The sequence below is a fragment of the Medicago sativa genome, chromosome 1 (genome assembly GCF_051527215.1).
Source record: "Medicago sativa cultivar Bolivia chromosome 1, Bolivia_mono, whole genome shotgun sequence".
In the NCBI taxonomy this organism is placed as follows: domain Eukaryota; kingdom Viridiplantae; phylum Streptophyta; class Magnoliopsida; order Fabales; family Fabaceae; genus Medicago; species Medicago sativa.
In genome coordinates this window covers 57,816,767-57,888,855 of record NC_140749.1, presented here as the reverse complement: position 1 = coordinate 57,888,855, position 72,089 = coordinate 57,816,767, and the positions used below count along the sequence as shown (strand labels likewise).

Sequence of the window (72,089 nt, the reverse complement as noted above, 5' to 3'; positions counted from 1 at the left end):
ATTACATGGTTTTTTCTTGCACTGTTAAACCAACTCAAAAATAAATTGACATGCAAAATTACCAGTTGTACCATAGAGCTTATACGTTATAAATAACACACACTTTCTTAGAAATAAAAGTTTGCACAGTCAATGGTGGAGGCTGACGAGTTACCACCACTACTATTTTTAAAAAGAACGAGTGACCACTATTTTAATAATGCCATAAAAACAAAAGCAGTGTGTAAGTATTAAAATATGATACTTGAATTAAAAACTATTATTTCATGTCATTATGTCATATGATAAACAAGAGTTCCCCCAAAAAAAAGAATAATATAGACAGTCAAATACAGAGTGTAAAGTCAAAGACAAATCAAATGGTGTATTTCGTCGAAGGTAGAATCAAGATATAAGTTCCTCAGATTCTGCATTCAGCTTCTCAGATTCAATTAGTGTTAGTGTTGAAAATCAGGTCCAAATATACCACAATGGAGAGTGAAACCAAACTAGTTAGACAGAATAAGAATATGGATGTGTTGGATATCCTCAAAGAAACTATAACCATCTATTTCAAAAGAGTAATGATATTTTGACATCCATTTGATGACAACTTTGTTGACAACCTTGTTTTTCTCACTTCTTATTGGTCAAAAACAATGGAGAGAGAAAAAGGAAGAGAGAGGATAACAACATCATGTGAGTATGAGAGAGAAAGTTGTCCAAAAATTATCAAAAAGTGGTTGTCAAAATATCATTTCTCATTTCAAAAATATCAACTTCATAATCTTCACTTTTCTCACTTCTCTTTCTTATTTTTTCCTCATGATTTACTTTTAAACATTGTTCCAACAAACCCTACTTCTATCTCCACAAATCATCTCATCTTTACCTCTTTTTGGAAACATTCATATATTTGGAAATGACTCATTATCATACATTGATGATGAGCCAAGTTTTGTAAATGACTATTTACCTCTTTTGATTCAACTTGGATTCATTTACACTTATTATGAAACTGAAGAAAATGGAAATGATTCTTATTATTTGAGAATGAAGTAAGTACAAGAGTATTTATACAAGTAAGAAACTGTACTACACTTAAGCTAATTGTACTACACTTAAGCTACTTGTACTAGAACTAGTTACTTGTACTCCAAGTTGTTGGAACAAAATGTGTTTAACAATAAACCTTAAAGAGTTTTGATGATAACAAGGTATTAAAAATTGTAAATTGGATTAGCTAATATTTGTTCAAGTGTACAGGACCATAATTATAAAGTTACATCATCATTGGTTCTGAATGAGCAAATAAAGAGCTATGGAAACAACAAAATTTGAAGCTTGGACGCTCCTGAAGGCAACTTGCTCCTGAAGAAAAAGCGCTCCTGAAGTCAAGCTGCTCCTGAAGAAATAGCGCTCCTGAAGAATAGTGCTCCTGAAGACAAGAGGTCCAGAAGTCACATCATCAGAAGCTGCATCATCAGAAGCTGCATCATCAGAAGCTGCCTCATCAGAAGCCATTTCACCAGAAGCTGAATATCAACTGGATTTGCAAAGAATCAAGAATTGAAGAATCATCAATGCAAAAGCTGTCTATTGGATTCGAAAACACAAACAAAGGATTAGTGGAGCTTGCAACGGTCATTTCAAAGGTGTTTGAAGGTGTGTGTTTGCAATTTGGACGAAAGCGTTGACATTGTACTTTGTACGAATTGTACAACCACGTTCTCCACTACTCTGTTTTGTGTCTGCACTTCAAGACAAGAAAACAGCTCCAGAATACGGTCTCGCCTGCATAGATGTTCCTTTGGATAAGGAATGGATTTCAAATTTGTTCTTCATAGGACAACAACCAAATCAGGCAAAAGATCATTGGTGAAAGATCAAGCTTCAACAACGACTCTTTGGTGTGCTGGCAATTTCACAACGTCTCTTTCACACCTCTATATAAAGGAGTGAAGACCTAGAGAATTGGCAATGCAAGAACGCTGAACGAAAGACTCACAAGATTCTCACTAGTACCAAACCTCTGCTGAAATTGTTCTGCATTCACTTAGAATTTCTGTGTCTCAAAGTCATATCTTAGAAATTCTTAAGTCCATTGAGTCTGTATCTGATTTGTATTGTGAGCACCTCTGATTGTATATCAAGTGTTCAACCTTAAACAATTTTCTGTGTAATTTTGTTTAGTTAGGAAGTCTCTTGCAGTTGTGCTTGAGCAGGAAGTCTCTTGATTGTGTTCTTGAGCAAAGGAAGTCTCTTGCTTGTGTGCTTGAGCATTGGAAGTCTCTTGCTTGTGTGCTTGAGCATTTGTAATCAGATATTACTCATAGTGAAATCTCCTTGGAAGTGCAAGGGGGACTGGACTACTTCCGGATTGTGGAAGGAACCAGTATAATTGCTTTGTGTCGTTCTTCTTCTCTCTCTCTGTTTTATTCCGCTGCATTTAGATTCTGATCATCACTTCAGAAGCTGTCTCACTTAGCTTCTGATCAGTGTATTCAGTTATTTAGAGAAACGAAGAATTTTTAAAAACACAATTCAACCCCCCTTCTTGTGTTTTTCTCACCTTCAATTGGTATCTAGAGCCTTGGTCTGTTGTGTATCACTTAACCGTGCAACAGTCAAAGATCTGAGAAAAACATGACTACTCCTCCTCCTGATGGTGATACTAGCTATAAAAATGTCTCACATGATTATAGTGATAGTAAGAAAACCAGTGTTGGAAAAGTTCCAAAGTTCAATGGAGATGCTGAAGAGTTCTCTTGGTGGAAGACCAATTTTTACAGTTACATCATGAGCCTAGATGAAGAATTGTGGGATATTCTGGAAGACGGCGTTGGTGGTTTAGTCCTTGATGAAGAAGGAGCTGCTGTGGATAGAAAGAAACATACTCCAGAACTGAGGAAACTTTACAAGAAGCATCATATTATCAGAGGAGCTCTTGTCACTGCCATACCCAAAGCAGAATACATGAAGATGAGTGACAAATCCACTGCTAAAGCTATGTTTGCTTCTCTCTGTTCAAATTATGAAGGGAGCAAGAAGGTCAAAGAAGCAAAGGCTCTCCTGCTTGTACATCAGTATGAGTTATTCAAAATGAAGGATGATGAAACTATTGAGGAGATGTACTCAAGGTTTCAAACCTTAGTTTCTGGTCTACAGATTCTAAAGAAGAGCTATGTTGCTTCTGATCATGTAAGCAAGATACTCAGAAGCTTACCTGCCAGATGGAGACCAAAAGTGACTGCCATTGAGGAAGCTAAAGATTTAAACACTTTAAGTGTCGAAGATCTTGTTAGTTCTCTCAAAGTTCATGAGTTAAGTCTTAATGAACATGAGTCTACTAAGAAGAGTAAATCAATAGCTCTTCCATCCAAAGGCAAGTCATCAAAAGCTCTCAAAGTGGTTGAATCTGAAGAGGAAGAACAGTCAAGTTCAGACTCTGAACCAGATGCTGCTGAAATGGCCATGCTCTCAAACAGACTTCAATATCTGGCCAAGAAGAACAGAAAGTTTCTCTCCAGAAGGGGTAACTCCAGAAGCTCAAGGAAAGAAGATCAGAAGGGATGCTTCAACTGTAAGAAGCCAGGTCACTTCATTGCTGAATGCCCTGATCTTCAAAGAGAAAAGTCAAAGGACAAGTCAAAGAGGTCTACCTTCAAACCAAGCAAACTCAAGAAGCAGATTAAGCAGAGTTTAATGGCAACCTGGGATGATTTGGGTAGTGAATCTGGATCTGATAAAGAGGAAGCTGATGAAGATGCAAAGGTAGCTGTTGGGTTGGTAGCAACAGCAACTTCAGAAGCTGGATCAGATTCAGACTCAGAAGATGAAAATGAGGTATATTCCAAAATTCCCAGAGATGAACTTGTTGAGTCACTTAAAGAACTTCTTACACATTTTGAAGTAAGAACCAATGAGTTGAAGGATTTAAAAGAAAAATATGCTGATTTGGTACAACAGCAAAAATCAACTCTATTGGATCTGAAAGCTTCTGAACAGGGACTTAGGGGCTTTGACTTCATGTGTAAAACATATGAAGATCAGCTCAGGTTCTTATGTCAGAAGCTACAAGAAAAGTGTAATGAAAAACCTTTAAGTAATCATGAAATTGCTCTTGAAGACTTCATTATATCTGGCATTGACAGAAGCAGAGTGGCTTCTATGATTTATAGCATTTACAAGAACAATGGCAGAGGAATTGGCTTTCCAGAAGTGAAACTGGAGAAAACCAATCTAAAGTCTTGTTGTGAATGCATCAAGGAAGGTCTGAAAACATTCTTTGTACCAGAAGGGGCTGAGTTGGAAACTGTTGTTCAATCAGAACCTGAAGCTTCTAGTTCTAAGGCTAAGATTACTTCAAAGCCAAAGAACTCTAAGTCAAAGGCTATGATCAAATCTGATTCCAAAACTTCAAAGGTTAGGATCCTGAAAAGATCAGAACCTATTCCTCAGAGTCTGGTGAAACCAAAATCTGGGGTTCTGAAGTCTAAGTTTCAGAAGAAGACAGTTACTGCTTCTGAAGTACCAAAACCTAAGGTGATGGCTAATCAGAAGCAACCCAACTCACAGCACAAGGTACAAGAAGTGAAGAGTAAAGCCTTAAGTACTAACCTTCCAGGACCCATAGAACAATGGGTACCTAAATCTAAAAATGTCAATAATGCAGGTATGTCTAAGAGCAGTGCCAAAGCAAAGATCATGGTACCTAGACAGCGGTTGCTCAAGACACATGACAGGAGACAAGTCCATGTTCCTCAGCCTAACAATGAAAGAGGGAGGAAATGTGAAATTTGGAGGCAACCAGTCAGGCAGGATCATAGGTACAGGAACTATTGGTAATTCCTCTACCTCAATTAATAATGTATGGTTGGTAGATGGTCTTGAACATAACCTTTTGAGCATAAGTCAATTTTGTGATAATGGTTATGATGTGCTTTTTGAAAAACCCAACTGTACAGTAATCAACAAGAAAGACAAATCCATTGTGTTCAAGGGAAAGAGAGTTGACAATGTCTATAAAATCAATTTTTCTGAACTGGCTGATCAGAAGGTGATCTGCCTACTATCAGTGAATGATAAGAAATGGATGTGGCACAGAAGGTTGGGACATGCTAACTAGAGGTTAATCTCTAAGCTTAGTAAGTTACAACTTGTGAAAGGGCTACCAGACATTGACTATCATTCAGATGCACTTTGTGGTGCATGTCAGAGAGGGAAAATTGTGAAATCATCTTTTAAAACCAAAGACATTGTCTCAACTTCAAGACCTTTAGAATTACTCCATATTGATTTATTTGGACCAGTGAGTACTGCATCCTTATATGGAAGTAGATATGGATTAGTCATTGTTGATGATTACAGCAGATGGACTTGGGTGAAATTCATAAAGAGTAAAGATGTTGCGTGTGATGTATTCAGTAGCTTCTGCACTCAAATTCAATCTGAAAAAGAATCAAAAATTTTGAAAGTCAGAAGTGATCATGGTGGAGAATTTGAAAATGAGCCATTTGAAGCTTTTTGTGAAAAACATGGAATTTTCCATGAATTCTCTTCTCCTAGAACACCACAACAAAATGGAGTTGTAGAGAGAAAGAATAGAACTTTACAAGAAATGGCCAGAACCATGATTCATGAAAACAATTTACCAAAACATTTTTGGGCAGAAGCAGTGAATACAGCATGCTATGTTCAAAACAGGATCTATATTAGACCTATTTTGGAGAAAACAGCATATGAACTCTTTAAAGGAAGAAAACCCAATATCTCTTACTTTCATCAATTTGGATGTACTTGTTACATTCTGAACAACAAGCTCTACCTAAAGAAATTTGATGCCAAGGCCCAAAGAGGAATCTTTTTAGGTTACTCTGAAAGGTCAAAGGCATACAGAGTGTATAATTCAGAAACACTCTGTGTTGAAGAATCTATGCACGTTAAATTTGATGACAAGGAGCTTGAAGATAAAACTTCAAAGCTGGGTGAAAGTTTTGCAGAGATACAGGTTCCTGAAGCTACTCCAGAACCTGATCAGATAGCTGAGTCTGAAGATAGTCCAGAAGCTGAACCCACATCAGAAGCGCAAGATGAAACTGCTTCTGATGAAGCACAAGATGGCTCACATCAAGAAGATCCTCCCAGAAACACATTCAAACACAAGTCTTCACATCCTGAGGAGCTAATCATTGGAAACAAAGATAGTCCAAGAAGAACAAGATCACATTTCAGACAAGAAGAGTCAATGATTGGACTAATCTCAATGATTGAACCTACAACAGTTGATGAAGCACTTTCAGATGATGGATGGATCCTAGCTATGCAAGAAGAGTTGAATCAATTTCAAAGAAATGATGTGTGGGATCTGGTACCCAAACCTCAGCACAAGAACATTATTGGAACAAAATGGGTATTCAGAAACAAGCTGAATGAGCAAGGTGAAGTAACAAGAAACAAAGCCAGACTTGTTGCACAAGGGTATAGTCAACAAGAAGGCATTGATTACACTGAAACGTTTGCTCCAGTTGCAAGATTGGAAGCAATCAGGTTACTTCTTTCCTATGCAGTTAATCACGGCATAATATTATATCAGATGGATGTCAAGAGTGCATTTCTCAATGGTGTCATAGAAGAAGAAGTGTATGTTAAGCAACCTCCTGGATTTGAGGATATTAAATATCCTGACCATGTTTTTAAACTGAAGAAATCACTATATGGCTTGAAACAAGCTCCCAGAGCTTGGTATGATAGACTAAGTAATTTCTTAATCAAAAATGATTTTAAGAGAGGACAGGTTGACACTACACTCTTCAGAAGGACCCTTGGGAAAGATATTCTTGTTGTGCAAATATATGTTGATGATATAATATTTGGTTCTACTAATGCATCTCTTTGCAAGGAATTTTCTGAGTTAATGCAGGATGAATTTGAAATGAGCATGATGGGAGAGCTGAAGTTCTTCCTTGGCATTCAAATCAATCAATGCAAAGATGGAGTCTATGTTCATCAATCAAAGTACACAAAGGAGCTTCTGAAGAAGTTCAAACTTGAAGATTGTAAAGTGATGAACACTCCAATGCATCCTACGTGCAACCTGAGCAAAGAAGATGAAGGAGCTAAAGTAGATCAGAAGCTGTATAGAGGTATGATTGGTTCTTTGTTATACCTCACTGCATCTAGGCCAGATATTTTATTCAGTGTATGCTTGTGTGCAAGATTCCAATCAGATCCTAGAGAATCTCATATGACTGCTGTCAAGAGAATCTTCAGGTATTTGAAGGGAACAACTAATCTTGGACTCCTTTATAGGAAATCCTTAGATTATAAGCTAATTGGATTCTGTGATGCTGATTATGCTGGTGATAGGATTGAAAGAAAATCAACCAGTGGCAATTGTCAATTTCTGGGTGATAATCTTATATCCTGGGCTAGCAAAAGACAAACAACTATTGCTATGTCTACAGCAGAAGCAGAATACATTTCAGCTGCAAGTTGTTGTACACAACTACTTTGGATGAAACATCAGTTGGAAGATTATCAGATAACTGCTAACAGTATTCCCATTTATTGTGATAATACTGCTGCTATTTGTTTGTCTAAAAATCCAATTTTGCATTCAAGAGCTAAGCACATTGAAATCAAACACCATTTTATCAGAGATTATGTTCAAAAAGGAATTTTAGATATACAATTCATTGATACTGAAAATCAATGGGCTGATATATTTACTAAGCCTTTAACTGTTGAAAGATTTGATTTTATAAAGAAAAATTTGAACATGCACTTCGTGTCTGATTAAATGTTTGCTTGCTCCTGAATAGGATTTTAGGTTCTGAAGTTAGTTCAGAAGCAGTAGTCCATCAGAAGCTCTTTATTGAGGTTCTGAGGAAAACTCGCTTCTGATGATGACATCAGCATCTGAAGTCCAGAAGCTGGATTTGTTGCTTCTGAATAGTTGAATAAGTGGAAACGTTGGGAGTTACTTTTTAAAGTAACTTCTGGCCCACTAACCTGGTAGTTACTCTGTGAACTTCTTACGTGGCCTGTATGTGTTGGTGTATAACTAAAAGGGCAATGATGATTTAAAAGCTTTGAAAGTACTTTTCACGCGCCCCCAATCTTGTCATTAATGTTATGTTTGTTTGTCTCTTTTGAATTGCAATCGTTTTACTTTTAACACTTTGTCAATTCACACACTACTCACTCACAACAAACACATTTGCTCTCAAACCGTTTGCGAAGTAAGCGCATTCTCTCAACCTTAGAACCCTAAAATCTTCATCTTCTTCAAATCTTCGTCAATCATCAAATGGCATCATCAAGCTCAAAAGTTTCAGAATCTACTTCAAACAAGCAAAGCGTATCAGAATCTGGGTCCATCTACAAAGAAAAGACTATGGATATTCCATGGGAATCCTTGATAGTCCAAATAGAGTCACCAGTGGATTTTACTTCACTCAAGAAGTACGAAGTAAACATGGAAGGCTTAATAGAAACACAGGAGCTGTCTGAGTATTTCAGAATGCTAAATGGGCCAACATATGTGAATTTGGTCAAGGACTTCTGGTTAAAAGCTGAAGTGTACAATGAAAAGCCTGCAAAAGTTGTAAGCAAACAAGCTGGGTCAAAGAAAGGGAAAATGGTCATGGATATGAATCCTACATCATTTGACAGCTTAGAAATAAGGTCTGAAGTGATGGGCATTCCTATAACCATCACTGAGGAAGTTATAGCTAAAGCCTGTAGAAGGCATGCAGAGGGAAGATTCCAAGAAATAGTCAGGAAGGAAGATGTTCTGCTACAAGGTTACTACAACACTCTTTTGGGTGGGAAGAAGGATGCAAAGCCTTCTGAAATGGAGATTCACAACAGGATGTTGGTGAAGTTCAGTAATGATTGCTTCTTTCAAAGAGCAGGAGGATCTGACCAACCCAACAATCAACAGAAGCTAGCAATTTACTTCATGGCTATTTTGGAAAAGATAAACTTCCCAAGATATGTAATGGATCATCTCTGCTGGGCCATAAATGAAAGCACTATCAGAGGAAGAAAACAAGTACCCTATGGAAGATTGCTGTCTGAAATCTTTTATCAAGGAAGGGTGCTGGAGTTCTTAAAAAGGACAAGGAGTGCTTCTGATAGATGTTTCGAAGTCTCTACTGCTGAAAGGACTATCAGTAGCAGGAGCTTATGCTCTATGAAGTTCATCAAAGAAGCCCCTAAAGATGAAAAGTGGTTAGAGATGACAACTGCTGAAACTGAGATAATCAGGGACTTTCCTCCCATCGTTAAGGAAAGTGACTCTGATTTCCTAGTTCAATCAGTAGCTGAGTATGTCCTGGAAGAAGATGCAAGCACTCAGGAGGAAGCTGTTCCTGCTAAAGTAAAGAAGGTAAAGAGTGCCACTGCATCAGAAGCAATTACTGATAAGGGCAAGCAAAAGAAGGATGTCAAAAGAAAGAGGGGGAAAGCTGAAACAGTTTATCACAAGGAAAAACTGGATGAAGCTTTGGATGAAATAGAAAAGGAGGAAGTTGAGCCCAAGCTGAAGAAGAAAAAGGCACCTGTTGATATGAAAAGCTCTATGGTTGAGCTGACTCCTGCCAAGGCCAGAATGGCTAAGGAATTTGCTGCTTTTAAGTTATCAGAGTTACAGGAGAAGAAGAGAATTAGGGCTGCTTCTATTCCCATAAAAAGAAGCAAGGACAGATCAGAGTCAGTCATCACAGAAGAGCATCTGAATAAAGCTCTTGATGGGATAAAGGCAAATGAGGACAAGAAGAAGGCATCTGAACTAACCTTCACTCCAATGGTTGAAGTAACTTCTGATATGGAGAAAGAAGCTGATGGGCAAGCTGTTCAGATGCTAGCTGAATTAAAAAGGAAAGAAGCTCAATACAATTTGGAGAGGGATCAAAGGCTCAAGGCTTCAGGTCTGGAGAATTGTGATGAATTTTTCAAGAAGAAGTCTGAAGAAGTCAAGGAAGTGGTTGTTAAAGCTTCAGAAGCGGTTCTGAAAGCACCTAGTACTATCACTTCTGAAGCTGGCCCTGCAGATCAGGTAATTCAGATTCCAGTCACCTCTATCCCCACTTCACCCTCTTCACCATTAGCACCTGAACCAATAGAAGACACTTCTGTCTTAGACAATCTTGCTCTCCACTACTCAGGTGAGTTACCCATAGACAAAACCTCAGAAAAAGCCTCTGAAACAACTCCAGAAGCAGCTGCTTCTGAAAATGTTGTTTCAGAAAACCCTCATCAACAAACACCTGAACCACAAAAACCCACAACACCCCCACAATCACCAATAGCCATCATTGACCCCCAACTCAACACTCAAACATCAACTTCACCACAACAACCACCATCTGAAACTGAATTTCAACCTTTACCTGAACACTCTCCTGAACCAACTCCCATGGATGTTGACATCTCTCCAGTCAATGTTCAAGCCTCAACCTCCACCACACACATTGATTCTGACCAGCCCTCATCTTCTAACACACAAACACACCTTACCATTCCAGTTCCTAACCCTATTCAAGACTTAGAAATCAGTGATTCTGATCTTGAAATCCTTGAACATCCACCCACAAACATCCTGGAATCTGGATATATCAATTCTGAGCTTCAGACAATCCTTAGTCAATTGCTTAATCTTGTGGATCAACGAAGGACAATTGATCTCACAAGTGCATATGAAGACTCCTGGGCATCACTTCAGAACCGGGCAACTGAGCTAATTGAAAGCTTAAGGGCTAAGTGCATCAGAAGCAAGGAAGCTTCTGTCAGGAAGTTAATGGAGCATCTGAATCAGAGTCTCAGAGTAAGAAGTTCTACACTGCTCCTGGCAAACCAGCCTTTCTTCTTAGAAACGGATTACTTGACCAGAGAAGCAAGGTTGTGTAAGCTTCTGAAGAAACAGATGGCACAGCAGCAGCAAGAAGCTAAGGAAAGGGAACAGGCTCTTCTCCAGAGGCAACAACAGCTTGAAGAACTGTTGCAGAAGAAGATTGAAGAAATGGAGGAGATGAAGAAACAACATCAAACCAACACTTAGTTGCACACCCTTGTGTTTTTCTTTTTGTTTGTTGTTTGTTTTGAATTCCTAGTCCTTGCTTCTGAAACCATTCTGTTTTAATTCTCTTTGCTTCTGAATGCTTACTGATTCTGACTGTTTAGCTGCTTCTGACAATTGAATATACATGATTTTTGCTCTGATTTATTTAGTTCATTGCTTAGTATACTCTCTCACGTTTGAGTTTTTCTCATATCTTTTTGTCTTTTGTGCTTAGATTTATTTTAGTTTTTTTTGATAATGACAAAAGGGGGAGTATATGTGACAAGTATTTAAAGGCTCTGAGCCCCATTAATGGCATTTGAAATTTTTGAAAAACTTCTATCTTTTTACCTTATTGGTATAAGCTATGAATGAACGAAGGAGTATCAAAATTTCAAGTAAAGTTAATTGAACCATTTTTCTTATCTATAAGTAAATTCTTTCAATGATTCAATTTTGCTTTTAAGCTCTGATAATAATTATTGCGCGCAAAATGAATTTAATTAACCTGGATAGAACTTAGGGGGAGCTTACAAACCTCACCTTAAAGACTATCAGACTCAGGGGGAGTTTGAGCTTACAAACCTCAGATTCTGAGCTTACAAACCTCAGAACTCCAAAGTCAACTTGTTAATTAGATTAACAACAATTGATCAATTTTAAATACTTTTGTTTGTCATCATCAAAAAGGGGGAGATTGTTGGAACAAAATGTGTTTAACAATAAACCTTAAAGAGTTTTGATGATAACAAGGTATTAAAAATTGTAAATTGGATTAGCTAATATTTGTTCAAGTGTACAGGACCATAATTATAAAGTTACATCATCATTGGTTCTGAATGAGCAAATAAAGAGCTATGGAAACAACAAAATTTGAAGCTTGGACGCTCCTGAAGGCAACTTGCTCCTGAAGAAAAAGCGCTCCTGAAGTCAAGCTGCTCCTGAAGAAATAGCGCTCCTGAAGAATAGTGCTCCTGAAGACAAGAGGTCCAGAAGTCACATCATCAGAAGCTGCATCATCAGAAGCTGCATCATCAGAAGCTGCCTCATCAGAAGCCATTTCACCAGAAGCTGAATATCAACTGGATTTGCAAAGAATCAAGAATTGAAGAATCATCAATGCAAAAGCTGTCTATTGGATTCGAAAACACAAACAAAGGATTAGTGGAGCTTGCAACGGTCATTTCAAAGGTGTTTGAAGGTGTGTGTTTGCAATTTGGACGAAAGCGTTGACATTGTACTTTGTACGAATTGTACAACCACGTTCTCCACTACTCTGTTTTGTGTCTGCACTTCAAGACAAGAAAACAGCTCCAGAATACGGTCTCGCCTGCATAGATGTTCCTTTGGATAAGGAATGGATTTCAAATTTGTTCTTCATAGGACAACAACCAAATCAGGCAAAAGATCATTGGTGAAAGATCAAGCTTCAACAACGACTCTTTGGTGTGCTGGCAATTTCACAACGTCTCTTTCACACCTCTATATAAAGGAGTGAAGACCTAGAGAATTGGCAATGCAAGAACGCTGAACGAAAGACTCACAAGATTCTCACTAGTACCAAACCTCTGCTGAAATTGTTCTGCATTCACTTAGAATTTCTGTGTCTCAAAGTCATATCTTAGAAATTCTTAAGTCCATTGAGTCTGTATCTGATTTGTATTGTGAGCACCTCTGATTGTATATCAAGTGTTCAACCTTAAACAATTTTCTGTGTAATTTTGTTTAGTTAGGAAGTCTCTTGCAGTTGTGCTTGAGCAGGAAGTCTCTTGATTGTGTTCTTGAGCAAAGGAAGTCTCTTGCTTGTGTGCTTGAGCATTGGAAGTCTCTTGCTTGTGTGCTTGAGCATTTGTAATCAGATATTACTCATAGTGAAATCTCCTTGGAAGTGCAAGGGGGACTGGACTACTTCCGGATTGTGGAAGGAACCAGTATAATTGCTTTGTGTCGTTCTTCTTCTCTCTCTCTGTTTTATTCCGCTGCATTTAGATTCTGATCATCACTTCAGAAGCTGTCTCACTTAGCTTCTGATCAGTGTATTCAGTTATTTAGAGAAACGAAGAATTTTTAAAAACACAATTCAACCCCCCTTCTTGTGTTTTTCTCACCTTCACAAGTAACTCTATGTTTCACTCTCTTCTGATGCTTTTAGCTCATGGTGTAATAGCCCCCCACAAGTTGGAGGTTGGTATATGTTGACCATCCCCAACTTGGACAACAAAATACTGAAAGGCTGTGGCAGTAAAGCTTTTGTGAAGAAATCTGCAACTTGCTCCTTTGAAGAAACTGGCAAGAGTTTCAATATGCCTGCCTGCAACTTTTCTCTAACAATGTGACAATCTATCTCTAGATGCTTGGTTCTTTCATGAAATACAGGATTGGCTGCTATGTGAATGGCACTCAAATTGTCACAGTAAATCACAGGAGTTTTATTACACTGAACTTGAAGATCTTTCATCAGATACAATAACCACTGCATCTCACATGAAGCTGAAGCAAGTGCTCTATACTCAGCTTCTGAGGATGATCTGGAAACAGTGACTTGTTTCTTAGTTCTCCAAGACACCAATGATTTTCCTATGAAAAAACATTGTCCTGAAATAGATCTCCTTGTATCCTTGCAACCTGCCCAGTCAGCATCTGAAAAACCTTGAATATGAGAATCTGAATCTCTAGGAAAGAAGATACCAGATCCTGGACATCCCTTAAGATATCTAAGCACCCCCATACCAGCATTATAATGAGTTTGAGAAGGGTTAGATAGAAACTGACTGAGTTGTTGTGTAATATAGGTTATGTCAGGTCTTGTTGTATTCAAGTAAAGTAATCTTCCCACAAGTCTTCTGTATGAAGGAATATCATTGAAGGGAGGGCTAGAATCATGGTGTAATTTGATAGTAGGATCTGAAGGTGTAGAGATAGGCTTGGCACCCAACAGACCTGAATCATCTAACAAGTCAAGGCAATATTTTCTCTGGCAAAGAGAGATGCCCTTGGAAGAATGAGCAACTTCAAGTCCCAGGAAGTATTTGAGCTGACCTAAATCCTTTATTTTGAACTGCTCATGAAGAATGGTCTTAAGAGTGGAGAATTCAGTAAGTGAGTTGCCAGCAAGAATGACATCATCCACATAAACCAATACAGCAGTGAAACTATGATCAGTTTGCTTGATGAATAAGGAATGGTCAGAGGCAGCTTGAACATAATGTTGTTGCAGAAGAATGGAGGTCAATTTTTCATACCATTTTCTGCTTGCCTGTTTGAGTCCATATAAAGACTTATGCAGCTTGCAAACCTGATTGGGGTGACTTTGAGGAACTCCAGGAGGGATGATCATATACACATCTTCTTGAAGATCACCATGTAAAAAGGCATTGTTTACATCAAGCTGATGAAGATGCCAATTTTGCATAGATGCTAAAGCAATAACAACTCTGATGGTAGTGAGTTTAGCAACTGGAGAGTATGTATCAAAGTAGTCAAGTCCCTCAATTTGAGTATACCCTTTTGCCACCAATCTAGCCTTATACCTTTCTACAGATCCATCAGCATGATGTTTAATCTTATAGATCCATCTGCAGCCAATAGGTTTGACTTGATCAGGAAGATCAACAATGTCCCATGTCCCAGTTTTCTCAAGAGCAGTCAATTCATCTTGCATAGCCTGCCTTCAACATTCATGCTTGCTTGCTTCAGCATAGGTTTTAGGCTCAACATGGTGTAAGAGAGACAAAGCAAAAGAAGAATGTGAGTGAGACAAATTATTGTAAGATAGGTAGTTATAAACAAATTGTCAGGCCAACTCCTAACCGATGTGGGACTCTTAACACACCCCCTCACGCTCAGGATTACACATCTGAAGCGTGAACATAAATGACAGGTGGCCCAATAACGGAAACCTGATAACAGGTGGCCCAAAGAATCGTGAAAAGGCTCTGATACCATATTATGAAACTGAAGAAAATGGAAATGATTCTTATTATTTGAGAATGAAGTAAGTACAAGAGTATTTATACAAGTAAGAAACTGTACTACACTTAAGCTAATTGTACTACACTTAAGCTACTTGTACTAGAACTAGTTACTTGTACTCCAAGTAACTCTATGTTTCACTCTCTTCTGATGCTTTTAGCTCATGGTGTAATAACACTGTCCCTCTTCATGTTCTCGAATTCTTTTCTGCTGCAATAACTATTGATTTGGCTTCCAAATTGAGTTCAGAAGAGAATCACAACGACACGAGTCTCATGAGTATCAAACACATGTTTCGAAATTCCATTGACATATCAATCATGAAAAGCACATTTACCACTTCTTTGTATATGCTTGCATTATCATTTGGTCTCCTTATTGCATTCCCTTTTACAGTGAGTACTTGTTATGGTTTGTATAGTGCTTTTGGGTGCTATATATTTTTCGCAACGATTTCTTGTGTAGCTATTGGAAAATTGTTAATGGTGTATTTGGAATGGAGTGCTATTTGGAATATGAGTATTGTGATATTAGTGTTGGATGGTATATATGGAATTAGGGCTTTAAGAGTTTCATATTTCTTCAGCAGTGGTGATCAGAAGAGAGGACTTGTTTTGATGCTTGTTTTCTTTGTTTATGGAGTTTTTTTAAGGTTAATATGTATCTACTTTGGATGCTACAAAGGAGGCAGTGGAATTTTTCTATTAATTGGGATAGTCTGGATTCTTACTGTGGTGAATATACTGAAATGGGTGTCTTGTGTTATTTATTTCAATGATTGCAAGGAGAGGAAAATGGAGATGAAAGTTGATGATGAGGAAATAGGTAAAGTCAAGCTTGAAAGTAATTCTTCAATGACATAAATAATGATAGTGTTTTGATGTATGAGTTAGGCATAAGAGAAATCTTCACTTTTCTCACTTGTCTTCCTTTCATTTGTGTTATATTTTGATTTTCAGATTGTACCTCGACTTAATTGGATTCATTTACTTGACGCGTCTTCATGTTCTACATATTTGCACTATATATGGATTTGACAGTAATGAAATTAGTCCCGAATAGAGGCTTCAAAAATCCATTGACATATCCACAATGAAAGACACATTTATCACTTATTTGTGTATGATGTTCTTGTTAACCAACTCAGACTACAAAGTGGCAATAAAAAATAAGTTTTGTTTGTTTTCTAATCATTATTGATTTATTTCAGCTTCAGGTATGGTGTTCTCTTTAATCTTATGCTAATTGAGGGTGTTAGTAGACTAGTAGTCTTTTTTTGCTATATGCAGGGGCGAAGTCACCACCCGACGATCCTGGACACTCGCCCGGGCTCAATCGAATACTTTCTTTATATTTGGCCCAACCCAATAGCTCATTAACCCATTTAAAATAAAGAAAATTGGACAAACTCAATATTTTCACACGCGCGCGCACAAGAATTTCTGGCTCTATAATTTTTGCCCAGGCTCTATAAAATTCGGCTCCACCACTGGCTATATGTTTATGACACTCTCATTAATGTTAATGTTTTATGATTTAATGAGGATATAGAGATATATAAAATAAATAGCAAAAAGAGAAATGATATTTATACAACCATTTTGACAACTGTTAAATATCTTTCTCTTCTTTCTTCTCTCTATTGTTTTTGACCAATAAAAAGAGAGAAAAAAATATTATTACAAAAGTTATATCAAATGGTTGTATAAATATCATTACTCTTTTGACATTTATATACTCATTTTACAGCAAACGCTCACATCGTGGGGTATGAGGTTGAATGATGATGCTAGTGGTTAAATAAACCCTAACCAGTAACCACTTCCCTTTAATCGTGAATCATTATTTGGGGGTGTTTCACCATTGTTTCCCCCATGTGGCAAAAAAAAAAGAAAAAAAGAAACACAGATACCTTTCACGTGTGCTGAATCCATGATGAGGAAATGATGACCCATGGTTCACTATATTCCTCACCTCTCCCCGTACTTCCACCACCATCTTTTAACATAGTAAGTATTGAATTTCTTACACTACTAAAATCTTCCCATCTAACACATCACCAAAATTATAGGTTATTTTGTCGTTTTTTGTATTTTCACCAAAATACTATTTGATTTATTTTCTCAAACACACACTGTTATATATCTTGTTTGTTGGGAAGAGGCTGCTGCACTTGAAACCTGAAATGTTTAATGATTATGCATGTAAAACTCAAAGCGTATGGGGTTGCCACACTAACCTTTAGGTTCGATTCGCCCCCACCAATAACTGTAATTGGATGCAATAAGGAATGACCGGCGAATCCCCTTCAGGATACTATGAGTTCCTTGACGTGTATTGCACAACCACACCAAGCGTATCTCCTAACAGTATTTTACAGATTTATGGTTCCAGCAATTCACTCATGCATTAGAGAATTGATGGATGATTTAGAGTAAGAGAATGATGAAGAATTATGTTGTTAGTGCAACAAAATTCTGTCCAAAATTGTGTGTTCAATTAATGCCCAAATGCCAAGTATTTATAGTGCATTATATGACCCTTCATATGAGAGAAAGCACCCCTTTGACTTGAATCAATGTTATGGTTCATTAAGCACCATTTTGCCAAAGGTTATGATCATTCATACTTGAACCAATGCTATGGTTCATTAAGCACCATTTTGCCAAAGGTTATGATCATTCACACTTGAACCAATGCTAAGGTTCATTAAGCACCCCTTTGCCAAAGGTTCTAATGTATATGAAAGCTTCTCATGAAGATTTACAACTCTTGATCTAAAGTGATTACATTATTTTGGAAATCACCAACAATCCCCCACCATTTTCAAAATACTAAATCTCATAAATCCGGAAATTCCATGCCTTCAGATAATGGTATCTCACGATTTGAACGATTACTTAGTAAGTTAAGTTTTCGCTCATTCCCAAATAGTATGGTAGGCAAGCTTTGAACCAACTATTCATTAGAACAAGTGTGCATAACTTACACATAGAATCTCGGTACCGTTGATAAAGAGACTTGTAAAATGACACATTAAGAAGGCCTTGTGTCATATATCCCTTTTCATGAGAATTTAAGAGTCAAGCCCTTGAACTCCGTGAAGCGGCCAAACTTCATTCTCACATAGGTAGACTATATCGGGAATGCCCCATAAGTATGCATTCCAGCAAATATATGTTATATGTCCATTAAGAGGAAAACCTCATCCTACCTTTTTTCTTCTTATGGTCCAAGTACTTTTACCCTTGGGATGTATCTATTGTCAAGTACTACAATTACTCTAATAGTGTACTTTCACCATTGAACCCAAGACTTGATGCTACTCAAGTGTGGGTTGAGTTTCCACTATTGGTAATCAATTAGATATGGGCTTGAGTCCCATCCCCAATGATGTCTTCAACACCATATCCTTTGTCAGACCTTTCGTCAAAGGATCTGCAAGATTCTTCTCTGTTCTTACGAACATGATGGAAATTACTCCATTAGAAATCAAGTCTCTTACATAGCTATGTCTTAAACCAATATGCCTTGATTTCCCATTATAAACTTGGCTATAAGCTTTTGATAGTGTGGATTGACTATCACAATGTATGGATACTGGCGCCATTGGCTTTTGCCAAACTGGTATGTCATACAATAAATTTCTTAGCCATTCTGCCTCTTTACTCCCTGCAGCCAATGCAATAAATTCTGCAGCCATGGTGGAGTCGGCAATGCATGTTTGTTTCTTTGAACCCCAAGAAACTGCACCTCCACCAAGGTTGAAGATCCATCCACTTGTGGAAGCATGATCTTCAACATATGTTACCCAACTAGCATCTGTGTATCCTTCCAAAACAGAAGGCTCTCCACTATATGTTAAACAATAATTCATTGTTCCCTTTAAGTATTTTAATACTCTTTTCACAACGTGCCAGTGTTCTTTACTTGGATTGCTAGTATACCGACTTAACCTTCCAACAGCATATGCTATGTCAGGTCTAGTACAAGTCATAGCATACATCAAGCATCCGATTACTTTAGAATATTCAAGTTGTGCCACCGGACAACCTTTGTTTGGTTGCAAACTGACAGTTTGGTCAAATGGGGTAGATATCGGTTTACAATCTAAATGATTGAATTTCTGAAGCACCTTTTCTATGTAATGAGATTGGGATAAACCAATATGGTTACCATCTCTTATGATTTTAATTCCTAAAATCACATCAGCTTCTCCTAAATCTTTCATATCAAAATTTTTGGATAAGAAAGCTTTAGTTTCTTCTACCTCATTTATACTTGTACCAAAGATCAACATGTCATCTACATATAAGCAAATCATGACCCCTTTTCCATTTTGGAATTTACTGTAAATACACTTGTCAGATTCATTTATGATGTATCCGTTGGCTAACACAACTTGGTCAAACTTTTGGTGCCATTGTTTGGGTGCTTGTTTCAACCCATATAAAGACTTAGTTAATTTACACACTTTATCTTCTTGACCTTTGATCACAAACCCTTCCGGTTGTTTCATATATACCTCTTCATCCAACTCTCCATTTAGGAAAGCAGTTTTAACATCCATTTGATGGATTACAAACTTATGGATGGATGCCAGTGCAATTAGCATTCTGATTGATGCTATTCTTGCAACAGGTGCATATGTATCAAAATAATCAATGCCTTCTTTTTGTGTAAACCCTTTAGCAACTAGTCTAGCCTTGAATTTATCAATGGTACCATCCACTTTCATTTTCCTTTTAAAGATCCATTTACAACCTATCGGTTTGGATCCGGGTGGGAGATCTACCACTTTCCAAGTTTTATTACCCATAATTGAATCCATTTCTTCTTGAATAGCTTCTTTCCAAAAGGCTGAATCTTGAGATTTTATAGCCTCTTCATATGTTACCGGATCATTCTCAAGGTTAAAGCAAATTGGTCCATAACTATTTATGGATTTACCTGTTCCTTCTACAAGAAACATGAAGAAATCAGATCCAAAATCTTTCTCTTTCCGGATCCTTTTACTTCTTCTAAGTTCTGAACCATCCAATGTATCTACATTAGATTCATTGTTTTCTAAATTTTGTACATTAGAATGAACAATATCCTTGGGATAAGAAATTGAGTTAAATCTATCTTCTTGAAAAATTGCATCTCTTGACTCAATTACTGTATTAACAGAATATGAGTCATTCGATTCAATAGTCAAGAATCTGTATGCTTTGCTATTTTCTGCATAGCCTAAAAATACACATTCAATTCCTCTTTCACCCAATTTCTTTCTTTTTGGTTCAGGCACTTTCACAATTGCTCTACAACCCCAAACTTTTAAATAATTAAGAGTCGGCTTCCTTTGTTTCCAAAGTTCATATGGGGTTATTTTGTTCCTTTTGTTTGGAACCCTATTGAGGATGTAACATGCTGTTAGCATTGCTTCACCCCAATATCCTTTAGATAATCCAGAATAGGACAACATGGCATTAACCATTTCTACCAAAGTCCTATTCTTCCTTTCTGCTATTCCATTTTGTTGTGGGGTGTATGGTGCAGTTACTTGATGCACAATACCAGTGGATTCAAAATAACTCGGATGATAGAACTCTCCTCCCCTATCACTTCTAAAGCATTTAATGAAAGTTTCATGCTGAAGTTCTACTTGTGCTTTAAATATTTTGAATTTATCTAAGACTTCATCTTTTGAATGCATTAAATAAACATAACAAAATCGAGTGCAATCATCAATGAAAGTAACAAAATACTTTTTACCACCAATGGTAGGCCAACCATGTAAATCACATACATCTGAATGAATTAAATCTAGCACCCTAGAACTTCTTTTAACACTTTTAAAAGGGTGTCTTGTAATTTTAGTCAACATGCAAGTAGTACATGAATCAAAGTTTTTATCAAAATTAGGAATTAGATTTGATTTCATCATATCCTCCAATTTTCTAAAATTAACATGTCCTAATCGCATATGCCATAAATCACAAGACTCAACAATATAAGCAGAAATCATATTATTATTATTAATATTTGCAACATTACATTTGAACATATTCTCACACAAATATCCCTTTCCTACAAACACACCCCCCTTTGAGAGGATAAATTTATCTCCCTCAAATACAGATTTGAACCCATTCTTATTAAGTAATGGTACAGAAATCAAGTTCTTCCTAACTTCAGGAACATAAAATACATCTTTAAGAGTAAGTGTTTTTCCAGAAGTGAATTCAATCTCAATGGTCCCTTTTCCTTGGACTTGCACAGTTGAAGCATTTCCCATGTACAAAACACTCCCATCTTCATTGATGGTCTTGAACATTTTCTTGTTTTTGCACACATGGCGAGTAGCACCAGAGTCTATCCACCAAGAATCAACATCTTCAATCATGTTGATTTCAGAAATGACCGCAACAAAATCATCATTTGTTGCTCTTGAATTCTTTTCTTTGTTCTTCTTTTTAAAGAACCTGCACTCATTCTTGAAGTGTCCTTCTTTCCCACAAAAGTAACATTCACCTTTCCTTTTCTTTTTGTTGTTATTACCATTGTGGTTTTGATGAGACTTATCATTTTCATGATTTCTCTTTTTGGAAGATTTGCTTGAATTTCCTTCTTCCATAACATGAACCTTCTCTTGAGTGACATGATTCTTAATACCTTCTTGTTTTCGGTATTCTTCTTCTAAACGAAGGTGATTGCCAAGTTGCTCAAGAGAAATGTCTTCATTCTTATGCTTCATGGTTCGTTTGAAATCTTTCCATGAAGGAGGAAGTTTGTCAATTATGGATGATACAATAATTGTTTCATCCATATTCATGTTATGTTGTTTGTAGTTGTTAAGAATACGTTCAATCTCATATAATTGTTCCATAACAGACTTATTATCTACCATTTTGTAATTATTAAAATGAGATACAAGGAATTTCTTACTTGTTGCGTCTTCACGCATGTATCTGGTTTCCAATTTGTCCCACAAGTCTTTTGCAGAAGGGCTGCTCTGGTAGATATCGAATAGAGAGTCAGACATACCATTCAGGATATGTCCCAAGCAGATGTAATCATCGTTGTCCCATTTCTGTCTATCTCTTGTCTCAGCAACGGTTTCATCATCCTTCTCTTCAGGCCTTGCCATGTTCAGAACGTATGCCACTTTCAATGTTGTAAGAAGAAACTTCATCTTCTTCTGCCAGCGGATGAAATTTCCCCCATCAAACTTTTCCAACTTAACAAAGTCAGAAGTCATTTATTTCAATGAAGCAGCCATAGAATCGAACCTAAAGATTGTTATATATCTTGTTTGTTGGGAAGAGGCTGCTGCACTTGAAACCTGAAATGTTCAATGATTATGCATGTAAAACTCAAAGCGTATGGGGTTGCCACACTAACCTTTAGGTTCGATTCGCCCCCACCAATAACTGTAATTGGATGCAATAAGGAATGACCGGCGAATCCCCTTCAGGATACTATGAGTTCCTTGACGTGTATTGCACAACCACACCAAGCGTATCTCCTAACAGTATTTTACAGATTTATGGTTCCAGCAATTCACTCATGCATTAGAGAATTGATGGATGATTTAGAGTAAGAGAATGATGAAGAATTATGTTGTTAGTGCAACAAAATTCTGTCCAAAATTGTGTGTTCAATTAATGCCCAAATGCCAAGTATTTATAGTGCATTATATGACCCTTCATATGAGAGAAAGCACCCCTTTGACTTGAATCAATGTTATGGTTCATTAAGCACCATTTTGCCAAAGGTTATGATCATTCATACTTGAACCAATGCTATGGTTCATTAAGCACCATTTTGCCAAAGGTTATGATCATTCACACTTGAACCAATGCTAAGGTTCATTAAGCACCCATTTGCCAAAGGTTCTAATGTATATGAAAGCTTCTCATGAAGATTTACAACTCTTGATCTAAAGTGATTACATTATTTTGGAAATCACCAACACACACTTCATCGATGCAAATGTAGACGTCCACATAAATTAACTTATCTACGCTCCGAACAGTACTATAAGAAATTAAGGATCAGTACTCAACATACCTCTTGTACATGCTCCCAAAGCAATAACATTTTGGTTTGGGCATTTGCTCATGTAATCGAACTTTTTAAAACTCGGTTGGGCCTAACACCTCTTAAACAATAACATTTGATTATCATTTTGTCCACTCTGTTACCTTCTCATGCGTCTTAATTTTTTTTTTTACAAAAATACTTACTTTCGCAGCGAAGCTTTAAATTAAGAACAAAATTTTCAAAACAACAATTTCATTCTCGTTATATGACTTCTTTTTCTTCATTTTTGTTTTTTACACCGTTGGTTTCTAAAACACATCAAAATATCAGCATATACCAAGCAAAACATGACAAATGACCCTAAAACAAATGAAAATTAAGTTATGCCTTTTACGTGTTATCAATTATCTTATAAAGTCAATTTAAATACCTTTCCATTTTCAGCGTATAAATCATTTCGTTAACAATTTTTTTTCTTTTTAAGAAGCTAAATAGCCCACCTAAATTGGTACCGGAGAAAATTAACAAAATATTTTTTGACAAAAACCGACATACAAATGCAACCAAAACATCAAATAAAAAAAAAATAATATATATATTTTATAATCATTTAACTGATGGCATGATGTCAACATTTTTCTATTTTTGTTGGGTAGGTAGCTCTACGTTTGACTTAATGTTATGATTTTGGTGGAAGTGAATCAAATGTGTGTTACTAAAAATAATTCAGCAACACGAGCGTTGAATTAAGGTGGAACAGTTTAGTAGGAGTTGCTGCTCTGAAATTCCCACTATATATCCTCTTTGACCGACCGATGCACATTTGTTGGGGAGCGTTCTACTTGCCACCACCCACCATAACATTAAACTCCCACTATATAAATCTACATGTGCATGTACATTATAATATCTATTAACATTCTATGTGACAACGTTAATTCACATATTATACCCACAAAACAAAACAAACCATGACTTCAGAGGAACATAGAGGAGTTTCCCATGATTTTGGAATAGAAGAGGATGATGATGATCTATTTGAAATTGATCTAGAGAGAGTGAATTGCATTCCACCACTACCTTATAATTATTGGGAAAGTAATTACTTCATTTCTACAGGAGAAGCTCTTCTTGCCAATTGTTTGCTACCAATATCCCATATTTCTAGTGCTGTTCCAGCTTGTAATAATGCAGTGTCTTTTGGAGGGAACACCAATGTTTTCGTTATCACTGAGCCTAAACCATTGGGGGAATATCTTAGGTTACCTTTCTTGGGGGATTTTGGATTTATAGGTGAGAAAATGAAAGCAAAATTTTATTTCCAGTTTCAGACTTAAGTGATGACTTTTATGATGTCAATTTGTTCTTTTAGAGGTTGTATTATGTCAAGTTGTTGTATGATTTATGCATTATATGTCAAAATTAATATGATGTTCGGCAACTTTAGTAACTAGTCTAGAGTGATACCATATACCAATGCCATAGAACTTTTTGATTTGTTTGGGAAAATAGGTTGGTTCTATGATACATAAGTGAAATAAGTCTTGCATCATGCATAAGTTAATTTTTATTATTTGATTAATAAATCTCGCTGTTTGATTAAATGAGATATGATGAAATTTATTGATCCAATGATGAAATTTATACAGTGGAAGATTATTTTATTCATGTACATTAGACAATAATAAAAGATTATATTAATATATTCTATGCATAGTATTTTTTTAATGCAACAAGCTTAATTCAGTTCATTAATAATAAGAGTATTAATACAAGTGTGTACATCAGTGAAAATATGGAGACTAGCTGGAGATGTGACCGCCTTAACCAACGTGTGAGTATCCTCATTTGCTTGTCTCCTAGTAAACTCAACACATGAGTTTGTAAAAATCAAACTGTGAATTCTACAACAATCCTGATTCCTGAATAATAACACCAAAATCCGAGTTGTCTTCTCTAGTATGAAATTTGGATAGCACATTCAGAGAATCAAGTTCAAAATCTACATTGATAAGATATAAATCTTGAACTCATTGGATAGCAGTCAATAAAGGCGAGAAGTGTAACACCCCCGCTTGGTGGGCATATAACACCCGAGGCTGATGAAGGCGGGGAGTGGTCCGGCTCCTGGCATGCTTCTAGGAAAAACTGAATCACATCGGAATGAGAGGGATCCTGAGGCCGTGTAGGTATGGGACTACATGGTTAAAGGAAGACTTATAAGAATTGTTTGATACTACCTATATCAACAAGATGCATCTTCTTTTCGGTAGCTCAATCCATAAGAACTCCACAGTTAAGCGTGCTTGACTTGTAGCAATTTTGGGATGGGTGACCTGCCGGGAATTTTCCAAGTAAGCGTGCGAGTGAGGACAAAACACGCTGAAAAGACTCATGTTGGTTTGTGGGGTCAGTCGACAATTCTAAAAAGCAGTTTGGGATGTTACAAATGGTATCAGAGCAGACCTCTCCGAGTACGATGTGGTTTGGGGACGAACCAAGCGGAAGTTGGTGGGCATGCAACGCCCCCGCTTGGTGGACATATAACACCCGAGGCTGATGAGGGCGGGGAGTGGTCCGGCTCCTGGCATGCTTCTTGGCAAAACTGAATCACATTGGAATTAGAGGGATCCCGAGGCCGTGTAGGTATGGGGCAACATGGTTGAAGGAAGGCTTATAATGGGATGGGTGACCTACCGGGAAGTTTCCAAGTAAGCGTGCGAGTGAGGACAAAACACGCTGAAAAGACTCGTGTTGGTTTGTGGGGTCAGTCGACAATTCTAAAAAGCAGTTTGGGATGTTACAAATGGTATCAGAGCAGACCTAACCGAGTACGATGTGGTTTGGGGACGAACCAAGCGGAAGTTGGTGGGCATGTAACGCCCCCGCTTGGTGGGCATATAACACCCGAGGCTGATGAGGGCGGGGAGTGGTCCGGCTCCTGGCATGCTTCTTGGCAAAACTGAATCACATTGGAATGAGAGGGATCCTGAGGCCGTGTAGGTATGAGGCTACATGGTTGAAGGAAGGCTTATAAGAATTTGTTTGGTACTACCTATATCAACAAGATGCATCTTCTTTTCGATAGCTCAATCCATAAGAACTCCACAGTTAAGCGCGCTTGACTTGGAGCAATTTTGGGATGGGTGACTTACCAGGAAGTTTCCCGATAAGCATGCGAGTGAGGACAAAACACACTGAAAAGACTCGTGTTGGTTTGTGGGGTCAGTCGGCAATCCTAAAAAGCAGTTGGGGATGTTACAAGAAGCATTCCATTATAGAAAGCATAAAGATTTCGTTTTCATCTCTTATGCATGTACCTATTCTAATTATGTTTTGAGTAGTGGAGAAGGATGCATATATGTTGCATTTGTACTTACCAATTGGAGCATTAGTACATATTTCGGCTCCATGAATTTCTCCTTTCTAATTTGGGTTGATAAACCTTCATCATAAAGAATAAATAAGGCCGTAAAGGGTCCCCTTGTTGAAGAACCCTTCCAGGTATGTTAGGGTCCACTATATTTCCATTAACAATGATGGAGTAATCCAGAATTCCAACACACAACATAATTCAAGTGATTCATTTATGACATGGTCCACTATATTTCCATTAACAACGAAGGAGTAATCCACAATTCCAACACACAACATAATTCAACCAATCCAACCTATCATAGGATTTACTAATATAAAGTCTAACAGCTACATTACCTTTCACCTTAGGTTTCATATGATGAACAATTTTAATGGCTGCCATTGCATTATCCAGAATATGGTGACCCGACACCAGGGGCGTAGCCCTTCAGCACCATGTGGTAGCCAAGGCTACCCCAAAAAAATTATTTTTCTTGAATGAGTTGGTATGATTTTATATCTAGCTACCCCAAGTAAAAAATATTTAGCTACCCCAAACAAATTTATTTGTTAAATTAGCATAAATAATAAAGTAAAAAAATTACTACATGATTGATAGATTTATTTGTCGCTTTCGGTCTCAACAACAAATAATGAGTTTCTTACAAATAACTTATTTGTTTACATTGAAAAAGACATTATTACACTATTTAGTATATAAATCAATTATGAATAAAATTGGCTGTTTGAAATGCTTTGTGTCTAGTTTTTCTAAATAGCTATTGTCAATTTTTATTTTCTTTGTTATTGTTTTATCTACATTTCATGTAAGTAAAAATTATAGTGATTTTTTTTAACATATTGGTTAAGATTAGGATTAAATTGGATTTTAGTCTCTAGAACGGGTAGGGTGACATTGGGGTGCCAATGTCATGTGACTTGGGTGATTTTAACACTCTTCTTCTTTTCTTTTGGTAAAAATTTGAGAGAAAAATTAAAATTTTTTGTGACTAAACCTAAAAAGATATAATTTACTGGATCACTACAATTATATTTTATCTTTAAATTTAATATTTTGATTTTAAAAATATTTTATTTTTCTTTAAACGTGGCTCCCGTGTAATATTTCTGCTAGCTTCGCCGCTGCCCGACACAAAGGCTGATTGATTTTTGGATATACACTTATACACTTATCAAGTACACTTTCAACCTGTTGGCTGGTACTTTAACCACAACTTTATAGAGCACATTACATATATATGCATATAATCCTTCATAGATGATTGAACCTCTCCTTTAGGGATTAGATCAATATTTGTTGAGTTCATGATAGGAGGAAAGATACCCGAGTCCTTCTAAGGGGAAGGGATTGTCTCCAGTGACATTTTCGTCATGTGTGATCCTGACCATGTATTCAAGAGGTGAGATAACATATTTTAATATTAAAAAAGGAAAGAGAGTGTAATTAATGACGGTAGAAAATTGAAGAATTTTTCACTAGAGAGGATCCTCTCCCCCTTCCAAGTGCAACCCTAAGAGAAAAATTCTTCAATTTTCTACCGTCATTAATTACACTCTCTTTCTTTTTTCTAATGGATTGGTTCGGTTTTGAACATCATTAGAGAGGATTCATGACCACAATTTTCCTTTTTTTTAATAAAAATTAGGGTTATAGCTAATGGTGTTCAAAACCGAACCAATCCATTAGAAAAACTGCAAACCGAACCAATCCAAACTGAAACCGCAAAAAACCGCATTTGGTTCGGATGTATTCGGATCAATTTTTTACTCAACCGCATAGTTTGATTCAGTTTGCGGTTTTGATTTAACCAACCGAACCAAACCAAACCAAACCGTAATATAAGAAAAGCACTAATTAAATATATATCACTTTGACCAATACTCATATAAACTCAATGGAAACTTTAATAAAATGACATATTTTTTCTCTTGTTAAATTTCCTCTTTGCTTTTTCTTTCAAAAAATGTATTTATGTACTACTTGAACTCTTAAAAAATGATAAAAAATTTAGTCTTTTGTATTTCTAACAAAATATGATTAGTTTTTGTCCGCGTTTAAATTTGGTTTACGTAGTTAGGAACATTGTTGGATGAAAATAAAATTGTAATGTTGGATGAAATTTAAAACATTGCTAAAAATATGTTGTGTTTTAGTTTTTTTAATTTGATTTTGATGTTGGAAACAAAAAAAAATATATATTATCTAAAAACCGCACCAACCGATCCAATCTAAACTGTATTGGTTTGGTTTGACTCGGATTTTGTTTTAAAAGTCAACCGAATCACACCAAACCGCATACTTATTTATCTTGCAGTTCGGATGACTTTTAGCCTAAAAATCGAACCAAACCGCACCGCGAACACCCCTAGTTATAGCCATTACGTCCTGATCATTTATCAACTTTCATAGAGAAGATGGTTTCCTTGAATTCTTCAAATAGGAAAGTGGCGATTAACAACTCATTATCCATACTAGTGAATCGTGATAGATGGACTAGTGGCATTAAGAATCGCCTCACTGGAGCTATTCTGCTTCTAAAAAATAATCACAAGCCATGGAAGTCATTCCGTCCCGCGTTCTACATATTGTGCCATCTTCATCTCCAAGGCTAGTTATTTGGTTAGCCTTCTTTCCAGTTGTCCCTGGCATTTCCAGCTAATGATGCTTACTTACTGCTTCTGATAGTGAAACTCAATCATGATCACATGAGGTAACTAGTAACACATGAGTACACCACTAAATGGTGTGGATGCCAGCAGGACATATAAACACCATTCTTACATGAATAGCACAAGATGTGTCAAAAACCACCACAAAACCTTGCCGGCAAAGACGTTACACCAGATCAATCGATCGAAATGGTATCAGAGCATACCAATCAAAATGATCATGATGGAGTTGACCGCACAATCCAGATGGAATAGACCAAACGATTCGAAACACCAAAATCTCACAAGGACCAACAAGGATGAAAATTCAAAAATCTCACAAGGACCAACAAGGATGAAAATTCAAACTTGAAGAAAAACCCTTGAAACCCTAAGAGAAGAAAATCCTATTTCCCCAAATCGGAGGACCCAAGCAAAACTTTGTGATTGTCTAGCTTAATTTCCATAACTCAAGTAAGACCCTAGTAGTCTTACTTAATTTCGAGATTGGAGAATCTTATCTTCTATGCATAATTGAATAATGATCACAAAAAAAAAAAAAAAAATTGGGTCCAAATATATGATTTGTATACATTCATTTGACACCCATCCACGTAGCCTTTTATTACGTGTCTCTTTTAACAATAAAAATCGCAAAATAAGACTCTGTTTAGTAAAAATAGCGGATAACTGATAAGCTAGCTGATAACTTATAGTATCTACAAAAAAAAAAACTTATAGCTTATAACGGATGACCGATAGCTTTTAGTAAAAATAGCAAATAACTGATAAGCTAGCTGATAACTTATTGTATCTACAAAAAAAAAAAACTTATAGCTTATAACGGGTGACCGATAGCTTTTGGTTGTTGACTGATAACTGATAAGCTGGTTAAAGTGTTTGGTAAAATTAGCGGTTCAACCAGCGGATAAATGTAAAATGACATAAAAGGACATTATTAATTCATAATAAAATTTATATGGATTAATATTTAAGTATTTAAAATTAATACGAAGACCATAAGGCCAACTGATAGTCGGCGATTACAATTCTCGCTCCAAGATTCAAGATTCACCCTCATCGCAAGATGAACCTCCACTGATCTTCCATCTCTAAATCCTTCATAACCGTTTTCCTTCATCAATCTGTTAGATTGTTGATAGTTGTCACTTTGTTTTCTCCCTTAGCTGGTTTGTTCTCTGCACCTCATGGTGATTTGGATTTCCTTCCTGCTCCAGGTTTTATCCTGTGTCGGTTATTAACTTTCTTCCTCTCTTTTCTGTTTCTTTCCTTCTCTCTCGTTTTCTTTTTCCCTCCCTCACCTCCATCGATATCCCTGATCCAACTTCTTCATCTCTCTGTTTATCTCCGGCAACCTGTGTAACCCTCCCTCTCCACCGTTTCTCTTCTTTTTCCCCACCCTCCCTCCTTTTTCTCTCCCAACATGACAAACCAATACAACCAATGTGTTACCTCTAACACCATGAATCTTGATTCCCCTCATGCCATCCCCACTGGGCTATCCCGTCCTTTCAAAATTCAGAAAATCCAAACCCCCCCCCCCCCCCCCAAAACAAGATGGGTCTCTTCACTGATTTCCAGCAGCCAAATCATTCTGGTGAAGGTACTAGCACTAGTTACCAGAATCTTGAACAAGAAACTCATCAACCTGCACAAGATTACACACATCAGTATCAAGAAGAAACCTATGGGGAAACTGACTCAGATCCTTTCTTTTACTATCAAGAATCTCATGTGCAAGACAACATTCATCAATGTCAGAATAGCATTCTAGGAAAAATACTTTCAGAAAAACCTATATCTACTCAAGTGCTACACAACTCTCTCTCAGGGATATGGTGCAACCCCCCAGGCTTTAGCATCAGTGAAATTGAAGGCAAAATTCTGCAAATCAAAGTGGACAAAGAAGAGGACTTTCAGAGGATACTTAAAGGTAATCCCTGGATCATACGTAACTGTTGGCTAATTCTACATGGCTGGAACAGAAACCTGGACATGAAATCCTTGGATTTCTCATCAGTTCCTCTCTGGATCCAATTCTGGGGTCTTCCCCTCCACTGCAAATCAGTGGCCATGGGCAGGGAAATGGGATCTCAGCTAGGGCAAGTCTTGGATGTTGGTATCTATGATTTTCCAGAAAATGCAAAAGTGGTGAAGGTCAAAATTCTGTTCAATATTAACAATCCCATAAGAGCAGGCATGTATATTGGAAATAACCTTGATGGGATCCATTGGGTGGATTTTAGGTATGAAAACCTCCCAATGTTTTGCTTTGGATGTGGTTTTGTTGGCCACAATCAGGAAAACTGTAAGAACACTCCTCTCCATTTTGAAGGTGGCACTAATCCTAGAGGCGCCTGGCTCAGATCCAGAAACTATGGCAGGAGAATAATTGACAAAAAAGAAAAAACTTCAGCAGCAACCCATTGAAATCTCTAAGTGGAGGCCAATTTAGTCTAATTCCTAGGGGTTTACTAAGTCAAATGGCAGCTATGAGTATTAAGAAGCAAGGGGCACAACATACTAATCATGCTGGATCACCCCATACCCCCCCCCCCCCACCAACCTGTCCACACAAAGGCAACTACAGATACACTACAAACCAGATGATGGATAATCAGCAAGGAAAACTGGGAGAACCTATAAAGCAAAACACTCAGTTCACTACAGACCAGCAAACTAACACTAAGAGGAAAGAAATTGAATCTTCACCAAGTATGGAAGGCAAAAAGGAAAAAGCTCAGCTCAACAATCTGGAATTGGTAAGCTTGGGAAAGGCCAGCCAACAACCATGAAGTTCCTTTCATGGAATTGCAGAGGGCTTGGGAACCCCACTGCAGTGAGAGCCCTCAAAAAGCTCTTGAAGAAAAAGTGTCCTGACCTTGTATTTCTCATGGAAACCAGACTAAAGAACTCTAATACAAAAGCTAAGTACAAACTAGTGTGTGGTCCTTTATCCAATGTACTCATAATTGATTGTAATATTGAAAATGGTCGTAGAGCAGGGGGACTAGCCCTCATATGGAATGATGTAATCACTGTTGATATTTTGAAATATAATAAAAACCTCATTGGTATGTATATTACCTCTAGTAATCATAATACATCTTGGTATGCTTCTGGCATATATGGTTATCCTTACCACCCTCTCAAACATCTAACTTGTGCTATGATAAAGGATCTTAGCCAAAACAGAACTAATGCCAAATGGCTTATTTTTGGAGACTTTAATCTCCTTCTCAATAGCTCTGAAAAAATGGGAGGGAATGGTATTGATTATAACCATACCAAATTATTCAATGAGACTCTAAATTACTGTGATCATTTAGGTTACACTGGACATAAGTTTACTTGGGCTAATAATCAAGCTGATCAAAATCACATTAAAGAAAGAATTGACAGATTTTGTGCTAATACTAATTGGCTTAACCTTTATCCCAGGTCAAACAATTCTCACCTTCTTAGATATTCCTTTGATCACAACCCTATCCTTCTGGAATTCTACACAGCCTTTGAAGCCCCCCCCCCCCCCCCCCCCCATCCCCCATTACACTAAAACCAGAACCAAAAAATTTGAGCAATTATGGGCCCAAGACCAAGAGTGCCAGCAGATTGTTAAAGAGGCCTGGAAAGAAGCCAGAGGAGAAAATCCCTCTAAACTCAAGCAAACTCTGAACCAGGTTGTTGATTGGGGTTGGAAGAAGTATGGGGACATTCCAGATAAGATCAAAAGCCTCCAAAATAATCTAAATCACCTCAAGAGTGGTATTCCCACAAGGGACTGTATTTTAGAGATCAAAGACATTGAATGACAACTAGACTCCCTAATCAAACAGGAAGAGCTCTGGTGGGCTCAAAGAGCCAAAGTGAATTGGCTTAAGGACGGAGATCTTAATACCAAATACTTCCACCACAAAGCAAACCAAAGACAAAGGAAAAACTACATTCACAGCATTCAGGATACAGATGGACACATTTGGCAGGACAGTAATTCTATTCACTCTATCTTCACTGATCATTTCAAAAACATGTTTAATAGCTCATCTAACCACATAAATGATAATATTTTTAATGTAGTTAAGAATAGAATTTCCCCTCAGGACTATGCTATTCTTAATAACAATTTTTCTCCCCAAGAAGTCCAAGAGGCTGTCAAGAATCTTAAGGCAAACTCTGCCCCTGGCCCTGATGGCCTTACTGCTTTATTTTACCAAAGATACTGGGATATTATTGGGGAAGATATCTTAAACTACATTCTTAATATTCTCAACAATGAGGGCCATATTAATAATATTAATCATACCTTTATTTGCCTGATTCCTAAGATTAAATCCCCTTCCGTTCCAGCTGAGTTTAGACCTATTAGCCTTTGTAATGTTATCCTTAAAATTGGCACTAAAACAATTGCTAATAGAATCAAACTCATCCTTCCTAACATTATCAAAGACTATCAGAGTGCCTTTGTTCCTGGAAGGCTTATTACTGACAATTCCCTTATAGCTTTTGAAACCTTTCATTATATTAAAAAACATAGGAAGGCTAATAATGGGTATGTTGGGATAAAGTTGGACATTGGTATGGGATTTCCTATTAATTTAACTAATGTTATTATGTCTTGCATTCAAACTGTCACTTTTTCTATTCTTATAAACTAGACCATCGACCCGTGCTATCGCACAGATCATATCGAAGGTAATATTTGACAGTAACATGTAACAAAATAGTTTAGTTGAAGGTCATAATTGTTATAATTAAATTCATAATATTAATTATCATAGACATTGGTATTGTACCATATCATATTATGTCCATGACATCGACCTTGATATTGTAACATGACATCGACCCGACACAGATTTTGATCTTTTAATTGAAATGAACAATAAATGCGATTATCATTGAAATTAGGAACATAATTTGACTAACATAATAGTGAGACGGGTTAAGCTTTAAGTAATAGCGAGACAGATTAAACTTTATTAATAAGAGATAATAGAAGAGATAGGATTAATATAGTAAAATTAAGCAGAGAAATTATGGTAAATCTAGGGCAAAATATTGCTTACGGGTTAACTTTAAGTAATAAGAGATAAGAGATAATAGAAGAGATAGGGTTAATATAGTAAAATTAAGCAGAGAAATTAGGGTAAATCTAGGGTAAAATATTGCTTACGGGTTAACTTTAAGTAATAAGAGATAAGAGATAATAGAAGAAATAGGGTTAATATAGTAAAATTAAGCAGAGAAATTAGGGTAAATCTAGGTCAAAATATTGCTTACGGGTTAACTTTAAGTAATAAGAGATAATAGAAGAGATAGGGTTAATATAGTAAAATTAAGCAGAGAAATTAGGGTAAATTTAGGGCAAAATATTGCTTACGGGTTAACTTTAAGTAATAAGAGATAATAGAAGAGATAGGGTTAATATCAGAGAAATTAGGGTAAATCTAGGGCAAAATATTGCTTACGGGTTAACTTTAAGTAATAAGAGATAATAGAAGAGATAGGGTTAATATAGTAAAATTAAGCAGAGAAATTAGGGTAAATCTAGGGCAAAATATTGCTTACGGGTTAACTTTAAGTAATAAGAGATGGTCAGCCTACTGACTCCTTTCAACCCAAAAGAGGAATTAGGCAAGGTGATCCTCTTTCACCTTATATTTTTATCATCTGTGCTGAAATCCTCTCTGGTTTGATTGAAAGAAGTCAGAATAAAGGTCAAATACATGGTGTTTCTATAGTCACTAATGGTCCCCCCATCTCCCACTTACTATATGCTGATGATTGTATTATTTTCTGTAAAGCTAAACCAGAAGAAGCTAATACTAACATGAATATACTTAAGACTTATCAAGAGGCATCAGGTCAAAAGGTGAATCTGGAAAAGTCAGAAATGGTGTTCAGTCCAAATATCAACAATGATCTCAAAAAGAATTTTCAAAATCAGCTGCGAGTCAAAATCAGTGACCATATCAAAAAATACTTGGGGATGCCTACACATTTTGGAAGATCAAAGGAGCAGGACTTCCAATTCATCATGGACAGAATCTGGGCCAAACTTAAAGGTTGGAAAGAGAAATGTCTCTCTTTTGAAGGAAGATGGGTTCTTATTAGGGTTGTGGCCCAAGCCATCCCTACATGCATCATGAGCTGTTTTCTACTTCCTAAAGGACTTTGTGAGAAAATTGAGAAAGTTGTCTGTTCCTTTTGGTGGGGAGGAACTGACACTAAAAGGAAAATTCACTGGACCAAAAGGGCAAACCTATTTAAATCTAAGCATGAAGGAGGCGTGGGGTTCAAAACTCTCAGAGATTTCAACCTGGCCATGCTTGCCAAATAGGTCTGGAGATTCCATACCAATCCAAACTCCCTGATTTCAAGATGTTACAAGGCTAAATATTTCCCTCTCTCAGATGTCACTCAAGCTCAACCAGGACACAATCCTAGCTATGCCTGGAGAAGTATTCAGCAGCCTATTTGGGTCATTCAGCAAGGTTGCTGCTGGAAGATTGGTAATGGTGAAAAAGTGAGAATTTGGGAGGACAGATGGATCCCTGGACTTACCAATTATAAACCCTTAACTCCCAAACGAGATACTCTAAACCCTATCATGGTCAAAGATCTTATCAATCATGATGAGTCCACCTGGAACTCTGAGTCCCTACATGAATTTTTCTTCCCCATTGACATCAACTACATTAAGCAGATCCCCGTAATTAACATTAATAACTGGGATGAATTAATGTGGATGCATGATCATTTGGGTGCCTACACAGTAAAGAGTGGTTATCAGGCCATTCAGCTTTGGAAATCCAGAGACAATCAGGCTCCATCAACTAGCACCAACGTTACCACTATTTGGAAAAAAAAACTATGGGCCTTGCACACAATCCCTAGACACAAAATGCTCATCTGGAGAATCCTTAACAATTATCTCCCTATCAGAACAGAGCTTCAAAAACGGGGTATCCATTGCTACCCTTTATGCCCAAGGTGCAACAGTAAACTTGAAACTATTGACCATATTTTCATGAACTGTCCTAATACTACCAAGATTTGGTTTAGATCTCACCTAAACATAAACTTCTTGGAACACTCTGACATCAATTTCTCCGACTGGATAATCTATTCCATACTCAACGTTTCAGAAACTAATTTTATTCAAATGTCGGCCATCATCTATTACATCTGGTATGCGCATAATATCAGTGTTCATGAAGACAGAATCATACCTGAGGAAGAGATCATCCAAAGAGCTGCCACTAGCATACAAGAGTTCCAGCAAGCTACTTCAGTTCCTGACTGCATGCATTTCACGAATCATCCTCCAGCCAGTCTCATCAGAAACCCTCGCGTGTTTCACTGGACCAAACCTCCTGAAGGACTCCTCAAAGCTAATTCTGACGCGAATCTGCAACACTTTGGCCTCTGGGGATTTGGATCGATCATTCGAAATGAGGATGGCTTGGTAATGGCAGCTGCTGCCTGGCAAACCGAAGGAACGGAGGACGCCACCCTGGCGGAAGCTGCAGCTCTCCTAGAAACAATGAAATTGGCCATTGATTGTGGTTTCAGAAGAATGATATTTGAGGGAGACAACGAGGCAGTTTTCAAAATGGCTCAAAAGGGATCTGAAGAAGATAGAACATACCTTGGAAGCTTTATAAAAGAAATCTGCAGACTCCAATCTTTCTTTGACACGTGTAGCTTTCATTTTATCAATAGAAATTGTAACATTGTAGCCCATCATCTGGCTCAATTAGCCCAAACCGATCCAAATCACATTTGGATTGAAGAGGTGCCTACTCCTATTAGGGAGGTGTATTTTCATGATATTCCGAGTTAATATATTTCTATCCTTTTTTCAAAAAAAAAAGTATTTAAAATTAATAATTTAAGTTTATTAATTTAATATATCTTTTATCTATTATTATTAAATTAATTTGTATTCACTAAAATTTTATTTTATATTTATTTTTATTTTAATATATTTTTTTATTTGATGGATGGCAGAAGCCCAATCATTTTAATATTTTGCAAAAAAAATTAAATGTAACAATAAAATTTACTTAACTGATATAATAGTAAACTTTCACATCTCTTCATATAAAACATAAAACTTAATTTATTTTAGATTATAAATAATAACAAATTAAAAGGATAATAGTAAACTTTCACATCTCTTCATATAAAACATAAAACTTAATTTATTTTAGATTATAAATAATAACAAATTAAAAAAAATTAAAGGCTGTCTAATAAAGAAAAGAAATAACGTAACAAAAAAAAAAGGTCAAACATTAATTTTTGAGTGGTTGGTACCCAATGAAAATAAATACACTCGCAGTCAAGTATTAAAAGTTCAAACATTACTTTTTCAGCAAATAAAAAAACAGAGGGTAAAATTGGATTTTAAATTAAATAATAAGGGTAAAAATGGAATAAAAAATGATAAGTTATAAGCTCAAACGCTACTTGAAATAGCGTCTGAAAAATAGTTTATAAGCTTGTGAAATAAGCTATAAGCTCGTGGTAAAAAAACATTACCAAACAGAACTTTTTTGGTCAAACAAGCTTATAAGCTATTCGCTATAAGCTCGTTTTTAGGTCTTACAAACAGACCAATAGTGAATAGACCATGGACGAATGAGAATACCATAGAGAAAGTATCATGAAGTGTATATATATATATATATATATATATATATATATATATATATATATATATATATATATATATATAGCCACCCATGAAGGTGTCTTTTAGCAACTTACACCTCAAGGTGTAATTTTCACTTTTTAGTTATAACTATGCTAAAAGACACCTTCATAAAAATTAATTGGTGTTTTCTAACAAATGCTCATAGAATAACTTGCTAAAAAACACCTTCATAAAAGGTGTCTTCTAGCAAAACACACACACACACACACACACACATATATATATATATCGAAACCCGCAAGAAAATATATACTCCTTCCGGTCTCAAATATAAGAAAAGATTCATTTTTTAGGTTAATTGAATAATTAATGTATTTGCTTTACAATGTAGACTAGATACATTAACTACTCAATGAACCTAAAAAATGAATCTTTTCTTATATTTGAGACCGAAGGGAGTACATACCTACATAGATATATAGTTGACGAGATTGAGATGAGCAATCATGTTCATGGCAGCTTGCAAAGTTTATACTCCTTCCGTTCCGGTATAATTGACCTACTTTAGTTTTTTACACAGATTAAGAAAAGTGTATAAATGAAAAGGAAAGTGGAATATATTGTATTGGGAATGATAAAAGTAGTATTATTTAGTGTTATATTGTATTGGAAATGATGAAAGTTGTATTGAAAATTGAAATGGATCAGTTATTTTGGGACACTTTTTTTAGAAAATGGGTCAGTTATTCCGGGACGGAGGGAATAAATAATAAAAACAGCATTACATCAATTCAAAATGCTCACCAACAGTTACAATTAGTTAAAAACAAACTAACATTAATAAGCTAGCATCAACATCAACATAAGTTACATGATCTAAATGTCATTAACTTGCAATTTTTTTTCTTAATTCAACGAAATTCACTAAACTAAAATTAACTTCAGGAAGCTAAAGCTGTTATTTCAAGCTAGCATAGCCACAAAATGATGATCATAAAGTGGTTTCTGATTGATGGCCATATAGCCCTAGCTAGCAGCACGTTTCCCTTCTACTTCCTAGCGCCTTCTAGGAGCCGTTGCCCTTCTTGCATTGAAATAGGCAGCAGCAACAGGTACACCAAGGTCATTTTGAGCAGAAAAAGCACGTGTGTTGAAGTGATCCCTTGAAAAAGGAGCAACAATTGAGTGCTTCCTCCCCTTTTCTTGCTTGAATAGGACAAACACATACCTGTGGATTCCTATATTAGGCTTTGGTCTTTCATAGCTTGTCAACTCTTTGCCTGTTCCCAAAATACAACTATAGGGGTCAGTGTTTTTTCTTTCTTTCAACAATTACATGGTTAATTTTGTTCAAATTCAAAGTGCAATTTTATTTGATTACTCATATTAGTAAATCAATGTAATCCATAAACCTACCAAATGTGGAATCTGTTGTTCCTGGAATGTCTGTCACCATCCTGAAAAATATGACTTTTTTATTAACCAAAATTGGATATATTGTTAATTACAATATGTATCTTCATAATCCAATTCATTAGTATTACGTAATGCATATTGCACCATATTCAAGGTATTGTTCTAGGTCAAAATGTCATGTACACATGCGATGACGTTGAAAAATAACAACCAGACTACAATATAGTTTTTTTTGAAGGATACTACAATATAGTTATTTCGTAGAACCTATTGAATTGTTTTTAGTAAGAGTTGTATATTGATTATTGAATTCTTATTGTTTTATTATAATAGGGTTTTATTTTAGGTGGGCTTTTATGTTAAATAGATGGGCTAGAGTTCTTGTAAGTTACTATCTTCGTTGTCTCTTTCATATTTTATTTAAAAAATATTAGTTGTTTCAAAAAAGTATTGAACCGTACAACTTCTTTATTTAGGGTTTAGTTATGATTTGATCTATCAAACAGTAATAGAGGTGCCTTTATGAATAAATAATATTAAAGATAGGGTGTGGTGTTAACTTGTGCCCTTAGGACACATGTTAAGAAACCTAAAAGAGAAACATTTTCTAAAATTTTGTGCATTTAAATGATTAAAAAGTTAAATATTAAATACAATACACTTATTTCAATAAGTTTTTTCTATATATAAATCATTAACTTGTGCCCTCCCTTAAAGGGGTGGTGTTAACTTGTGGCATGCATACCAAGAAATGAAGATAACTATTGAATCATGACCAAGACTTTAATAAGATCGAAGATAATAACAGAATAACCAATATTAACAGTGAACTTTGCTTGTTAAAAAATCTACTTACGGCTGGGAAATTATTTATATCTGGGCTACTTCTAAGAACTTTATTATTGGAAAAAGTATAAGATTTACACCCTGATTCTTATTATAAGAAAAACTTAATTAAATAATTGATGTATTTGATATGAAAAATACTAAATAACACGATTCAATTTTCGTAAATAAGCTCATGATTGCGATTTGATTTCTCTCTTCTTTGTTTTTTCATTTTTAAAATAACCATTTAGCTATGAGACAATCTCTTTTCAAGAAATTACATATCACAACTTATCTCTTGTCTTCTGTCGAAAAAAAACTTTATCTATTGTCATGCATGATGCTGATGCTTATGCAAATCACTCATGTTTGTGTTTTGTCTTGTTAGTTATTTGTCTCATATGAATTAGTAATGTTTTGGCAGGCATGTACAAGATAAATAAGCTTTTGATCTGCACACTTGTTCGTTGTAGTTAAAAGGAGTAAATAGGCAAACAATTAACAATTATTATTGATCATATAAATCTTTATGGAATGTATGTTTATGTAGCTATTGGTCATATAAATTTTTATGGATGTTACTCTCATGTGTTTTAAATATATATACATACATAATATATAGAAGACTTTTTTTACACAAGTTGGTAATAATGTTAGAGTATGCAGTCATAAAGTACACAAGTCTTTGATAATTGTGTGTCCATAAAGAAAATTCATAGGTTAATATCCGCAGAAGGAAGAAGAAACAAGGCTTAGGTATGTGAATTTGCAACTTAATTAATGATATAATTTTTATAATGCAGGAAATGCCATATCTATTAGCTGCAACATTTTAAATAGACTGTGTCGCAGATCTTCTGCATGAAGCCGGTAGATCACATTGTCCTACAAAGTTATGTGATAGATATCAATTTTTTGCTGCTATGGCATTCTTGTCTTGGTTTATTTCAACAGCTTGATATCTTTTTAATGTTTGGTTTTTAGTTTTACCTTATTTGTAAAAATATTATCTTGCTCATTGTTGATAAATATGAAATATGAATGAAAAGGCTGCACATGACAAAACCATTATTTCTTTGGCATATATTCATTCTTGTTCTTGTGAATAGAATTTTGATGACAATAGGTACAATATACTACTTGAAGAACTGAATGTATGATTTTTGGTAAGAAAAAAATATAAATTTTTAAGTTTATGAGGCATTTTGCACATAAGTGCAAAAGTTCAGGGGGGTATTTGATCATAATCGTAAACAGTTAACAGAAAAATTGACGGAGGGGGTAAATTGATTAACGTTATGCAATTTCAGGGGAGTAATTGAAGTTTTGTTAATTTCGGGGGGGAAATTGCCTATTTACTCTAGTTAAAAGTATCAAGGGTTTTGACCATTAAAATTTGGAAAAAGCTAAAACGCACGACATAAAATTTCGTCACCATTGCACGAATGAGTTGTATGTTGTAGTCAGAGTACTTTTTTAATTCTTTTTTTACTTCAAATGATCACTGTAGTCTAGCATATGTGTTTGTCTATGAGAAAACACAAACACTTCTCTCCTCGTCACTGTACCTTTGTGAGTTGTTGATGTCCATTGATTGCCATGTGTTGCAGCAAACAGGAATGTTTATCACCGTTTGCCTTCTCTAAACGTTTATATATTAACCAGGCTGATGTTTTATTATAAAACATTGTAAGGTAGAACCCATTAAAAGAGAATACCACATGAAATTGAAGTTGTCGTGCAAATTCGTGTGTTGACTTGTCGTACCGTATAGCAACTCTCTTAAAATTTACGGTTTAACTAAGCAAAGTGTGTATTGTTTAACATGTTGTGTGCAAATCATATGTGAAAACTGTAACACCTCTCATCTGATATATATTATCGATCAAATACATTAATTATTCAATAAATTTAATTTTTTTATAATAGGATCAAAGGGAGTATTAATTAAGTTTCAAGATTTATAGATCGAAGCACCAAAATGTTAATTATATAGTGAAACCCTTCTATCCTTACTCCAATGAAGTAAACATCACCTCTAAACATATAAAAACACACACAATATAGTCAAATACTTCCATAAATTGCAACATCAAGTTTTCATAAAAATGTTTGGCTTAAATGGAATTTGAACGTCTATGTACTTACATTCAAGATTTTAATTCCTCTATTTCTTGTTTTTTTGAAGGATAACTTCTCTATTTCTAAATCCATGATTTTAGCTCACTGGTTTTAAAAATTATTGACTTTTTTTTCGTCTATACATTTAGAAATTATATTTTATAGTACTTTAACTAATAAGATGCTTATGTGACAACTAAGGTTGCGACATGACACTATATGCTAAATAGATTCTAAGTTATACTAGCTTCGTCCCGATATAATTGACCTACTTTGGTTTTTCACACAGATTAAGAAAAGTGTATAAATAAAGGGGAAAGTAGAATATATTGTATTGGGAATGATAAAAGTAGTATTATTTAGTGTTATATTGTATTGGGAATGATGAAAGTTGTATTGAAAATTGAAATGGGTCAGTTAGTTTGGGACACTTTTTTTTAGAAAATGGGTCAGTTATTCCGGGACGGAGGGAGTACTAATTTTCATTAAACAAACAAATATATTAACCCATATCACACAAAAGGAACTGTGTACAACACTTTCTATGCGAATTCTCACACAATAAACCATATCATCAATTCATTTGATGCATAAGTATATCACTCATCAAATCATCAAAAAATAAATATAAATATATATGTGGAGATAATATTTCACAATTTAAAAATTGAGAGACCAACTTTGTGGATTCAAAAATTGGAGAACTAAAATATAATAAATAAAACAAAATGAGAACTAAAATTGCATTAAGTCAAATTGTTTTTTCTTTTTTGTTAATTAGTCTAGTAGAAAAAATAAAACGCATTGAGTGCGCAGAAATGAAAATTAGAGGTTTCAACTCTTGATCCTAAGTCCTAACATATCAAATATCATGTAGCTACCATGTGAGTAGTGGGAAGTAGATTTCTGGTTGTTATTCTAGGATGTTGTTAGGCATGGCAACGGGGCGGGTCGGGGACGGGTTTAAGCATCCCCGCTTCTATGTACTCGTCCCCGTCTCCGTCTCCGTCCCCAAACTATATTAGAGGTAAAAATTGAACACTCAACCCCGCCCCCAATGGGAACAGGTCTCCCGGTCTCGGCCCTGCCTCCACCCGCGAAAACTCTATTTTTTATAAAATATTTAAAAAATGCATATTTTTCCATTTTTTCATAGCAACAAAAACAATAATTATATTAATAATTAAAGATCTAATAAAAAAAAATCAAAAGTGTAAAATAATTATAATAAATGTTTCTAAAAAGTAATAATATATGTTTCTAAAGAGTAATAAATATATTAAAATAGGTTGGTGCTTATGGAAATAAAATTATAAAATTTAATAAAGTAAACTTTAAAAAGCGGGTGCGGGGTGGGCGTGGGTGCGGGGCGGGTTTTGTGGCGGGGGCGGATTTTGTTGCCAAGTCTAGATGTTGTAAGGCATATGAGTCGGTCAATCAAAATTGTACGACTGAGATCCTTTTAATTAAAAAGACACTGTTTTTAATCTTAACCGTTCGATCTTATAAAACGCCGAGATTGAAAGCTATGCAGTAAATTCTGGTCTGTGAGTAGTGCTTTCATGACAATCAAGTTGTAGTGCTTTCATGACAATCAAGTTTATTTTCTTTAAACAGTCAAATATGTTAGAGGGGTAGCACTATGGTGCCATTAATGGCAACGTGCCATTAAATCTGGGCCACACAAACACATTGTCATTGCATCTGGGTCACACAACACATCTATCTTGATGCCATTAATGGCCCAGATTTAATGGCACAGTGCCATTAATGGCACCAAAGTGCTACCCGTTAAAGAGTATGTGGCTACACAAGACGTACGGGTCAATCAAATTGTTTTATGGTTAAAATATTTTGAGCACGTTTTCTAGTAAACAAATACTACTTGCTTTTCTAAAAGGGTTTACTGTTTATAAGTTACAGAATAAATTAGTAAAGTATTTGTTGAGACATTGATTTATGACCAGATCGATCAATTTAGAGGCATATGACAGCTAAGGGTATGATTTGTACGAAAATGAGGGTTATGTAATAAATGGTACGGAGTGATAATCGAACTTTTTTTTAATTGATAAAATGAAAATAACTATTACAAATTCAAACACATAAATAAAATAGTTGGTGTTCGATTCCCAATTACGGAGTCTAACTTAATAATTATGACATTTTTATCGATTTAGATATTACTTGTGGATTGATAATCAACCATAATCACTTTTAATTTGTTTTTATAGAATAATCAACCTTAATCAAGCAAAATAATAACATATTTAAAGCTATATATACCAACTAGGTTTATCTTAAATTCACGCAACTAGATATTAATCAAATACTTTAAATTGAAAATGAAATACCAGTGCAAATGTTCTTTCATATAAGGATCACTTGGGCCAGGAACATCCGGGTCTATCATGACCTGCAGAAAAAGAAGAGACAACTTATTTTCCATTGAAAAATATAACTTTTTTTTAGGGAATTGAAAATAGAACTTTTCAGAAGAAGAAAAGAAAAGAAAAACATGCTATCTAAAAATACAGTTTTAAATAAAATATACTGTCCGAAAATACATTTCTATAATTATGTATGAGATGAAAAAAAAAATCCCATGAAAAAAAAAAAAGAATTTATTTCTAAATATAATATAATACCAGTGTAAAGAGGGACCTCATGTCCTCTCCTCCAATCTCAATCCTTGGCTTGGTGGTAACTGAAGAAGGAAAGGGTTCATATCCATTGAAGATTTCTTTGTTGTTATAAGTTACAGTCATTTTTGTGGTTGGGGTGAAATAGTCAATAACATCTCCTATCACTCTCCCAAGAATTAGTGGATCTGAAGTGATACTTCCCATTATAAGCGAGACAAGATATATGAATGAAGGAAGAAGAGAAAAATAAGGAGCACAATACAGCTAATAGTGAATATTCTAGTAAATGATGGAAAATGAGCATGAACTATAGCTAGCTACGTATTTATAGTGTCTCTTGCAAAAGAACAATAACACTTTTCCATCGGACTTAAGATTACTATAATCTTTTTTCTTGAGTATTAGAATTTAGGTTGGACTTAACCCAGTCTTTTACTCCCTCCATTTTAAAATGAGTATCGTTTTAGGTGTTTACACACATATTAAGAAATGTAATGATTAAAAGAAAGAGAATGGTTATTTTATCAAATTATCCTTATTAACTATTGGTTAGTTTTAAAAGTAATACTTTGAAAGTAGTGTGCAGAGTATTAATTGGAGGGTACAATTGAAAAGAAAAAGTTATTATTGCATTGGAAACTGAAAGTGACATTCATTTTGAAACAATTTTTTTTGCTAAAGCGACACTCATTTTGAAACGGAGGGAGTAAATTTTAGTTTGTAAGATGATGATTGTCACACTTATAAACTTATGTTCACATCATATATATGTATGACAAATTTTAATATGGATAAACTATGTAAGTGGTCTATCGTGAACTAATATTTAGAAATGATTTAAAATTTCAATGAGGAAAGACGTCATCATCTCTTGAGATAATGGTCATATTCATTTTGACGTTTGAGATAATGACTTTTTTTATACTGATTCGATTAAAACACCAAAGAAAACAATATGTAACTCATATCGATTAGATCATTGTCTTAACCATAAAATGAAGTAGATCATGAGTTTTCACTTCTTAAAAGTTGATAAAATTTATTCTAATTTTAAGTATTGTTCTACGGTGGACCATTTATAATGGTGGTTCACCTTAGAACTACAGCGGAACATATTTATTAATTAGAAGTCCAATTTAGGCTATGATGGGTTTTGAAAATAAACTACACTAGGACATATTTATTAATTAAACATGACTTTTAATTAATCTGGGCTTTTTATCTCAACCGTATATTTTAATCTAATAGTTAAGATTTGTTGCTACTATTCTCACACTAGAAAGTCACTCTCAATCGATATATGATATATATGAGTTTTGCTAGAAGCCATCAATGAAGGTGTCTTTTAGCAAGTCACACTTCAAGGTGTGATTTCTACTTTTTAGTTATAACTTTGCTAAAACACACCTTCATAAAAATTAGTTGGTGTCTTTTAACAAATGTTCATAGAATAACTTGCTAAAAGACACATTCATAAAAGGTGTCTTCTAGCAAAACCAGATATATATATATATATATATATATATATATATATATATATGTATATATATATATATATATATATATATATATGTATATATATATATATATATATATATATATATATATATATATATATGGTTATGCTAGAAGACACCTTTTGTGAAGGTGTCTTTTATCAAGTTACTCTATGAGCATTTGTGAAAAGACACCAACTTACTTTTATGAAGGTGTCTTTTAGCAAAGTTATAACTAAAAAGTGAAAATCACACCTTAAGGTGTGACTTGATAAAAGACACCACCAAGGGTGGCTTGTAACAAAACACACACACACACACACACACACACACACACACATATATATATATATATATATATATATATATATATATATATATATATATATATATATATATATATATATATATAGGTTATGATAGAAGACACCTTTTATGAAGGTGTCTTTTATCAAGTTACTCTATGAGCATTTGTTAAAAGACATCAACTACTTTTTATGAAGGTGTCTTTTATCAAAGTTATAACTAAAAAGTAAAAATCACACCTTGAGGTGTGACTTGATAAAAGACACCACCAAAGGGTGGCTTGTAACATAACCCTATATATATATATATATATATATATATATATATATATATATATATATATATATATATATATATATATATATAATTTACACCCACCTAAAAACACTAAGGTGCAAGTTAGCAAACTACACCCACCTAAAATTATTAAGGTGCAAGTTAGCAACCTACACTCACTTGATTATTTACACTCATTTTTATAAGTATTATTAAGGTGCAAGTTAACAACCTTCACTAATTTACACCCACTTTCATCATTCCAAATATTGTTTCCTTAAAAGTTTGTCTTTATTACATGTTTTGTACCTTAAGCATGTCATTATCTTTTTTGTTTCCTTTTTTAAAGATCTTTTTTAAGCTAGTTACAAAATTGCCCTTCTATTTAAAATTAATTAGAATATAAACAAAATGGTGTTTTAGTAAATTATAAGTGGATGCAGTTTGCTAACTTGCACCTTAGTATTTTTAGGTGGGTGTAAGTTAGCAGCTCCATATATATATATATATATATATATATATATATATATATATATATATATATATATATATATATATATATATGGGATTTGCTAGAACACACCCACTAGTTTTTATGTGGGAGTGTTTTAGCAAGCTACACCTTAAGGTGCATTTAACTACTTTTTAGTTATAACTTGCTAAAACACATCTTCTTAAAAATAAGTGGGTGTATTCTAGCAAATGCCTGTAGGAGTTGCTAACATACACCCACTTATTTTTTAAGAATGTGTGTTTTAGCAACATTCACCTTAAGGTGTATTTAGCAACATTCTAAAAAAGTTATATCTTTGCTAAAACACACCTTAATAAAAACTAGTGGGTGTATCCTAGCAAACCCCTATATATATATATATATATATATATATATATATATATATATATATATATATATATATATATATATATATAACAAATTTATATTATATGGACAAATGAGTTGAATAAGAATGCTAAGAAACGTAAAAGGGTGCCTGATTCCTCAAAGGCTAAGGCTATTTCGGTAGATTGGTCTTCCCGTGGTGATTCACAATCTTCAGTCAAAAATGAGTTGGAAAATTGGTTAGTCCTTCAGGGTAATCAAAATGTGGTTTCTGAGGATGTTTGTGGGATAGGCAAGAAGGTGGGTATTCAATTTCAGGGTTACAAAAACAATATGTTTGATGTACTGTCTGGTGTGGGAAGAAAAAATAAGGAGGTTGGGGGGAGTGGGGTCTGAGTTGTGAGAGAGGGTGGTGGAGGGTTTGGGTGTTGGGTACGTGTTAGTGTGTGCATCATGAAGATAGTGTCATGGAATGTCAGGGGTTTGGGGAGTTTTGAAAAAAAGAGGGAGGTGAAACAATTGGTGAGGGAGAAACAACCTTTTATTTTGTGTATTCAAGAAACGAAATTAATGTTGTTTGATGCCCAGGTGCGTAATGCTATATGGGGGGATGTTGATGTCGATTTTTCTTATCAATCTTCGATTGGTGCGTCAGGTGGTTTGGCCATTATATGGGATAAGAAGGAGGTTGAGGTGTGGTTGTCTATGTCCTTTGAACATGTTTTGGTGGTAGCTGGAAAATTTGTGAAGTCCGGAGAGCAGTTTGTTTTATTTAATGTATATGCACCTTGTGATGTTTATCGACAAGAGGCACTCTGGGTTAGTATCTCAAATAGATTGAACTCTCTGTATGGTCATAATGTCTGTATCTGTGGTGATTTTAATGCGGTGCGGGGTGTCGATGAAAGGAGAAGTATGGGTGGTTATTCGAATCAAGCCGGAAGTGCATCTTTTACCAATTTTATATCTAGTAACTTTCTGATCGATCTTCCTCTTCGGGGCCGCAGATACACTTGGTTTCGGGGAGATGGGAAGTCTATGAGTCGGTTAGACCGTTTTTTGCTGTCAGAAAATTGGACTTTGTCTTGGCCAAATTGTTTTCAGATGGCGTCGGCTCGAGGTTTGTCTGATCACTGCCCTTTGGTGCTGTCTATTGATGAGGAAATTGGGGTCCAAGACTGTTACGGATGTTAAAATGTTGGGGAAATTTTCCTGGTTATAGAGAATTTGTTCGTGACAAATGGAATTCATTTCAAGTTGAAGGGTGGGGTGGCTTTATTCTGAAAGAAAAATTAAAGATGATTAAGTTGGCTTTACGGGAGTGGCATCAGAGTCATTCTCAAAATTTACCTGCTAAAATTTTGGTTCTGAAAGACAAAATTTCCACACTTGATTTAAAGGGAGAAACATCAATTTTGGTTGATGAAGAGATTGAGGAACTTCATGGTTTTACGGAGGAGTTGTTTTCTTTATCCCGCATTAATTCGAGTATATGTTGGCAACAGTCGAGGATGAACTGGCTCCAGGAAGGGGATGCGAATTCTAAGTTCTTTCATGGTATTATGTCGGGTCGTAGACGAAAGAATGCAATTCCGTTCTTTCTGGTGGATGGTGTGATGGTTGAAGGTGTCGAAAGTGTCCGCAATGCAGTGTTCTCCCACTTTCAGTCTCATTTTCGGCAGTCCAGTGAGGTGCGCCCCTCTTTGGGTGATTTGCAATTTCGATCCTTGTCTTTTCGTGAAGGGGCAGGTTTGATCAAGATCTTTTCAGTTGAGGAGGTAAAGGCGGCGGTCTGGGATTGTGACAATTTCAAAGGTCCCGGTCCTGATGGCATTTCCTTTGGTTTTATTAAAGAATTTTGGGACATTCTCAAGGATGATTTGATGCGCTTTTTACTTGAATTTCATAGAAATGGAAGATTGTCAAAGGGGATAAATAGCACCTGTATTACTCTTATTCCAAAGGTCGATAGTCCTCAACGTCTGAATGAGTTTTGCCCAATCTATTTGGTAGGATGTATGTATAAAATTTTGGCAAAAGTTCTGGCTAATAGACTTCGATCGGTGATTGGTTCTGTCATATCAGAATCGCAGTCTGCTTTCATTAAGGGTCGACAAATTCTTGATGGTATCCTGGTGGCTAATGAGATAGTTGATGAAGCAAAAAGGCATAATAAGGAGTTGTTACTTTTTAAAGTCGATTTTGAAAAGGCGTACGATTCGATTGATTGGGGTTACTTACAAGATGTGATGCTGAAAATGGGGTTCCCTACTCTTTGGAGGAAATGGATAAAGGACTGTACTGAGTCAGCAACGGCTTCCGTTTTGGTAAATGGTTCTCCAACGGATGAATTTCATATGGGAAGGGGATTGAGGCAGGGTGATCCTCTTTCTCCTTTCTTATTTCATTTGGCTGCAGAAGGCTTCTGTAACACCCATACTAGACGTATCTAGAAAGTCTAGCACGCGCGTTGAATTTAGTATTGGATACATTAAAATATACAACATAAAAACTTCGAATGAATTTATATACAACAAAACACGTTCGTACAATAACAATACATCACATATTATCTTATCTAAAATAAATACATCCTTGAGATCCATATTCTTCGCGCTTCGGGTACGAACGAGCTCTTGCTGAAAATCCATTCGGCTACTAGCTTGCCATCCATCCTGATAATCTGAAACAAATAAGGATTGGGATGAGACATAATGTCTCAGTGAGTTCCCCTAAATCCTAGGCCATAGGCAACCTCAAGGGAAAACCTACGGTCACCACGTGTCTACATTACAACCTGACGGTTGATTATACATGTGTGGGAACTTGCATACTTAGACGGTAGTGCATACTAGAGCCGTCATAGTTTTATCTTATCTTGTTATAGGCTTCACTTCCTATACGTGTCATGGCGGTCGAGGGGGAGTCTAAAACCGCATTGCCAAGAATACACTCTATGTATCAAGGCCTAAACATAACATAATCATGGCACGATTCTAAACCGGACGATTAGGATAATCCTAAGATCGTCATCGGTATCATGTTCTTTACTTGTTCTATTCCATGCCTTGTACTTATCATGTAGCATCTAATGCTCTCATTCTTAAACATAAACTTGTATGAATTCACTCTTGCATAATCATGAACATAACGTAATCATAATCATATCATACATAAACGTATCTAAGTTCATTCATTATTATGTTAGCGTTGAACAAACAATTATCTTGGTTCATTTTACGGATAGTCTCGGGTGGAGTAACCCCGAGTACAATCCCATACATGAACGATGTACGTACATCGGACTCCCTCGGTGTCGTGCGGGTCCCTTGCGGCTTAAACCGTTCCCCTTGGGTCGAGAATCTCCCGTATCCCCCTGGCGTGGATAACAAGAGACACGAGCACCTACGTCTTGTTACTCAGTGACATGCGGGTCCCTTACGGCTTAAATCGTTCTCATAATGAGAACCTCTTGTATCCCCCCTGATTTGGATATCAAGAGACATGTCACCTACACTTATTAGTCATGGTCTTGTCGTGCATAAGTTAAACATATACATACTTACTTGCTTATTACCTCGGACCCTTGAGTCGATCCGATTAGCGGTAAACTTATACTTGTTCATGTACATACTTAATCGTGGTGGAGTGATTAACTAATCAAACCACATCTTATCATGCTTTCTAAACACTTTTAACATATGCGAAGAGTTTATACTTCGCGTCTTAGCATTCTAGGAATCTTGCTAACTAGCTAGTTCTCAATGACTATGTCGAGGCTCTAGTCTTCCTCTTGCTTAATGGATAGTTTGTCACCCGTTTCATGACATGATTTCTCTCGTATGCCATGCCTTACTAACATGCTTAATACTTGCCTCATATCATAAAAATCATGCTTTCATTGATAATCATTTAGGACCTTGGTTTGAGGGGTTTACATTCGTTAAAAGACACCACAGAGAAAACTGCGTCGCAAATCCCCACGCCTGCCTGAAGCGAGCAAAACAATGGGAATTCTCCCTGTCTTACTCGCCTAGGCGAGTAGATTTGCTGGGGAGGCGAGCAGCAGCTCGCAGCTGCGAGTTGGGGGCGAGCAAAACCCCCCATTCGCAGTTCTAGCTCGCCATGGAGAGTAATTGCTCGCCGTGGCGAGTTAGGACAGTCCATAACACTTAAAATTGGTATTTTTGACCCAAAAACCTCAAACCAAGTGTCTCTAAGAATATTGGAACATAATTGATCATATAAAACTTGTAAAACATCTATATGGCAAGAATTATCATGTATAGCATTCATGGCATAAAAAGGGGCAACTAGACTAATACTTGAACCCTAGAATTTCATATTATTCATAATAGACATACATGGCATAATCATAATCCCAAAGGGTGGGAAGTCTATCTATGGAACTCACCTAATCATAATCTTGAAGCAACTCCAAGCTCCAAGCTCAAACATGCCCAAAACCTTTGTTTTGCTCCCTTTGCTTCCTTACTCATACCATTCAAACCTATCATCCTTTTCTTGCAAACCAAGACACCATTTCAAGCTCAAAACCATACTTCAACATTACCCTCAAAACACATATTCAAAACATAATGTCAAAAGGAATTCTTGGTGAGGAAGGATAGAGATATTTATCCATTCAAACTTATTATTATTACCTTGTTCATGTGGAGACCATACCTTGCACCAATTAGGATTCACCTTCACCATACACCAAACCCTAGATTTCCAATCACTTCTTCAAGAGGAGAAATAGAAGAAAATCAAACATAATCCATACTTCCTTAATCTTAAATGATCATAAGAGAAAAAGTTTGGAAACTTACCAAAAGAGGATGAAGTTTCATTAAGATTGGTGAAGAGGAGAAAAGATGGAATGAACTTCATGAGAGGTGGAAAAAGAGAAATCCAAACTTAATCAAGCTTCTACTTGTACAAGAGATCATGAGGGAGTAATATCATTCACTTGCTATGGAGAGGAAGAAGATTTGGAAAATTGATGGAGAAGAAGAAGGGAAAAGTGGCGTGAGAAGGAGAGAGAGAAGGGAGAGAAAATATTCCTTCCAACTTAGAGAGAGAAAGAGATTGAGATAATGAGATATTTCTCCCAAAAACCATTTAAATATCCTTTCCGCGTGAAATTAATATTATGCCCTTGCCTCTAGCGTGTTTAAAACGTCTCTGATACTTTTCCCGTAAATAGCTGACATATCATAAAATATTTCCAACAACTTGCTTTCCATGAATTTAATTCCTCTAACACGATCAACTGGTAATATACCGATACTGCCAGACGGGATATTACATTCTACCCCCCTTAAAAAATTTCGTCCTCTAAATTTAGATATCGATTATCTTTCATGGCGCTACTTTGATTCCCTCCGGTTGGCTTAAACAAATACTATAATCCATTAAAGCAATTGAGACTTCAATTCATGCTTATCACTTGATTACTTACTTCTTGAGAACTTCCATGTTGCAACCAACATCACCACCTTACACTTGCCTTGTAAATTCAAAACTCGTGATAACTTATCTTATACTCATAATACTTGACTTGGGGGTAAACCTTACGTTCTAGCTGGTTGCATTTATCATACATATCATACTTGAACTTATTTCCTTGCTACACATAGACTCATTGTCTTGAACTCGTATCTTACCCGCTTAACATAAACCTTTCATAAATGTATATTATCATAAACATGAACAATCAGGATTTGCCTTTTAACTGGAGTCCTACTGGAAACCAGGTTTGCCCTGCAGTGCTTACTTGTAACTTTGAATCATCTTTCCATGCATACATAATCTTATCGGGTAAACGTATATTTCCTACATCAGTTTACTTACTGTACTTCTAGACACATGCTTCTTACTTGTATTACTCATGTAAACGATTTCATGAATCTTTTATCTCTTTTCAGAACCTTAGGAAATCTTTCGACTTCATTGCAATCTCATTGCATTCTTATCGCATCCGAACTAATAGGTAACTCATATTGCCTGACCTGAAAAAGTGAAATCAACTAGCCACTTCATCTGACAATCTAATAACCAACGTTGCGGTTCACATGCTTTTGAAACTTTCTAACATATCCACTTGCACATACATCGTATACTCTTAATACACTTCCGTGTATCCTACATGATATTGACTTCATACGAATATTGTCGTTCCAATAGCATGGGCATTCTTTCAAGTGACGTCTCTTGTTAAATGATAACGATACGTGTTCTAAAATCTTTCTTAAAGAAATTTTTCTTAAACTTTGGTATTCGGGTTCTTGGAAAGAATGTACACATGACTAAAAAGGTTTTATCATTTCCAAAACTGATTGTGTAATGGTACCACAGAACCACCAGACGAGTTTCTATATTTTGAAAAAGATTTAACAGCTCGCCCCAAACTTGTCCACGACAAGTTGGTTCTGAAGCTTGTACGTCTTAAGTGAGATTACTTACGACGTATCTTATCAGTTTTGAAAATGTAAAATTTCATGAGTTAAAAATAAGTATCGTTCCCAAGTTCCTAAATACCAATCTTAGCTTTAAAAGTTATAAAATCATGGCTTGAAATATCTTAACAAGTATCGTTTTCACTCAACAAGTATTTCATACAAGAGTATGAATCTCATTGCACATCACTTAAAAGTTGCTTCTCTTTCATGATAACTTGCTTACATATCCGTAGGAAATCCTTGAACCTCTTGACATTAACATTGTTCCTCTTCTTCGGAACACTAAACTTGATTCTTTACTTGAGTCGCAAGTCAAACCTTCTGAATCTTACAAGTTTTCCATATTTCATGATTACCGATTAACTCAAATTCTTTGACAAACTCATCTTGCACCTGAACATATCTTTCTTGAACATCTAATCCTTGTACCTTCGCATTCTCACATACTATATTTTGATGAACCATACCATTGCTTGCTCGTTAATTTTTCCTTAAAGAAAACTTCATAAAATAGCGCATGGGTCATTGACGTTGATGATTTTCTACTGTATAAATATATATCAAGTTTAGGCCCCGGCCATTGCTTCGTGAATCATAGAACGAGTTGATAACACATACGTGTCACCAAACCTAGACTCTAATGAGTCTAGCCCACTCTACAAGTGTCGTAGCAACCCGGTTCCTAGAAAATTTCCTATGAATTTTTCAAATGTCAACTTCAATCACCCATAGGCACAAATCTTTCTAAAATTATTTAAACTTTATATTTCAACATCATATCGAGCCTTAGCAAGTCTATTAAGCAAAACATAGATTCGAGAGATACGTCATAATTCCACATAATCCGCGAACCTTGTGATTCCTCATAACTTTGCACCGCTTTAACTTCCTACTTCATACCTCATGCATAAACATCTGTAACTTTCCTTCTAAATGTTGGAACTTCTATAATCTTGATCTTGGCTTGTTCTTGACTCTTAACACATTATCTTCCAAGGCTACCTTAAACCGTATCGATTTCGGTGATGGTTGCCCATGTCTTTTTCCTTGAAAATCTTAGGATATGATATGCATTCGTTACTTGATGTCATAAAAGATTTTCATCATATAAAAGATTATTGTAAGAACATCTCACCAATAGTCATTGCAAACCATAGGAACGAACTGGTAGATCTAATAAAAACGGAAAGTTTCGTCCCAGGCTTGCTATTGGTGAGCTTCTCCAACTATATTTTCAGAAAACATTCTTTGCATGAAATTCTTATTCTCAAGTATACAATGCACATCCTTCACTCCTATCATCGTGAAATATTATATGACATATGCATGGCAACATCAACCTTTTTCGATACAATTCTTGGCACATCGGAAATCAATGGCTCAATCCTGATAACATAGAACTTCCTCTTAAGTCCTTAACTTCATTCATATATTACCATTTCTGAGAGCTCGCTGACTCTGTCAACATACGTCGACTTCTCACTATCTTGTAACCTTGTACTGACATTCCAGAATATCATTAACTCGTTCCAACAACAACTCTTACCGAAACCTTCGGTCATGGTTAGATACATATATCCGACTTATTCACTTTCGGATACATGAAGTATCACTAACATCTTACCCGACATTGTCGGAACGTTCCTTCTTAACATACCTTACATTCCCGGAGGATTCACACATCCACTTGATTAGTCCATCGGCCTCCTTTTGGCACGGTCAAACTTCTTCATCACATACTTCGTTCCTCCTAGGTCCTATTCAGCTCTCGGGCATCCATTCTAATCGTTAAATGCTAAATTGAGTTGATCAGGCTCAACTAACATCAACAAATAGAACATTTACCCGGAACCCAATGGTCCCACTACCTTAGTTGTAATTTAATGACCCAAGGCACGGTCTGAATCGACCTGCTCTGATACCAAATGTAACACCCATACTAGACGTATCTAGAAAGTCTAGCACGCGCGTTGAATTTAGTATTGGATACATTAAAATATACAACATAAAAACTTCGAATGAATTTATATACAACAAAACACGTTCGTACAATAACAATACGTCACATATTATCTTATCTAAAATAAATACATCCTTGAGATCCATATTCTTCACGCTTCGGGTACAAACGAGCTCTTGCTGAAAATCCATTCGGCTACTAGCTTGCCATCCATCCTGATAATCTGAAACAAATAAGGATTGGGATGAGACATAATGTCTCAGTGAGTTCCCCTAAATCCTAGGCTATAGGCAACCTCAAGGGAAAACCTACGGTCACCACGTGTCTACATTACAACCTGACGGTTGATTATACGTGTGTGCGGACTTGCATACTTAGACGGTAGTGCATACTAGAGCCGTCATAATTTTATCTTATCTTGTTATAGGCTTCACTTCCTATACGTGTCATGGCGGTCGAGGGGGAGTCTAAAACCGCATTGCCAAGAATACACTCTATGTATCAAGGCCTAAACATAACATAATCATGGCACGATTCTAAACCGGACGATTAGGGGAATCCTAAGATCGTCATCGATATCATGTTCTTTACTTGTTCTATTCCATGCCTTGTACTTATCATGTAGCATCTAATGCTCTCATTCTTAAACATAAACTTGTATGGATTAACTCTTGCATAATCATGAACATAACGTAATCATAATCATATCATACATAAACGTATCTAAGTTCATTCATTATTATGTTAGCGTTGAACAAACAATTATCTTGGTTCATTTTACGGATAGTCCCGGGTGGAGTAACCCCGAGTACAATCCCATACATGACCGATGTACGTACATCGGACTCCCTCGGTGTCGTGCGGGTCCCTTGCGGCTTAAACCGTTCCCCTTAGGTCGAGAACCTCCCGTATCCCCCTGGCGTGGATAACAAGAGACACGAGCACCTACGTCTTGTTACTCAGTGACATGCGGGTCCGTTACGGCTTAAATCGTTCTCACAATGAGAACCCCTTGTATCCCCCCTGATGTGGATATCAAGAGACATGTCACCTACACTTATTAGTCATGGTCTTGTCGTGCATGAGTTAAACATATACATACTTACTTGCTTATTACCTCGGACCCTTGAGTCGATCCGATTAACGGTAAACTTATACTTGTTCATGTACATACTTAATCGTGGTGGAGTGATTAACTAATCAAACCACATCTTATCATGCTTGCTAAACACTCTTAACATATGCGAAGAGTTTATACTTCGCGTCTTAGCATTCTAGGAATCTTGCTAACTAGCTAGTTCTTAACGACTATGTCGAAGCTCTAGTCTTCCTCTTGCTTAATGGATAGTTTGCCACCCGTTTCATGACATGATTTCTCTCGTATGCCATGCCTTACTAACATGCTTACTACTTGCCTCATATCATAAAAATCATGCTTTCATTGATAATCATTTAGGACCTTGGTTTGAGGGGTTTACATTCGTTAAAAGACACCACAGATAAAACTGCGTCGCGAATCCCCACGCCTGCCTGAAGCGAGCAAAACAATGGGAATTCTCCCTGTCTTACTCGCCTAGGCGAGTAGATTTGCTGGGGAGGCGAGCAGCAGCTCGCAGCTGCGAGTTGGGGGCGAGCAAAACCCCCCATTCGCAGTTCTAGCTCGCCATGGCGAGTAATTGCTCGCCGTGGCGAGTTAGGACAGTCCAGAACACTTAAAATTGGTATTTTTGACCCAAAAACCTCAAACCAAGTGTCTCTAAGAATATTGGAACATAATTGATCATATAAAACTTGTAAAACATCTATATGGCAAGAATTATCATGTATAGCATTCATGGCATAAAAAGGGGCAACTAGACTAATACTTGAACCCTAGAATTTCATATTATTCATAATAGACATACATGGCATAATCATAATCCCAAAGGGTGGGAAGTCTATCTATGGAACTCACCTAATCATAATCTTGAAGCAACTCCAAGCTCCAAGCTCAAACATGCCCAAAACCTTTGTTTTGCTCCCTTTGCTTCCTTACTCATACCATTCAAACCTATCATCCTTTTCTTGCAAACCAAGACACCATTTCAAGCTCAAAACCATACTTCAACATTACCCTCAAAACACATATTCAAAACATAATGTCAAAAGGAATTCTTGGTGAGGAAGGATAGAGATATTTATCCATTCAAACTTATTATTATTACCTTGTTCATGTGGAGACCATACCTTGCACCAATTAGGATTCACCTTCACCATACACCAAACCCTAGATTTCCAATCACTTCTTCAAGAGGAGAAATAGAAGAAAATCAAACATAATCCATACTTCCTTAATCTTAAATGATCATAAGAGAACAAGTTTGGAAACTTACCAAAAGAGGATGAAGTTTCATTAAGATTGGTGAAGAGGAGAAAAGATGGAATGAACTTCATGAGAGGTGGAAAAAGAGAAATCCAACCTTAATCAAGCTTCTACTTGTACAAGAGATCATGAGGGAGTAATATCATTCACTTGCTATGGAGAGGAAGAAGATTTGGAAAATTGATGGAGAAGAAGAAGGGAAAAGTGGCGTGAGAAGGAGAGAGAGAGAAGGGAGAGAAAATATTCCTTCCAACTTAGAGAGAGAAAGAGATTGAGATAATGAGATATTTATCCCAAAAACCATTTAAATATCCTTTCCGTGTGAAATTAATATTATGCCCTTGCCTCTAGCGTGTTTAAAACATCTCTGATACTTTTCCCGTAAATAGATGACATATCATAAAATATTTCCAACAACTTACTTTCCATGAATTTAATTCCTCTGACACGATCAACTGGTAATATACCGATACTGCCAGGCGGGATATTACAGCTTCCATGTGTTGATGAAATCTTTGTCTGATAATAAATTTTTCCGTGGTTTTCAAGTGGGTATTGGTGCTCCGGTGGTAGTGTCTCACCTTCAATTTGCGGATGACACTTTAATTTTGGGAGAGAAGTCTTGGGCCAATATTCGTGCTATGAGGGCGGTCCTTCTTCTTTTCGAAGCTTTATCGGGGCTGAAGGTGAACTTCTCCAAGAGTCAGTTGGTCGGGGTAAACATTCCTTCTTCTTGGTTATCTGAGGCGGCGACGGTGTTAAATTGTAAGGTTGGATCCATTCCGTTTATGTATTTGGGGCTGCCCATTGGGGGAAATCCGAGACGTTTGGCTTTTTGGGAACCGCTTCTGTACCGAATCAAATCTAGACTGTCAAGCTGGAACTCAAAACATTTATCCTTCGGTGGCCACTTGGTTTTATTGAAGTCTGTTCTGTCATCTCTTCCTGTTTACATGCTTTCTTTTTTCAAAGCTCCTTCAGGTATTATCTCCTCTATTGATTCTATTTTAGATTCTTTTGGGGGGGGGGGGGGGGGGGGAGTGAGGACCACATGAAAATATCTTGGATTGATTGGAACACTGTTTGTAGGAGTAAGGAGGTTGGTGGTTTGGGGGTAAGGAGAATTAGGGAGTTTAATGTGGCGCTATTAGGGAAGTGGTGTTGGCGGATGTTAGTGGAGTGAGAGAGTTTATGGTTTAAGGTGTTGTTAGCTAGATATGGTATGGCTGATGGGATGTTGAGGGATTGGGGGCACCTTGCATCTATTTGGTGGCGTGATCTTCAGGCTTTGTATAGGGAGGAGTGGTTTTCAGACAATGTTGACCGTGTTGTAGGGAATGGGGTTAACACTTTATTTTGGTCGGATGTGTGGGTTGGTGAAGTGTCGTAACGTGTCAGGTTCCCTAGGTTGATTTGTCAGATTATAAGGAGATGACAGTGGCGGAGATATGTCAGTTAGGTTGGGGGGACGGTGGGGCTTGGCGGTGGAGGAGGGGGCTGTTTGTGTGGGAAGAGGAGTTGGTGGGGGACCTTATATTATTACTTCACAGTGTGGTTTTGCAAGTTGACAAAGTAGATAGGTGGCTATGGAAGTTGGAAACATCTCATGTATATTCCGTCCGTAGTGCTTACAAATTGCTAACTACTCAAGTTCCGAATGTTAGTGAGGTGTCTGTTTCCTCTCTTTGGAATAAAGATGTCCCTTTGAAGGTTGTTATGTTTGCTTGGCGTATGTTTCGCGATCGGTTACCCACGAAGGATAATCTTGTTCGTCGTGGGGTGCTTCCTTTCGATGCACACTTGTGTGTTGCGGGGTGCGGTTTGGAGGAGACGTCGGAACACTTATTTTTACATTGTTGTACCTTTGGTTCGATATGGCATTATATTTACAGGTGGATGAATGTGTCCTCGGTAATTCCCTTTGATGTGGGGGAACATTTTAATCAGTTTACTTTACTGTTGTAGGTGGTCTTGCTAAGACTCGACAATCAATGCTACAGGTTCTTTGGTTTGCAACTACATGGGAAATTTGGAAAGAAAGAAACAATAGGTTATTCAATGGAAAAGAATGCTCAATTTTGCAGGTGGTTGACAAAATTAAATCACTCTCGTTCATGTGGTTAAAGGCGAAGTTTCCTTCCTTTCCCCTTAACTATCATGGGTGGTGGCTTTCCCCCTTTACTATTTTGGGCATAGGCTAATGGCTTCTTGTTTGCTTTGGTCATTGTTTCATTAGGTGATCTTTTGTAATTGTTGTACAGACTCCGTTCTTTCTTGGCATGTCTTATGCTAGGAAGGACTTTTTGATGTGGTAATATAATTCATTTTAGCCTTTTCAAAAAAAAAAAATATTATATGGACAAATAGAAGGTTCTCATTGTATGAGCATTAAAAATACTAATACAAATTAAGTAGTTTTCTAATAAAATGTTTCTCCAAAGTTTTATTCTCGACTATTTGTCTCGTTAATCCAATCCAATAGATTATTAAACGTTAAATTCTTAGATATTTGAAGTTTAGTTTGATAACCGCTTAAAAAAAAGTAATTATGAACGTATAAAAAACAAGTAATTATGAAAAGGGTTTTGCTAGAAGACACTTTTTATGAAGGTGTCTTTTAGCATGTTATCCTATTGACATTTGCTAAAAGACACCAACTAATTTCTACGAAGGTGTCATTTAGCAAGTTATAACTAAAAAGTGGATAATCACATCTTAAGGTGTGGCTTACTAAAAGACACTTCTAAAGGGTGTTTTCCAGAGAAACCCTTAAAAAAATATGGGGTTTTATTATTATAAAAAAATGCTGATTTAAATGAAAAACATTACATTATATTTGATCTCAAGAATCTTTGATAAACTGTTGCTATGACCATATAGACTAGTCTCAGCCTCTCAGTTGGATGGGACGATACTTATATATCACACGTGTAGCTATGTAGATAAAAAAAAAATAGGGACCCATAGTTATAGTTATTTACACCCTAATACGTAATATCAGGAAACGAAAATTAACGGGAGAGGGGGACAGATGTGAAAGTCCATACAGTGTTATTTTCAGTTACCCACTATGGAAGAATAGGGTTTCAGCGTAATATGCTCTTTATAGTTTATATATTTATGGGTACTCGAATGAAAAAAGTTTATGGCACCTACAAGGCTACAACCACCTAGATGGTCATGACTTGATTTTAGGTAGTCGGCAGATCATGATTCTTGAATTAAAGATAAGATTTTTTTTTGGACAAGTAAGATAAGATTTTCTATATTTCTATTTTAGAATAGAGAAATGATATTCTGACAATCACTTTTTGATAATTTTTGGACAACTTTATCTCTCATACTCACATGATGTTGGTATCCTCTCTCTTCCTTTTTCTCTCTCCATTGTTTTTGACCAACAAGAAGTGAGAAAAACAAGGTTGTCAACAAAGTTATCATCAAATAGATGTCAAAATATCATTACTCTTTAGAATACCGCGTTTATAAATGAAATCAAATTGCATATGATTTTGTCTTGCTGTAACGCATATTAGGGTTGTAAGAGAGATGGATAACTCACATGATTAAATTGAAAAGGATAAAATATGGTTTTAGTCCATGCAAATATGCATTGTTTTGGTTTTAATCCTTGTAAAAAAAATTTGTAGTTTTTGGTCCCTGAAAAAAATTTTGTTTTTAAAAATAGTCCCTGGAGGGACTATTTTCAAAAACAAAATATTTTGCAGAGACCTTTTTAAAAAACAAAATATTTTGCAGGGATCAAAAACTAAAAAATGGGTTCAATCATTATGTGCCACGTATGCAAATCATCGCAAAAGTGGGGCCAAGGACTATTTTCAAAAACAAAATATTTTGCAGGAACCAAAAACTAAAAAAAAAAATTACAGGGACTAAAACCAAAACGAGGCATATTTGCAGGGACTAAAACCATATTTTAGCCAATTGAAAAATGCTAAGTACCGAGACATAAATTTCCCGAATTTATCCCGATATATATTTGTACTACATGACATCATTGCCACCTGAATTCCACTATTTCAGCCTTTTATTCGGTTGGATCATTATAATTAAGAAAAACATTTCGTGAGTCCCTCGTGAGGATTTCCGTCGCGATGTATAGCATCGCTGGATTAAATTAGAATATTAACGGAATTAAGGAATTAAAAATAATGGTGGAAACAAGTCGGGTCATCTGATAGGGGCTTAAGACATGTCGTATTTAAGGCTTAACTCGTTACGGTTCAATTAATAAAAAATGTTAGGCTCAAACATTTTATAAAGTCTATTTAATTAAATATATTAGGCTAAGACTAAAAAATTCTATTAGACCCGTAATGTCGGACTGTTTATGAATAATATCTCTTTCATTATTTTTATTGTTGAAGTTTTCTTTTTAAACACACGTCTTCATTGGTTATTTAGAAGCAAGCCTTTGTGTGATTAAACTTTCATAAGATTTGACCTATTAAAGCGTTGTTAGGCATTAGTGTAAAATGGACTTTTAAACAGGCGTTCACCAAACCTTTAAAAAGGCCAGTAATGTCTTAAAAATGAGCCTATAATAAGTAATAGCTAGACTCAAGCCTATAATTTTTAAAGTGGGTCAAGCTTAGGCCTTACAAAGTCTGACCCGACCTAACTCATTTCCACCCCTAGGTTCATGGTTTGAGTTTTAGCAAGGAAGAAAATATATACATTTATTATTAAAAAATATGTTAGGGTTGGACAATTGAACGAGTTCAGGCCAAAAAACCTAATCTAGTTTAGACCGCGATTCATAGACATAGACCCAATTACGACTTTTTTTGTAAGGCAATTTCTTTCTCATCTTACTCTCATCTCATGCACCATACTAAATTCCAAAAATACCCTCGTTCAGATTAATTATCCAAACCTATTTTTGGAGATTTTAGGATTATATAATCTAAAACTTACTAAAACCCGAAAAACAAATTATGATTGATACAAATGTCTTTGTTGACCATCGTATCAAAAGAGGAGATTTGTGAATAGTTTTGTCTCTTGAAAATATCAAACGGGTAAAAGGTGAATGCTCTTATATACTAAGGCAACATTGATTTCAATGCCCATACAAATGACAATTCTTTTATAACCAGCCCCCATTACAACTCTTAAAAGACCTTAGTGATTTATGCTTTAATATTTTCAAAGTAATATGCTTGGATGAACACATAACTTGATCAAGATGTTAGCAAAATTTTCGGATGTAAGTTCAAGTCCACACCTGATCTGTATATTTCGTTATCTACTTACAAACAAATGTGTTATGTGTGATTCATTATCAATTGTGTTCTTGACATGGAATATATGAAATGAATTTTGTGTTTTAAATAAAGTTCACATTCATGGTATGATTCCAGGTTAGTGGTAAACATGCGACTTACCCATACCAAGGCGATTTAAGGAAAATATCCGAATACAACTAGTTTCTATCATTTGAAGAAACCTCGACTTGCTAGGCGAGCTTGAATGTGCCTTGCGAATTTAAGATTTCAAAACCTTTATAAATAGAGGTGTGGATCATTTATGTAGGGGAATCTATTGTAAATTCTAAAACAATGTAGAGAGAGAATGATGGCAGAGAGGAGAGGAAGTCATTGGAGGGACAGGGAAGCTTGGAGACAAGCTTGTTGATGCTTCTTCAACATTCATCAACTCTCTTGTGTTAGTCATGCATCACATTGGTAACTAAACTCTCTTTTGTGTTGGGACTGGATGTAACTGGTTAGGAATCTATGTAGTACTCTTAATCTGGATGGTTGTATATGATTTATGTATTCAATATAATTTTAGTTTAAATTCGTTCTTAATGTGTTTTCGATGATGTAGTGTTCTGCAATTGATCTTTTGATTTAGTTAGAGCCTAGTAATCCTGGCTATCTAAGGGACATGTTTTAAATTATGTAGAAGTGTTATCTCCCGAGAGATCGCCGGTAGGTGTATATTTATGTATAACTTTCTAAGCTTATGTCATAGAAACAATCAACTATTTTACCACTGAAGCATCGAAAGTTAGTTGTTTCTATGGATCATGCGTCGTTGTCGTTAACCTTAGCAGGAGACATGCGCTAAGGAAATGGTGGAGTTATATCTGAAGCATAAAAAGTATACAATCAATTAAAAAGAAACATACGAAGAATAGTTATTGAAATTCAATCACAGCACAACCTTATATATATTGGTTCAATTTTTATTTGATTCATGTCACCAAAACACTTTTATAATAAGTTGTTCAAAAAATTTGTTGTTGTAAACTTAAATAGACTAATAAATAGAGGTTCATATTAGAAATATAATCGCAGAGTGCTTGGGTACGCATGGTAACCAAATACATAAACAAGAAAGAATTACAAAACATATTCTTGAAACAAAGAGAAGATGGTACTCCTCTTACGGCTCCTTGACGCTTGCCATCATCTTGCACCACCAAGTTTTTGAATGAATAATAGTGTGTGTGTGTGTGTGTGTGTGTGTGTGTGTTATATATTCCCTCCGGTCACATTTATAAGCAAAAAACAACTTTTTAGATTAATTGAATAACTAATGTATCCGATCACTTTTATAAGTAAAATACATTAGTTTTGCTTATAAATGTGACCGGAGGGAGTAGGCATATATCCACATGGGTTTGCATTGGGTTTATGGCCTTTTCCATCGATCTAGCTTGAAAAACAAGCAAATGGAAAATTTTACCCGAAACCATGCCAGGGGCGCATTGGGCAGGAAATTTGTGCCTTCTGGCACTGATATACCCCTGGGGAGCATGGCCCACTCAAAAGTGTGGAAAACATATTTTTTTTTTCTTTGTTCTTTGAGTGTTTTCCTTCCATGCCATGTTCTTGGGACTTTGGACATAATTTTTCCACTTTGTATTGTTTTCAAAAACCTTTTCAAGCCTCATTGTTCTTCATTCTCTTGCTTCCATTTCTCCATGAGATGTCTTGATTTGTTGAATTACTTGATTTAGCAATAAAAAGACTCAAAACACCTATCGAGTTGTCATTTTTGGGAAGAAGTAAATTTACAACGACTCAAATGAAAACAATACAAAATGTCCCTTAAACCACGGATAACCCCTCTAAAACCAATCTAAAATGACTTTAACTACTAAACACATGACTTAAAAGACATAGCTAAAATATCATTAAATATACTGTCATGAGAACTCCCCCACGCAATCTTTGTATTGAAATTCAAGAACATTTGTAGATAACTTCTTCGTCAAACAACAATCATCCTATATTATGATTTGAGTTCGTTTACAACAAAACAACTCTTAAAATAAAATACCATTATATCATACCTAGGTCGTAAACGTGCTTGGCATAGCGGTATATCTTAATCATCAAGAAGACATAACATACATGGACACATTATCACCATTAAGTGAACATATTATCGTATAACATCAAACAACACCCATCAATTACTAAATGTATGTTTGGTTTCACTGTTGAAGAAGTCAAAATTGATTCTAAATGCGTAAAAGTTATTTTAAGATGTTTGGTTCTTCTAGAGTAGAATTGATTTCGTCTGAAGAATTAATTCTATTTTAAGCTATAAATTGTAATGTCTGGTTCTAAAATTGATTTATTCACTCAAATTTATTGTTCAAGTAACTTTTCTATAAATGTATTCAAACATGAATCATTTTATTTTCAACTCTATTTTACAAAATCAATTAACTCAAAATAATTTTTTCTTCTTGCATAACTAATTATGCACCAAGACTTGTTAAATTCTACTCGCATACATAGTATATTATTCATCATCCAATATGACATGTTGCTTTATTAAAAATATTAAAATAAAGAACTTTGTCCATATAATAATATTTAAATACAAGTAAATAAATAATTAATATTCTAATAAGCATTATTTATTTATTATTTATTTATTTATTTTGATAGATAGATTAAATGACAAATAACCATTAAAAAGTTTTACCATTTGAACTAAGATTTATGAACAACAAGCATTGTTTTTACTCATTACTAATTATTACTCCTTTACTCTTTTCTTTTTTGACTAATACCTCTCGTTTAACATATTCTCTTTGTTTAAAAAAAAAAATAAAATCAATTTTATATTGTCTATAAATCATAACACAACTGATTAAGAGAGTGTATGTTTGGTTCAGCTTTGAATATAATTGATTCAGATAGAATTGATTCTGACAGAATTGATTCTGACAGAATTGATTTATGTTTGGATACAATTATGTAGAATTGATTAAACAAACTGAATGTTGTTTGGATGATTTTGATCAAAATTGCTTTTGAATGTATAATTACTAAAATAGACATAGAATTTAGACATAGTTGAATGTGTATGTAGATCAAAACTAAATGTAGATATATTATTTAATTTAAATAAATAAATTTTCTATATATTAATTTAAAAAATAATAAATACGATCATTAAACAAATTTTTTACAAAAATATTTGTTCATATATTTTATATTTTTTTACAAAAATATTTGTTCATATATTTTATATTTTTTGATAAAATATATTTAAGTTAAACAATACTAGAGTTTGTTGCCAAAAATAATAAAGTTTTTTGATTACCACTTTCAAAAAAAAAGTTTTGAAAAAATTCGTTAATTTTTTTGATTACCACTTTAAAAAAAAAAGTTTTTTGATTACCATAAACTTTTTTTTAAGTTACAAAAATAATAAAGTTTTTTTAAGTTACAAAAACATTCGTTAAATTTTTTTTAAGTTTCAAAAAAAATAAACTTTCAAAAATAATAAACTTTTTTTAAGTTACAAAAATATTCGTTAATTTTTTTGATTACCACTTTCAAAAAAAAAAAGTTTTTTGATTACCATAAACTTTTTTTTTCTTGTAAAAAAAAAAGTTTTTTGATTAAATTTGGTTCATCAAATTAAATTACAAACAAAACGAAGGAGAATTGATAAAGGGCAATAAAGAAAAATAATAGGTTGTAATAATAAAATATATAATTTATTGGAGAATTGATTCTAGAAAAGTTAGAAGCTAGGATTTGTAGCTTCAAGGATAATTGCTTCTGGGGGATAGAAACAATTTTGAAAAGCCAAACCAAACACCATTGAAAATCCAATTTTTCACTTTTGAGGCTCTAGAATTGCTTCTGGTCTTGGAATAAGCTGAACCAAACAGACTCTAAAATGTTGAAATTGTTAAATCGAACGTTGTGATTAATGTTTGAACTCCGACTTCTACACTCATAATACTTTCAATTGCCATGTAATTCATCTATCTAAAAAAAATCAATTTTACATTTCAAAAATTAGGCTTAATTCTCTCAAAATATCAATTTTATATTTTGAAAATTAAATTCATTTCTCTCAAAAAACTTCCAAATTTTTTTTTTGGTCATTCGATATCTTCTCGTAAGAGGTAGAATCTGTTTTTTTTAGGGAAAGAGGTAGAATCTTTTAAATAAATAATACTAGTATTATAACCACACATCATTTTGCTCCTAGTGGGATAATAACGCAGGTTTTTGCGTTCAGAGCAGGAATGTACAGTATACACGAGCAAGCAACTTGTTGAGTACCATCCAAAATTAGATATAAACAACAACACATCGTTCATTCTTTTCTGTTTTTTGTTCTTATTTTTTCCTTGATTTCTGCTCTTCCCCAGCAAGTTTCGCTCCCATCCAGCTAAGCTGACCAAAATACCCCTGCGTTAGTTAATTAACGAAAATGTAAAAAAAAATTAGACTTAATTTTTACATATGGGTGACTTAAGTCACACTGCGTGAGTTAACTCACGCTTAATTCCTGCGTGAGTTAACTCACGCTGGTTTCAAAATTTCAAAAGTGGATAATAAGTGCATAAAAGTGGATAAAGCATATGTTACCCAACGAAGAGAATAAGGACCAGCTCCAACATGTTTCATTTCAATGCAGATCTTTACACTTCTTTCACCAAGCTTTACATAATCAAACAATTTGTAGGCTTTTATCAATCCAAGTAATTCTCGCTTGGGTTCTAATAGAGCTTTCTCACAACACTCAACAATACATGCACTCAATGGCAATGATACAATATATTCATTTTAGTTGGGGATATTGTATAAAAGAATGACAGTATGAAAACTTATTATCCACTTTTGAAATTTTGAAACCATCGTGATTTAACTCACGCAGGTGTTAATTCCTGCGTGAGTTAAGTCACGCATGTGTAAAAATTAAGTCTAGTTTTTTTTACACTTACGTTAGTTAACTAACGCAGGGGTATTTTGGTCAGTTTGGCTGGGTGGGAGCAAAACTTGCTGGGAGAAGAGCAGAAATCTTTTTCCTTTCGTCATTCACCTCGAAACAAAAATTCTAAAAGTCCTATCCAATATTCGCACGACTTAGTTTAACTAGTTATACTATATTGTATGACTGTTACTTTTCCCATCCCATAAGGTATTCACTCGCCCTATTTTAATTCTTAAAATGTCCTTTGGATTATATAATCTGAAACCTAGTTTGGATTATATAATACGAATCAATACGATATATATAAGCAACATCAGCCCCTCCCCCCATTTTACAGTTTCACTTTCTCTCTCTCCCTTATCCCAAAATTCAAAACTCACAAATTGGTCCAATCTTAGAGTTTTTTTTGCTCATAACCATCGCATTTGAAGGTTCATCAAACAACAAAGTGAAGGTTGGGCATGATTCCCTCTGCATGCAAGACATTTAGTTCGATTTTTTTTTCTTCTGAGAACTGAAGCAGTTCAAATTTTAAAATCAAAACTAGATTGTTGCAATTCAGATTTTAAAATCCGAACTCTACTAGTAGCATTTTATTTTTCTGTTTTGTGTATTTTCTGTTGATTGTGTGTTACCCTTTTATGTATGTTACAGGTAAGGAATCTGTTGAGCGCATCAGGGGTGATGGAGAAGCAATGCATGCTTCTATAAGGAGAGAGCGTTTGGAGAGGTTGCAGGCGGAGGGTAGAGTGTCGAAGCGTGGGGGTGGCAGGCAAAGGGCACGTCGTGCTGGTGCTGATAGCGAGCCTCAGCCTGAGCCACAGTACGAGCCTCAGCCTCAGATGGAGATGGAGATCGAGATCGAGCATTAGATGGAGGATGATGTTGAGGCTCAGGAGGAGGTGGGTGATGATGATGAGCATCAGCAGTGTGTGCTGAAGCCAGAGCCAAAGGAGCTTGAAGACTATCCTGGTGGCCCACAAGACTTGACTGTGCTGACGAAGTACCATGTTTACGTGGCCAGGATGGCGGCTGATGGATTGGTAAGACACTACACTTATTATTAATGATTGTGAAACTGTTGTTAATTTTTGTAATGTATTATTCAAGTTATTGCGAAACTGATGTTAATTTTTTTTTGATATAATTTTTGCAGTGGCGAGACAATTTAAAATGTGTAAACAATGGGAAGAAGATAGAGGCGATACATGATGACCAAAATAGGACGATGATAGCAGCACAGTGGTGGCGTGATGGTCTGAGAGCCACCGGTCTTCAGTGGTTGCAGAATACCAGCTACAATCAGTTTGACCACGGGTTGTGTTCTGCATTTGCGGAGAGGTGGCACATGGAGGCATCGAGTTTTCATCTTCCGTTTGGGGAGATGAGAGTGACACTAGATGATGTGTCATTTTTTCTGCATCTCCCCATTGATGGCATGCTTATGTCCCATGAGAGTATGACAAGGGCTGAGACTGTTCAGATGATGGTGGAGCATTTGGGGGCTGATGCGGGGGATGCATGGAAGGAGGTGATTGATAAAAAAGGTAGACATGCACAATTTAACGAATTGAAGAGAATTTTCAAGGAACATCTTTTGGAGCAACAAGAGGCCTTCAATGAGGAGAAAGGGTTGTGATGCAGCAGTTGCCGGAGCAGGCTCTCCGCATATATTTGTTCTACTTGGTGGATATCACGCTCTTCACTGACAAGAGCGCATACTATGTGGATGTTTCTTATCTAAAGTACTTCAGAGACCTGGAGCTTGTCGCTAGTTATGTATGGGGAGCTGCTGCACTTCCACACTTGTACATGGAGCTTAACAATGCATCCTATTATAAGACCAGTCATCTGTCAGGATACTTACATTAGTTGCAGGTATAAATAAATAAGTATGTCTGTTTATTCATATGTATGTCTTGATTGTTTGTATATTTATATGTGGTTGTCTTTGTTGCAGGCTGATGTTTCAACACTTCAGGGGTATGGGTAACAAGGATCTATGGGGTGGATATCGGAAACGTCAGCATCCACGTGCCATGATGTATCTACCGCTCAGGGGTATGTCTACACCAGACGAATACATAGAGCATCTGGATCAGCTGGATCTGGTTATTGTTATCATGGCCCCATATGTTGAGCACCGTCATTCATGTTCGTTCGAGCATGTCAGAGATTCTTCTAGACGAGGATGTTCAGGTCCCGAGGAACACCAAAGCAGGAGGCCCTTGATGAGATTGTTGCTGAGTAGGATGGAGAGCAGGGGTACTTGGATCTGGCCTAAAGGTTGGGCCGTATCAGAGACCATGTCTATTATGTCATGTCCAGTGGTGTGGTGGCGCAAGGGTCTCATGCATGGGTTCATTTGGAAGGAATCTTGGGAGAGGTTCATGGAGGGTGAGTTTATCGTCGTAGGCGTGATGTTGAGGTGACATAGTGAAGGGATTTTAAGAGAGGTTTTTCAAAAATTTATCCTCTTAGCGGAACAAATCCCATTGAAAATAGATCTTGATTAAATCATTAATCACAAATCAACGAGAAACAAATTCTTAAACACTTTAAGGATTATGTGTTTACCTCTTGAAGCGCAGAACCTTTGTAGCAGAATTGTTTCTGATCACGAGCAAAGCAAAGCAGCGATGCCTCTACTCAGTCCACACGAACAGAACTTCTCCGATGACTGGTGCTAGCCAATTCAAACGGAGAGCCAGAGAGAAAAGGTTTAGAGAGTGGCGGCTAGGTTTCTAACTTTTAGAATTAGGTTAAGTGTTTCAACCAAAAACTAAGTCATACTTCAACACAAGGGTTCTATTTATAGAATCACTTGTATGGTCAGCAAGACAAGCACTTAAGTACACCGTACCTTACGGTGCACCATATTTCACTTAAACACACCGTACCTTACGATGGACCGCGTTTCTCTATTTTTCGTAAATTAAATAATAAATCATATTTAATTATTTAATTACTAATAAGTCCTACTTATTATTTTATAAATAAAGTCTTACTTATTATTTTATAAATAAGTCTTACTTATTTATTTCTCTCATCTATTTGTCCTTTGTGTGTGACCCTATAGGTTCCCGTAACGTTGACAATAATATTAAATCACATATTTAATATTATAAACAGTGAGCGGTATCTAGCAACACATCACTGCTACCCAAGTGACGAGAATGTCATGTGATCTGACGAAACCTTTCTGTGATAATGATCATGTGTATAATTACCCTTTTGCCCTCATGTCTATATTGAACACAAGGCATAGACTGTGTCATCCTTGTCTAGTTCAATATTGGGCCCGTAGACATTTCTCCTGTTATGTAGGAGGGGCAAATTCCATCTAGGTCACTCATGTCCCTCAGCATGATTCATGGAGTACCGATCAACCAA

At 35.7% G+C, this 72,089-nt stretch overlaps 4 protein-coding genes and 1 pseudogene across 4 annotated transcripts; 4 read left to right on the top strand and 1 right to left on the bottom strand.

Moving 5' to 3' along the window:
• Positions 1-23,970: 23,970 nt before the first annotated feature.
• On the top strand, positions 23,971-24,747 carry LOC146955738 (uncharacterized). Its single transcript, XM_085713472.1, has one exon. The coding sequence runs from the start codon at positions 24,016-24,018 to the stop codon at positions 24,379-24,381; it is 366 nt and encodes a 121-aa protein (XP_085569598.1). The 5' UTR covers positions 23,971-24,015; the 3' UTR covers positions 24,382-24,747.
• A 5,902-nt stretch (positions 24,748-30,649) lies between these two features.
• On the top strand, positions 30,650-31,522 carry LOC146955737 (uncharacterized). Its single transcript, XM_085748954.1, has one exon. The coding sequence runs from the start codon at positions 30,650-30,652 to the stop codon at positions 31,520-31,522; it is 873 nt and encodes a 290-aa protein (XP_085605080.1).
• Positions 31,523-31,883: 361 nt separating this feature from the next.
• Positions 31,884-36,938, top strand: LOC146955736 (uncharacterized). Its single transcript, XM_085748953.1, has 4 exons — positions 31,884-32,361; positions 33,170-33,667; positions 34,897-35,157; positions 35,506-36,938. The coding sequence occupies exons 1-4, from the start codon at positions 31,884-31,886 to the stop codon at positions 36,936-36,938; spliced, it is 2,670 nt and encodes an 889-aa protein (XP_085605079.1).
• A 1,578-nt stretch (positions 36,939-38,516) lies between these two features.
• LOC146955735 (CEN-like protein 4) lies at positions 38,517-45,070 on the bottom strand. Its single transcript, XM_085723462.1, has 4 exons — positions 44,768-45,070; positions 44,474-44,535; positions 39,171-39,211; positions 38,517-39,034 (listed from the first exon to the last, which is right to left on the bottom strand). The coding sequence occupies exons 1-4, from the start codon at positions 44,966-44,968 to the stop codon at positions 38,811-38,813; spliced, it is 528 nt and encodes a 175-aa protein (XP_085579588.1). The 5' UTR covers positions 44,969-45,070; the 3' UTR covers positions 38,517-38,810.
• A 14,830-nt stretch (positions 45,071-59,900) lies between these two features.
• On the top strand, positions 59,901-60,670 carry LOC146955734 (uncharacterized; annotated as a pseudogene).
• Positions 60,671-72,089: the final 11,419 nt, after the last annotated feature.

Coding starts and splice junctions, on each gene's coding strand:
- LOC146955736 (XM_085748953.1), top strand. CDS start 31,884: ATGAAGTTCCTTTCATGGAATTGCAGAGGGCTTGGGAACCCCACTGCA. Junction 33,668..34,896: donor TGGGATAAAGTTGGACATTG/GTATGGGATTTC, acceptor TTTTCTGTAAAG/CTAAACCAGAAGAAGCTAAT. Junction 35,158..35,505: donor AATCTGGGCCAAACTTAAAG/GTTGGAAAGAGA, acceptor TCCCTCTCTCAG/ATGTCACTCAAGCTCAACCA.
- LOC146955738 (XM_085713472.1), top strand. CDS start 24,016: ATGACTTCAGAGGAACATAGAGGAGTTTCCCATGATTTTGGAATAGAA.
- LOC146955735 (XM_085723462.1), bottom strand. CDS start 44,968: ATGGGAAGTATCACTTCAGATCCACTAATTCTTGGGAGAGTGATAGGA. Junction 39,212..44,473: donor ATGAAAGAACATTTGCACTG/GTATTTCATTTT, acceptor CATATTTTTCAG/GATGGTGACAGACATTCCAG. Junction 39,035..39,170: donor AACAACAGATTCCACATTTG/GTAGGTTTATGG, acceptor TTTTGGGAACAG/GCAAAGAGTTGACAAGCTAT.
- LOC146955737 (XM_085748954.1), top strand. CDS start 30,650: ATGGGTCTCTTCACTGATTTCCAGCAGCCAAATCATTCTGGTGAAGGT.